General features: G+C 44.5%; 1 protein-coding gene across 1 annotated transcript; it reads left to right on the plus strand.

The window, feature by feature from the left end:
* The first annotated feature begins 1883 nt into the window (after window positions 1-1883).
* On the plus strand, window positions 1884-54273 carry LOC115112227 (copine-7-like). Its single transcript, XM_029639146.2, has 15 exons — window positions 1884-2513; window positions 16048-16230; window positions 16493-16567; window positions 22180-22254; window positions 27004-27087; window positions 27183-27272; window positions 27426-27524; window positions 27735-27821; window positions 28541-28600; window positions 29668-29801; window positions 37131-37185; window positions 38337-38388; window positions 38712-38845; window positions 43103-43339; window positions 49389-54273. The coding sequence occupies exons 1-15, from the start codon at window positions 2340-2342 to the stop codon at window positions 49560-49562; spliced, it is 1713 nt and encodes a 570-aa protein (XP_029495006.1). The 5' UTR covers window positions 1884-2339; the 3' UTR covers window positions 49563-54273.
* Window positions 54274-72089: the final 17816 nt, after the last annotated feature.

Genomic DNA, 72089 nt, shown 5'->3' on the forward strand with positions numbered 1-72089 from the left:
TATCGGTGTCGTTTGGCAGATCCACTCCCTCGCTCTGCTATCACACACCCCTTGCTTCTACCACTTTCCCTCCACTGTTCCTGAGTTTCGGAAAATCAAGCAGTGTGTTGAAGGAAAGGTAACAACAAGTGTAAGTTTAGGGGACCACGTCAGGTAGGAACAAGCAGCAAGTGTTTGGATGTATTATTTTGAAGCATGTGATGCAAGTTTCTGAATGATTGAGGTAATCGAACAAAATAATGTTATTGCAGAGTATTTTTGGAATAGTATACGTTCATGTTGTATTGTTATATCATTCATTGTGAAATGCTTGGATTCATTTAGAGGTTGTGGAGCTGCATTGATAAACGACCAGTTAAGCCAGTAATGTAGATCAGTTTATATATATTATGTGACGATAATTGAATGAATAAGGCAGTCGCGCTTCTCTCTGTCACCCTCAACAAATCATGCTATAGTTATCGTAGGAAATCATTTAGGTTGAGACCAAAGTTGAGAACAAAATCTGTATGAGTTGCTTAGTTGGATATAAGTCATGTCAATTACAATTGGACAAGTCTTGAGTAGTCATTTACCAAGCTTAGATGTCTATAACTGACTCTCTACCAGATATAAGACAGATATATACTAGATAGACACAGTGTATATGAAATTCACGTGCTACGCCCGGTTTAACATGACCAGGGAAGGGTGTGTGCCCATGCAGTTGTTGGTTCATTGGTCAGACAACAGGCTGGAGACATATTGCTGTTCAATAATAGGTTATGAGAATCTCATCTCCACATTTTATTTTTTTATCTGTAACATTTATAGATCAGCACTCTTATTTTTTGCATTTATGTTCCACCATCATATTATATGTCATTGCATTATATTGTAAAAATTATTATAAGAACATGGAACCAACTGAACGTTACAGGTGTTGGGCAGATTATTTCGAACTAATTACAACTCTCGGTTATTGGTTGTTTTATAGTAGCCAGTATCTCAATATGTGTTCTATTTTATGAGTCATATGAGCCCTTATCATTTGTTCATTTATTGTATCTAACTACCTCGTCAAACACTTATGATTGCTGCCAAGGGCGCCTGATCTAATGTAACATAATTGCTTCAACCGAGCCTCACCCCACTGGAGAGCAGCAGCTGAATGACTGAAGGTCGCTGTCCATTGGCGGTGGTGCTGAAATAGGGCAATGTGGACTCTTGCGCCTGGGCAGGCTTTGTCAATATTATATTTTTTTACTGAGTAGTAATTCACCTGTTATTATTCAATCGCCTTCATAGCCTACCTCATATGCAAACTTCTTCTGGTCTGAACATGGATTCTGTTACCATTTATTTGGGTATCTGTAATTTGCTCCTTTAAGATTAGGATGATGGTAAGGTTCAATGACATGTTGTTTGTGGATATATGCTATTTTGCAGATATTTAAAAGCCCAGTGCAGTCAAAACGTGATTTCCCTGTGTTTTATATACATATTCACACTATGTTGGAATAATACTGTGACATTTTGAAAATGATTATGCCATTTTAGTTCAAGAGCTGTTTGACAAGACCGCCTGAAATGTCAACCTGTTTTGTTGGGATTGAGTTTTGGCCTGCCTGGTTACATCACCAGGCGGTAATTAGCCCAATAAGAAAGACAGTTCCAAACCTCTTTGCCAATAATAATCTAGTTTTCAGTTTTCCCCATTCAGACCACTCCCAGACAGTCCTAGCAAAATTATTGCTCTTTGGTTAAAAAAGTACTTTTGACCATTTTAATTGAAAACAATCACAGTAAGGTACTTTATTGTGAGTCAGAAATTATTTGATAATGAGATAAAAACAGCTGCATTGGACCTTTAATTTGTATTTTCTTTACATAGGTACAGTACCTGTGTGGAGTTTGAAGAGAAGGATGATTGGGAGCACACACTTTTTTAACCCAGTTGTGATGCTCATGGACAACTTTTTCATGAAGAACACATGAAAACACACTTTGGCTGGTCCTGAATCGTAAATGACTCTCCACAGCTTTCTGGTCATCTACTCACGACTCCCCAACCTCCATCCAGCTCGGCCCACCCTGTCTGTTATCTCTGCAGACATTAAAGGACACCTGTCTTCATCTCAAATACAGACCTCTGCAAGAACTCTTTTCCCTTTTGTAACATTCACTACCAAGTCCAAGGATCCATTCTTCTCTTCTATGTATCTAACTCTGTGAGATTTCAGTGCCCCGCTCGATTTGATTCCCTTAGCCATCCCTAGTAGTTCCCATTACTCTGAGCTCTCGGCAGCACCCACCCTCTCTTGCTCCTTACTGGTTGACTCCTTGGGTCCTGAGCCAGGATGAATGACGTCCAGGATGCTACCTCTCCAGGGGCCGCTCTAGGTGGCCCTGTCGCCTGCGTCTCCAAAGTGGAGCTGCGCGTCGCCTGCAAGGCCCTGCTGGACCGAGACACCCTGAACAAGTCTGACCCATGTGTCATACTCATGGTGCAGAACCAGGGACAGTGGACAGAGGTGAGTACCCCCCCATCCCCTGAATGTCCCCAACCTACTGGCCTGGTAAAGTCTTAACTAACATGGTTCGCTCCATAATGTACTGATTGTATGAACAATAAGCAATGGATGTTGATGCTGAAACAACTAAGCCTGTGAAGTGCAAACGCCAGTAATGAGCTGCATAAGTATCTCTATGATGTTGACATGTAACATTGGGTAGTATGACCCCAGTTTATTAAAATAACAATGATTCCGTGTCTGACAGAGTTGGATAGCATGAGGTGAACCAGAGTGAGTGCTTGGTTCTACTGAATGGAAGGCATTGTCACCTAGCAGGATATAGCCGGCACAGTGGGAGGGGCAGCCTCTCTCCCCGCCCTCCATTTCTCCATATCAAAGCTGAGCCATATTTAGAGAAAAAAAGTATTATCTGGAACGGCAGCTTGAAGACAGGAGTGAGATTTAAGGAGTGAGCTGTTTGTGTGAACGTGTCAGACTGAGGATGAAATCTTAATCTTGCTCCCATTATCCCAACAGCTGGGTAGTGCACCAGATCACAGAGAACAAAGTAGAGCCAGGGAGAAGTGACATATCTGGTGCTGGCTTGGTGGTATTGTTGCCATCTTCTTTTCTTTTGAAATTGATTCTGATTGACAGAGTAGCTACCTGAAACTGAATTGAAATTCTCAAACAGATCACCGAGAACATTGTTCACAGGAGGAGGGACGGGGACAGGAAATCTTATTTTCCTTTTTACGCTTCTTCCTCTACTCTCCGTATCTCTTTCTCACTATCTCATTCTAAGTTGCGGGTCATAGTTTCTTGTCTGCCTTGGAATTACACTGGTACTCTATCTGTAATATGAGCTGGGGGTGTGTGAGTTATGAATAGCATATTTCCCATGATGCAGTACATCCACTATATATCTGTATATCTATGAGCTGGGGGTGTTGACAAAGTTCCATCTTTGAATCCCATTTGAGATGGGATGATTTGCGAATGGATGATTTGAGATGGGATTCCAGCCTGGCACTGTTCCAGCCTGGTACTATTTTGAACAGAAATATGACTTATTCTGCCATCTCAGTACTGTGCCAGAATCTAAACTGTGCCTAGATTCCTAAGTCATATATTGGCCTTTCTCTTGCATTTCAAAGATTGAAAAAAAAGTCTTTGTATTATATTTGACCAGCTCTAATGTGTTATATTCTCCTACATTAATTTCACATTTCCACAAATTTCAAAGTGTTTCCTTTCAAATGGTATCAAGAATATGCATATCCTTGCTTCAGGTCCTGAGCTACAGGCAGTTAGATTTGGGTATGTCATTTTAGGCTTAAAAAAATGTTTAAAAAAGGTCAGATCCTTAAGAGGGAAGCCCTGCTCTTCCATAACATAGACTGACCAGGTGAATCCAGGTGAAAGCAATGATCCCTTATTGATGTCACTCATTAAATCCACTTCAATCAGTGTAGATGAAGGGGAGGAGACGGGTTAAAGACAATTGAGACATGGAATGTGTGCCATTCAGAGGGTGAATGGGCAAGACAAAATATTTAAGTGCCTTTGAACGGGGTATGGAACTGCAATGCTGCTGGGTTTTTTATGCTCAACAGTTGCCCGTGTGTATCAAGAATGGTCCACCACCCCAAAGGACATCCAGCCAACTTAACACAACACTGGGAAGCATTGGAGACATGGGCCAACATCCCTGTGAATTTGATTGATTTATTTAACCAAGGTCTCTTTTAAAGATGACATAAATGACAGAAAATAGACATGAATATAAAGACAAAAGGCACCAAAACATCACATTCATCAGTAATACGGTCCTCAATCAGCTTTCTGAATCGCCCTAGAGGCACCAAAACATCACATTTATCAGTAATACGGTCCTCAATCAGCTTTCTGAATCGCCCTAGAGGCACCAAAACATCACATTCATCAGTAATACGGTCCTCAATCAGCTTTCTGAATCGCCCTAGAGGCACCAAAACATCACATACATCAGTAATACGGTCCTCAATCAGCTTTCTGAATCGCCCTAGAGGCACCAAAACATCACATTCATCAGTAATACGGTCCTCAATCAGCTTTCTGAATCGCCCTAGAGGCACCAAAACATCACATACATCAGTAATACGGTCCTCAATCAGCTTTCTGAATCGCCCTAGAGGCACCAAAACATCACATACATCAGTAATACGGTCCTCAATCAGCTTTCTGAATCGCCCTAGAGGCACCAAAACATCACATACATCAGTAATACGGTCCTCAATCAGCTTTCTGAATCGCCCTAGAGGCACCAAAACATCACATTCATCAGTAATACGGTCCTCAATCAGCTTTCTGAATCGCCCTAGAGGCACCAAAACATCACATTCATCAGTAATACGGTCCTCAATCAGCTTTCTGAATCGCCCTAGAGGCACCAAAACATCACATTCATCAGTAATACGGTCCTCAATCAGCTTTCTGAATCGCCCTAGAGGCACCAAAACATCACATACATCAGTAATACGGTCCTCGATCAGCTTTCTGAATCGCCCTAGAGGCACCAAAACATCACATTCATCAGTAATACGGTCCTCGATCAGCTTTCTGAATCGCCCTAGAGGCACCAAAACATCACATTCATCAGTAATACGGTCCTCGATCAGCTTTCTGAATCGCCCTAGAGGCACCAAAACATCACATTCATCAGTAATACGGTCCTCAATCAGCTTTCTGAATCGCCCTAGAGGCACCAAAACATCACATACATCAGTAATACGGTCCTCAATCAGCTTTCTGAATCGCCCTAGAGGCACCAAAACATCACATACATCAGTAATACGGTCCTCAATCAGCTTTCTGAATCGCCCTAGAGGCACCAACACATCACATTTAACAACATTTTGAAGATTGTTCCACAAATAAGGTGCAAGAAAACTAAAAGATGATTTAGCTAAGTCAGTAGAGACCAAAGACATTTCAAGAGTAAACCATCCCTGAGAAACCCTGTAGAGTCCATGCCCTGACGAATTGAGGCTGTTCTGAGGGCAGAAAGGGGTGCAACTCAATATCAGCAAGGTATTCTTAATGTTCCTCATTTTTTTGTACACTCAGTGTATGTTGCAATTAAGCCCCAATGTTTTCGCCTCTCCTCCAGGCATTGCCAGATAATGATTAACAGTGACAATGCCAAATCGTAGTGTGTTGAGATGGGAAGCATTTATTGAGGCCCAGTTAATGTTTATGAATGAGAAATGTGTTCCGAGGCTTTGGCAATAATGACGCTTGGCTGATAGTGTTGAGCACACACTAATCAATTTGTCGCTGTGGTAATGCAATAAAACAACATTTCATGAGGAAATTAACCTGGGTTCTCTGCAAGCTGAGCATTTGAGTAGTTTACATAACTTGAGCATTAGGAGGTGATATAATTGATACAACCTAATGCTCCGAATAACCATATCATCCATGTCAGTGGAGAATGCATCTCAAATGGGAACGCAATGGGCTGAAGGTGGGCTGAAGGAACAAAGATGGATTTCTTTGGCAACCATCTATAATTCAAACTGCCTTATAGATATACAGAATATCAGTCATATATGGCGGACTTCAAATGAGTGAATTCGGCTATTTCAGAGGTATAAAATCATGCACACAGCCATGCAATCTCCATAGCAAAAACATTGACAGTACAATGGCCTTACTGAAGAGCTCAGCGACATTCAACGTGGCACAGTCATAGGATGCCACCTTTCCAACAGTCAGTTTGTCAAATTTCTGCCCTGCTAGAGCTGTCCCGGCAACTGTAAGTTCTGTTATTGTGAAGTGGAAACTTCTAGGAGCAACAACGGCTCAGCCACGATTTGGTAGGCCATACAAGCTCACAGAACGGGACCTTCGAGTGCTGAAGCGTGTAAAGATAGTCTGCCCTCGGTTGACACATTCACTACCAAGTTTCAAACTGCCTCTGGAAGTAACGTCAGTACAATAACTGTTCTCTGGGAGCGTCAGGAAATGGGTTTCCATAGCTGAGCAGCCGCACACAAGCGTAAGATCATCATGTGTAATGCCAGCGTAGGCTGGAGTGGTGTAAAGCTCGTCGCCATTGGACTCTAGAGCAGTGGAAACACGTTCCCTGGAGTGATGAATCACGCTTCACCATCTGGCAGTCCGATGGACAAATCTGGATTTGGCAGATGCCTGGAGAAAGCTACCTGACCGAATGCATAGTGCCAACTGTAAAGTTTGGTGGAGGAGGAATAATGGTCTGTTTTTCCTGGTTCAGGCTAGGATCTTTAGTCCAGTGAAGGGAAAACTTAATGCTTCAGCATACAATTATATTCTAGACGATTCTATGCTTCCAACTTTGTGGCAACAGTTTGGGGAAGGCCCTTTCCTGTTTCAGCATGACAATACCCCCATTGCACAAAGCGAGGTCCATACAGAAATGGTTTCTCAAGATCGGTGGGGAAGAACTTGACTTCCCTGCATAGAGCCCTGACCTCAACCCCATTGAACACCTTTGGGATGAATTGGAATGCCCACTGCGCGCCTTGCCTGATCGCTCAACATCCGTGCCTGACCTCACTAGCAAGTCCCCAACACAATGTTCCAACATCTAGTGGAAAGCCTTCCCAGAAGAGTGGAGGCTGTTATAGCAGTAGTGGGGGGACCAACTCCATATTATGCCAATGATTTTGGAATGAGATGTTCGACGAGCAGGTGTCCACATACACTGCATGACTAAAAGTATCTTAACCAGAAGTGGTGCCTGGGTAAAATCACTGGGGAAGCCAAGGCAGATAAAAATCCTTATTACAACCTGTGCTGTGATAATTGTGTTGTTTTCTCTATAACCTGTTAGTTTGCTTGCCTTGCAACTGTGATATATAGGCCTAAGGCAGAGACAATAAGCAAACACAGTGGCAGGATAAATTGAACCACACCTTTGTTTCACCACAAAACCAGAGAGCAACATCTGTCCGGTGAAGTCCACAGAACATATTGCGTGTAACAAACATGACCTACAGCATGGTCAAGAAAGTTCATGTTTCTGACATTTTCAGACTACTAAACAACTACAATTTAGAACCACAGAGAGGTACTGCAAGTCACAAAGAAAACAGGAGCTGCCGCCACTATTCCAGCACCATTTCAACTTCAGCATTTCAACATCATCAAATCACCTATGCATAGTCTAATACAGTGACAACTAAAAGATAGCAAAAACTATTTAGTCCAATCTATGTAAGGTACATATGACGTGGCTGTCCATGGTTCTGATTTATTTGTGTGTGTGTGTGTGTGAAAGTATTTAATGTTGACTAAGTTGTCTATGACTGTCATACAGTACACTCTTATTTTTTTGTTGTCCTAGTCTACCTGGCTAAAATAATTGGCGCTAGCCCAACTTCCTTTCATGGGCAATGTTAGCCTTCTACATTTAGCTACATATTGAACTTCCATCCTCTCAGTCCAGGGGCACATTGTAGTTTATGGTTGGTTCAGAATTGCCTTTATAATCATTGGCCAGTACAGAGAACTAAGTCAAACCACAAGTCCAAATCCCTATCTCCATCTAATTTAGGAAAGGGGTAATTTTAGCTAGCTAGCTAGCCACCGGAAGACAACAACAAAACGAGATGCAACAATTCAAGTTGTTTCTATAGATGCCGTATTTCTCTATGATAGGACTGAAGCCAAATCCAGACTGGCTTCCCTTGACACTTTATTTTGGTACGCCAGGACCATTCACAGTTGAGCTCAATTCTGATTGGCTATTATTTTATACTTTATACTTTTAGACCAAACGCTTGCTGGTTTCCCTTGCGTTCAATGCCAGGGGCGGCAGCAATATCGTACTCTTTATGACCCGACCGCATCAAATAGATGGCCTACACATACAGAGACAAAGGGGCGCTGTTTCTCTCGCTCTGATGCTTTCTCCGGTGAGATACAGTCAGCCTCTTGCGAATTGAAGGTCAATTATGAAAACACATAGAGACGAAAGATGCATTATTTTATGTTTTTTTCTTGGTAAATTATTTGGGAAAGCTTGGCTTCCCTTGGCATCCATCAATACATGCCACTGATCTTAACCATATCAGTGCTGTTGATATACAGTGGCTGAAGCCACTTCATGGTTTTACTACAGATAGAATTCAGCAAAACAGAGAGCTGTGTCGAGATAGTTGGGCTGGGGAAGAGGCCTTTGAATGAACACTCCCTTGGGATATGATGTCTTGTACTACTCTGTATTTGAGTCTTTGGTGGCCCACACATTTGCTCTCATCCGTCTGAACAGGGAAGCAACATTGTCATGCAAATAATTTGCTCATCCTGCCGAAGGCTGAGAGAGAGCGGGTAGCTAAATCCACACAGATCTCGCTTCTCTCTCTCCTGCCGAACGAATGCAGCACATTATTTATACATTTGATTCAATATTCTGCCCATATGAATGAATGTATATACAATATTCTGCCACCAGCCAGCCGTCGTTCCCCAGCCAATCACGCACATGTGGCGGGTGTGCAGACGAAAGACTTGCCGACAAAGGAAGGCTTCTGCAGCCTTCACTGTAAAATGTAACGTGTTGCAGCGGTGCTTCCATGGACACAAGGGAACAAAAAAAACTCATACATTTTTAGTTGAAGATGTGATTATACTTATTTTATAAAAGTTAGGTATCAAGAAATCGACTCACATTTTTCCTCTCTGAATCCCCCTCCACCTGTAGCGGTTTTGCATTCTAGTGTTTGTCACTGATACCACCTTCCCTGTATGAACATGAGTTAATGAGAGTCCTCTGTTCTCTGTTGGGTAAAAAAACATGGTCAAATCATGACATCAGTTATCTTCAGGTCGGGAAGTCGTAGCTCTAGAAAGATGCCCGAGTTTCCGACTTGGAATTCCGAGTTGGATGACCGTTCAAACAGATTTATCCCAGTTGTTCACAGTTGTTTTGAACACGGCATTACACCCCTACTCTTACGATAAGTGCCATGGAATTTTTTTATGCCCACAGAGAGTCAAGACACCCATTTTAAAATCCCATCTGAAAGACCCTACTCAGTGCAATATCCCCTTCACTGCCCTGGGGCATAGATCCCTACAGTGAGGGTGTCATAATACCCATAAAATCTAGCGGTCAAACAGGGAAATGGTTCCAATCATTTTTCCACCATACATTTTTCCCATAGTGAATTTTAGAATAAGGGCTGTGTTTCATGTATTCTTACCCTGGCGGGACTTTGATAACCATGTAAATCTCTCTCAGACAAGGTGACTTATAATAATATTAGTCTCTATTTACTCTCAGATTCAAAAATCCTAATTAGCATGACAGTAGGCAAGACTACAAATCCAAGCTCCTGCACGTCATCTCTAGCTGACACCTTTGCTAACAGGTATTGTGTCAATTTAAAACTTGCCCAAGACAGTTCACAGAATTGTCCATTTAAAGACAGGCAAGTTATTAATTCCTAAATTTAGCTAACATTAGATATGTGTTTCTTATTTAACCAGGCAAGTCAGTTAAGAACAAATTCTTATTTACAATGACGACCTACCCCTGCCAAACCCTCACGACACTGGGCCAATTGTGCGCCACCTTACGGCCGGTTGTGATACAGCCCGGGATCGAACCCGGGTCTGTAGTGACACCTCTAGCACTGCGATGCAGTGCCTGAGACCGCTGCACCACCCCAAATGATTCTTACATTTACCTCGATTAGGCAGTCTCGTCCAGATCATCATTGCATTTGTAGTATTTTATGATAGCCACATTAGCAGCTAAATAGCATTTCATTTTGTGGAGGTAAATACAGGCAAATATATTGATAAAAGTCACCTTGTCCATTTACACGGTTATCAAAACGTCTTGCCAGGGTAATCCTACACCAGACACAGCCCTTATTTGAAGTATTTCTAAAATCTAAAAACAATTGGAACCATTTTCTTGTTGGTCCGCTAGGCTTTACGACTCATACTGTGGTACTCTATTGGGAGCTCCTTTGGCCAGAGTGCCCCCTACTGGCCCTCCAACCTCACTTCCAGCAGCATCTGGTCTCCCATTCAGGACCGACTCTGCTGGCAAGCAGGAGAGAGTGAGGAGAGAGGGAGCTGACTCCCTGGGACCTCAGAGATCCCTCCATACATCGGACAGTCACATCTCTGTAGACTTTCCCTACCCCCCCAGATGAATGGGCATCACAGGGGTAGACATCACACAGACACAGCCCTTCATCTGTGGCTCTGGGTAGCTTTCTTCACACACGGAAACTAACTTGTCCGTGTTCACAAATATGTACAACCAGATAGCACAGGAAGAGATGGAGAAAGAGAAAGACTGAGAGAGATGGAGAGAGAGAATGAGAGAAACAGTGAGAGGAGGAGGCCTAGAGAGTCTAATTAAAACATGTCTCAGCTGTTATCTCCTGAGAAATTAACCACTCGTACTGTTTGCAGGGTCAGTAATGAATAACAAGACAACCCACCCCCATTCCTCAGGTCACCTGTATCAGTATACATAATAACATTGTCTTTAACACTCTTGAGGTGTCGTTAATTAGGACTGGCAGACTAGACACTTTATTCCACAGTGATTGTCAGTGAGAAAAGGTGCCTTCTTTCTCTGTTGCTTCTCATCAACCATTGTGAGTGTGTGTATGTGCGTGTGTGTGTGTCTGTGTGTGTTCTCGTCAGCTCAAGGCCAACAGCATGAGGCAAAGCAGTAGGATTAACTCCTGAATATCTGAATGTTAACGTGGACGTGCATGTGCATGTGTGTACTATAGTGTGCCATGTATGCTCATGGAGTTTGGTGTGTGGGGCCCATGTTGACTCTGACTTTAGAGAGCTTTGACAAAGCTGCTGATCAGGGAGCTTCATTCTTAATTTGCGCTCTATGGACAGGTGGGATTTGGCTCTGCTATTGTAAGGTTGTTAGCGAGATTGATGGCTAGGCCTGTATTGAGATTGATGGCTAGGCCTGTATTGAGATTGATGGCTAGGCCTGTATTGAGATTGATGGCTAGGCCTGTATTGAGATTGATGGCTAGGCCTGTATTGAGATTGATGGCTAGGCCTGTATTGAGATTGATGGCTAGGCCTGTATTGAGATTGATGACTAGGCCTGTATTGAGATTGATGGCTAGGCCTGTATTGAGATTGATGACTAGGCCTGTATTGAGATTGATGACTAGGCCTGTATTGAGATTGATGGCTAGGCCTGTATTGAGATTGATGGCTAGGCCTGTATTGAGATTGATGACTAGGCCTGTAGGCCTGTATTGAGATTGATGACTAGGCCTGTATTGAGATTGATGACTAGGCCTGTATTGAGAGATAGGCCTGTATTGAGGCTAGGCCTGTATTGAGATTGATGGCTAGGCCTGTATTGAGATTGATGACTAGGCCTGTATTGAGATTGATGACTAGGCCCTGTATTGAGATTGATGAGGCCTGATTGATGACTAGGCCTGTATTGAGATTGATGAGGCCTGTATTGAGATTGATAGGCCTGTATTGAGATTGATGACTAGGCCTGTATTGAGATTGATGGCTAGGCCTGTATTGAGATTGATGGCTAGGCCTGTATTGAGATTGATGGCTAGGCCTGTATTGAGATTGATGGCTAGGCCTGTATTGAGATTGATGGCTAGGCCTGTATTGAGATTGATGGCTAGGCCTGTATTGAGATTGATGACTAGGCCTGTATTGAGATTGATGACTAGGCCTGTATTGAGATTGATGACTAGGCCTGTATTGAGATTTGCTAGATTGATTGATGGCTAGGCCTGTATTGAGATTGATGGCTAGGCCTGTATTGAGATTGATGGCTAGGCCTGTATTGAGATTGATGACTAGGCCTGTATTGAGATTGATGACTAGGCCTGTATTATGAGATTGATGGCTAGGCCTGTATTGAGATTGAGATTGATGACTAGGCCTGTATTGAGATTGATGACTAGGCCTGTATTGAGATTGATGACTAGGCCTGTATTGAGATTGATGGCTAGGCCTGTATTGAGATTGATGGCTAGGCCTGTATTGAGATTGATGACTAGGCCTGTATTGAGATTGATGACTAGGCCTGTATTGAGATTGATGACTAGGCCTGTATTGAGATTGATGACTAGGCCTGTATTGAGATTGATGACTAGGCCTGTATTGAGATTGATGACTAGGCCTGTATTGAGATTGATGACTAGGCCTGTATTGAGATTGATGACTAGGCCTGTATTGAGATTTGAGATTGATGACTAGGCCTGTATTATTGAGATTGATGACTAGGCCTGTATTGAGATTTGAGATTGATTGACTAGGCCTGTATTGAGATTGATGACTAGGCCTGTATTGAGATTGATGACTAGGCCTGTATTGAGATTGATGACTAGGCCTGTATTGAGATTGATGACTAGGCCTGTATTGAGATTGATGACTAGGCCTGTATTGAGATTGATGACTAGGCCTGTATTGAGATTGATGACTAGGCCTGTATTGATTGATTGATGACTAGGCCTGTATTGAGATTGATGACTAGGCCTGTATTGAGATTGATGACTAGGCCTGTATTGAGATTGATGACTAGGCCTGTATTGAGATTGATGACTAGGCCTGTATTGAGATTGATGACTAGGCCTGTATTGAGATTGATGACTAGGCCTGTATTGAGATTGATGACTAGGCCTGTATTGAGATTGAGATTGTATTGACTAGGCCTGTATTGAGATTGAGAGGCCTGTATTTGATGACTAGGCCTGTATTGAGATTGATGACTAGGCCTGTATTGAGATTGATGACTAGGCCTGTATTGAGATTGATGACTAGGCCTGTATTGAGATTGATGACTAGGCCTGTATTGAGATTGATGACTAGGCCTGTATTGAGATTGATGACTAGGCCTGTATTGAGATTGATGACTAGGCCTGTATTGAGATTGATGACTAGGCCTGTATTGAGATTGATGCTAGGCCTGTATTGAGATTGCCTAGGCCTGTATTGAGATTGAGATTGATGACTAGGCCTATTGAGATTGAGATAGGCCTGTATTGAGATGCTAGGCCTAGGCCTGTATTGAGATTGATGGCTAGGCCTGTATTGAGATTGATGGCTAGGCCTGTATTGAGATTGATGACTAGGCCTGTATTGAGATTGATGACTAGGCCTGTATTGAGATTGATGACTAGGCCTGTATTGAGATTGATGGCCTGAGAGGCCTGTGAGATTGATGCTAGGCCTTGAGATTGATGACTAGGCCTGTATTATTGTATTGAGAGGCCTGTATTTGATGACTAGGCCTGTATTGAGATTGATGGCTAGGCCTGTATTGAGATTGATGACTAGGCCTGTATTGAGATTGATGGCTAGGCCTGTATTGAGATTGATGACTAGGCCTGTATTGAGATTGATGACTAGGCCTGTATTGAGTATTGAGATTGATTGAGATTGATGGCTAGGCCTGTATTGAGATTGATGGCTAGGCCTGTATTGAGATTGATGACTAGGCCTGTATTGAGATTGATGACTAGGCCTGTATTGAGATTGATGGCTAGGCCTGTATTGAGATTGATGACTAGGCCTGTATTGAGATTGATGGCTAGGCCTGTATTGAGATTGATGACTAGGCCTGTATTGAGATTGTATTGAGATTGATGACTAGGCCTGTATTGAGATTGATGACTAGGCCTGTATTGAGATTGATGACTAGGCCTGTATTGAGATTGATGACTAGGCCTGTATTGAGATTGAGGCCTGTATTGAGATTGATGGCTAGGCCTGTATTGAGATTGATGGCTAGGCCTGTATTGAGATTGATGAGGCCTGATTGATTGATGGCTAGGCCTGTATTGAGATTGATGACTAGGCCTGTATTGAGATTGATGACTGTATTGAGATTGGCCTGTATTGAGATTGATGGCTAGGCCTGTATTGAGATTGATGACTAGGCCTGTATTGAGATTGATGACTAGGCCTGTATTGAGATTGATGGCTAGGCCTGTATTGAGATTGATGACTAGGCCTGTATTGAGATTGATGACTAGGCCTGTATTGAGATTGATGGCTAGGCCTGTATTGAGATTGATGGCTAGGCCTGTATTGAGATTGATGGCTAGCCCTGTATTGAGATTGATGGCTAGGCCTGTATTGAGATTGATGATGACTAGGCCTGTATTGAGATTGATGGCTAGGCCTAGGCCTGTATTGAGATTGATGGCTAGGCCTGTATTGAGATTGATGACTAGGCCTGTATTGAGATTGATGGCTAGGCCTGTATTGAGATTGATGGCTAGGCCTGTATTGAGATTGATGACTAGGCCTGTATTGAGATTGATGACTAGGCCTGTATTGAGATTGATGGCTAGGCCTGTATTGAGATTGATGGCTAGGCCTGTATTGAGATTGATGACTAGGCCTGTATTGAGATTGATGACTAGGCCTGTATTGAGATTGATGACTAGGCCTGTATTGAGATTGATGACAATCTCTAGACTATTTCTTTTTTAGATCAAACTATGGAGATGATGTCAATTTGCCTTTCATATTTAACTATCTGTGTTTGACGACTTTCTGACTTTATCGTCTGTTTTACCATCACAACTTTTTTCTCAAATGAAAAGAAATGGAAAATGAGTAAAACATTTATGGCATTTTAAGTTTCTACCAAATGCCTCAGGCTTGAATTATTTTTCAATATGCCTTTTTAATAACTCCAGTTTGAAATCCAATGATTCACTTAAACCATGGTTCAAACACAGCTTTTTAGGTCACTTTAATTTACTGATAGCATCTTTAGGGGGCACATATGCTTTTGATGATGAGTTGACTCCACTCAGAATACCTAGCTTGGAGAAAAATGACCAATCATTTATCTGGTACTGGACATAATTGGATGCTGGATGCTACTGGATGGGACATAATTTGTCTGGGTGCTAGATGGGTACACTCTGGCTGGGTTTACATAGGCAGACAAATTCTGATATTTTACCCAATTATTGGCAAAAGAGCTGATCTGATTGGTCAAAGATCAGAATCGGGCTGCCTGCGTAAACGCAGCCTCTGTGCTCCACTGAAAGCAGGTGGCAATGTGGAGAGTTCAGGCATGAACCAGGTGTATTAGATAAACAGGTGTATGTCCAAGCATGGCAATGGATGAGTTGTGTGTCTGCTGAGCTCTCAGCCCTCAGCCCACTAAAATCCTCTCTGCTGTCACTGTCTGAACAAGAGCTTCACAAGATTTACATTTTGGTCTAATCAACAGGAAAACAAACAAGAACGCCAACAGTGGCTGTAGCGGTGATCCAGGTGCAGATGGGTATTTGGCTGTAGTTCCTGCATTCCCATGTGCCCATGAATGCATCACCATGTCCCATACATTAATTAGCATTGCAAATGAACTGATACAATGTACATTGCATATAAAACTGCACTTTTCATGTTTAATTGGTAGGAAGCTCTCATTAGAGAGTTGAGTTGGAGGTCCGAGTTTCTCCAGTAATATCCAACAACGTGTCCACATTCTAACGCTGTGCCTTTTTCTCCCCTCTTGTCTCTTCAGCTTGACAGGACAGAGGTGATCAAGAGCAACCTGCACCCGGTCTTTGCCAAGGTCTTCACCCTGGACTACTACTTTGAGGAAGTGCAGAAGCTGCGGTTCGAGGTCTACGACATCCATGGCACCCACAGTATTGGCGCCCGCGACGACGACTTCCTGGGTGGGGTGGAGTGTACGCTCGGCCAGGTCCTGTACTGAATGTCTGACCCTTCCACTCAGTTATCCAATGTGCCATTTCTTATGTCTAATCAAATCACTCACCACACATAAACTGAATGGAACAGTGTGCCGAGTTGCTGCTCACCAACAACAGAGGTCAGAGGGTAAAGGTTAGAGGTCACCAGTCCTCGTCACACTGCTCTCAAACTGCTTTCGTACTAATTGTCCGGTAATACTTCTCACTGCTTCACTAGTCACCAGTCATTCATAGTTTTCCTGTGTTCCACAGATTGTAGCCCAGAAGAAGATGGTGAAGCCTTTATTCCTAAAGTATGCGAAGTACGCTGGGAAATCCGCCATCACGGTAGGTTCCCCCTATTCATCATCCTATTGATCTCGCTCACCATTGGCTCACTGTTGCAGTAACAGTGGCAAGCAAAATCAAATGCAATCACTTGTTAAATCAATTCAAGCAAGTAGATGATGTGAATCCTGTGATGTAAGGATGCTTCTCTGTACAAAGAATCATGACTCATATACAATATCTGTCATGACAAAGAGAGGGGGACGTTAAAGCACAGAGTGTTGTTTCAGTTGGATGGTCTCAACACCATCTGCCAGGCCAACATTACATTGCCATACTAAAGGGAACAACACAGAGAAACTGTGTTTAACAAGCCTGCAGATCTGACCTTTAGTGGAGTGGGAGGAAGAGTCAGCGTTCCTCACTGCTCCTGTTAAGTCAGAGGTGCAGAGTCTGTGATCTCTGTGCCCTTCTTATACTGCAGAGATGAGAGGAGAAAAGAGAAGGGGTTTTAACCAAGGAGTGAATCCGATGTCAACAACAGACCTTTTGCCTTATTGAGACCTTTCTTTATTGATTTTACCCTAACAAACTATGCATAAATTGCCCTTGGAGAGAAGGGCTGAGAATGAGTTGCTTGTGATGGAAATGGCCAAAGTACAGATGGAATTTGAAGATCTTTCCCGTCGGGCTAGTGTTGCCATTATGGCCATTGATTGGGTGCGATCACATGACGGCAGCTTGCTGTGAGGCGGTTTTGGGGGATATAATGGGTTTGTTTAAGCACAGTCCTGTAGCAGTGTGGGCTTAATGCATTCTAGTGAATTAGTGCTAACCTGTGTCATGGTGTTTCTGAAAATGGCTTTTCCTGATATGATAATGGGCCTGGGCTTTGTCAGGTCTGTCCGTGAGATGGATCCCAATGACATGGCGTCTGCCTGTAATGTGCCTGCAGGCTAATCTGGAAGGTGGCAGAACAACAGACAACTGTTTTTATTTTGTGTGAAAAATCCCTCCCCAGTCTTTGTAACACATCTCTCAGATATGCATATGGGGACATGGGATGTGGAGAACAGTTGATAAAATGGTAGGGATTAAGGTACCGCTGTATGCCGTTACCGTGGCTCCCACTGGCAAGCATCACATTACAATGGTCTTCTGACTGGAACGTTCATTGCCGGGCCATAATCCCACACACAATACACATTATGCCTACACAACACTCACCAGGACAATGGCACCATGATATGAGATACAATAAATCATATTCATCCAAGATGCATACTGTACGTACAGAACGCTTGACCAGCTGCTGATACGACACATACACCAAGTGTTATAGCTTTGCTGTGTTGTATTATTGATAAGCTGAGAGACCCATAGAGTTTGTTACTGGACCATTGCCACACTTCTGTCTGAATGACAGAAACCATACACTTTACTGTAGAAATGTTCTTGTTGTTTTGAGTCAACAGATGTTGTTCATTATTGTAGTAGTCGTGCATTTTAACACAGATAAAGTCCTGTTAGATAGACAGCACTTGATTCACTGGCTTACCGGCGTATAATGACACATATTTAGAAGGTGAGGGGCAGTAAAGGGCCAATACAATTTGTCCTAATGTGTTGAGATGACTTGTAACCTTCTAATTGTTCGTCAGGAGTGGTTCTGAAGGTGAGCAGCACTCACTGTAATGGGCTCATTGTCGTGATCTGGAACTCTTTGGGCTCTGACCACACCATTAGCTATGCAACACTGTGTCTCCTTTTAGTGTCTCCTTTTAGAGTGCTCCCTTCTCCCTAAGTTCCTCTCCCCTCTCATCTCTCCTTTCTCCCCTCTCCCCTCTCATCTCTCCTTTCTCCCCTCTCCCCTCTCATCTCTCCTTTCTCCCCTCTCCCCTCTCATCTCTCCTTTCTCCCTTCTCCCCTCTCATCTCTCCTTTCTCCCTTCTCCCCTCTCATCTCTCCTTTCTCCCCTCTCCCCTCTCATCTCTCATCTCTCATCTCTCCTTTCTCCCCTCTCCCCTCCCCCTCTCATCTCTCCTTTCTCCCTTCTCCCTCTCCCCTCCCCTCTCATCTCTCCTTTCTCCCTTCTCCTCTCTCCCCTCTCCCCTCTCATCTCTCCTTTCTCCCCTCTCCCCTCTCCCCTCTCCCCTCTCCCCTCTCATCTCTCCTTTCTCCTTTCTCCCCTCTCCCTCTCATCTCTCCTTTCTCCCCTCTCCCCTCTCCCTCTCCCCTCTCATCTCTCCTTTCTCCCCTCTCCCTCTCCCTCCCCTATCATCTCTCATCTCTCCTTTCTCCCTCTCCCTCTCCCCTCCCCCTCTCATCTTTCCTTTCTCCCTTCTCCTCTCTCCCCTCTCCCCTCTCATCTCTCCTTTCTCCCCTCTCATCTCTCCTTTCTCCCCTCTCCCTCTCCCCTCTCCCCTCTCATCTCTCCTTTCTCCCCTCTCCCTCTCCCCTCTCATCTCTCCTTTCTCCCTCTCCCCTCTCATCTCTCATCTCTCCTTTCTCCCCTCTCCCTCTCCCCTCTCCCCTCTCATCTCTCCTTTCTCCCCTCTCCCCTCTCCCCTCTCATCTCTCCTTTCTCCCCTCTCCCCTCTCCCTCCCCCTCTCATCTCTCTTTCTCCCTTCTCCTCTCCCCTCTCCCCTCTCATCTCTCCTTTCTCCCCTCCCTCTCATCTCTCCTTTCTCCCCTCTCCCCTCTCATCTCTCATCTCTCCTTTCTCCCCTCTCCCCTCTCCCTCCTCCCTCTCATCTCTCCTTTCTCCCTTCTCCTCTCTCCCCTCTCCCCTCTCATTTCTCCTTTCTCCCCTCTCCCTCTCCCCTCCCCTCTCATCTCTCCTTTCTCCCCTCTCCCTCTCATCTCTCCTTTCTCCCCTCTCCCCTCTCCCCTCCCCCTCTCATCTCTCCTTTCTCCCTTCTCCTCTCTCCCCTCTCCCCTCTCATTTCTCCTTTCTCCCCTCTCCCCTCTCCCCTCTCATCTCTCCTTTCTCCCCTCTCCCCTCTCCCCTCTCATCTCTCATTTCTCCCCTCTACCTCTATTCGATTCAAAGGGGCTTCATTGGCATGGGAAACTTGTTTACATTACCAAAGCAAGTGAAATAAACAATAAACAAAAGTGAGAAGACACATAACAACATTAACCAAAAACGATTAGAATTTAACTGAAAATATTGAACTTAAAAAGGTTTTAAAAAGATAGACATTTAAAGTGTTATGTACAGTGTTTTAGCAATGTGCAAATAGTTGTAGCATGAATAATAGGGGAAGATAAATAAACAGATAAATATTGGTGGTATTTACCATGTTGTTTGTGCTTTACTGGTTGCCCTGTTTTCATGGCAACGGGCCACAAATCTTGCTGATGTGACTGCACACTGCAGTATTTCACCTAACAGATATGGGAGTTTATCAATGTGTGATTTGTTTTCAAATTATTTGTGGGTCTGTGTGATATGTGGGAGATATGTATTTCTAATGTCGCATGTTTGGCAGAATGTTGGGAAGTGCAGCTCAGTTTCCACTTCATTTTGTGAGTAATGGGAACATAGCCTGTCTTCTCTCGAGAGCCAGGTCTGCCTATGGTGGCCTTTCTCAATAGCAAGGCTATGCTTACTGAGTCTTTACATTGTCAAGGATTTTCTGAATGTTGGGTCAGTCACAGTAGTCAGGTATGTTGCCACTGTGTACTCACTGTTTAGGGACAGATAGCATTACAATTTGCTCTGTTTTTTGGTCACAGCAAAAGTGTGTCAAATAGTTCTCTTCGTGTTTTCTCATAATTTGGTTGGTTCTGATTGTGTTGCTGTCCTGGGGCTCTGTGGGGTCTGTTTGTGTTCGTGAACAGAACCCCAGAACCAGCTGGATGAGGGGACACTTCTCTAGATTCATCTCTCTGTAGGTGAGGGCTTTGTGATGGAATGTGTGGTCATCGCTTCCTTTTAGGTGGTTATAGAATTTAACAGCTCTGCATGTATTGTTTGGGGCTTTGCATTGTACACAAAGTATATTTTTGGGCAGAATTCTGTATGTAGAGTCTGAAGTGGGTGTTTGTCCCCGTATTGTGAATTCTTGTTTGGTGAGTCGACCCCAGACCTCACAACCATAGAGAGTAATGGCTTCTAGAACTGATTGAAGTATTTTTTGCCAGATCGTAATTGGGATGAATGGTTGTATATTCATTTTGATGGCGTAGAAGACCCTTCCTGCCTTATCTGTTAGATCCTTCACTGCCTTGTGGAAGGTAACTGTTGTGTTGATGTTTAGGCCGAGGTAGGTATAGTTCTTTGTGTGCTCTAGGGCAACGGTGTCTAGATTTCATTTGTATTTGTTGTCCTGGTAACAGAAGCTTAATTGGAACACCATTATTTTTCTCTTTACTGAGATTCATGGGGGCCCAAGTTTCACATAATCTGTGCAGAAGATCTAGGTGCTGCTGTGGGCCCTGCTTGGTTGGGGACAGAAGCACCAGATCATCTGCAAACAGTAGACATTTGATTGAGTCCAGAAGGGTGTGGCCGGATGCTGCAGACTGTTCCACTGCCCTCGCCAATTCATTGATTGTACACTGATTGTACAAAACATTTCCTGGATAGAGACTGACCAGGTGAAAGGTATGATCACTTATTGATGTCACTTGTTAAGTCCTCTCCAATCAGTGTAGATGAAGGGCAGGAGAGAGGTTAAAGAAGGATTTTGAAGCCTTGAGACAATTAAGACATTGACTGTGTATGTGTGCCATATATAGGGTAAATGGGAAAGACAAAATATTTAAGTGACTTTGAAAGGGATATGGTAGTAAGTGCCAGGCGCACCGGTTTGAGTGTAGTCAAGAACTACAACACTGATGGGTTTGTCATGCTCAACAGTTTCCTCTGTGTATCAAGAATGGTTCAGCCAACTTGACACAACTGTGGGAAGCATTGGAGTCAACATGGGCCAGCATCCCTGTGGAATGCTTTCAACACCTTGTAGATTCCATGCCCCGATGAATTTAGACTGTTCTGAAGGTAAAATGGAGTGCAACTCAATATATTAGGCATTCCTAATATTTTGTACACTCAGTGTACATGTTGAATAGGGTGGGGCTCAAGCTGCATCCCTGTCTCACCCCATGGCCCTGAGGAAGGAAATCTGTGTGTTTATTAACAATTTTCAACTGAACACTTGTTGTTTGTGTACATGGATTATATAATCTCTCTCTCTCTCTCTCTCTCTCGCTCTCTCTCTCTCTCTCTCTCTCTCTCTCTCTCTCGCTCTCTCTCTCTCTCTCTCTCTCTCTCTCTTTCTCTCGCTCTCTCTCTCTCTCTCTCTCTCTCGCTCTCTCTCTCTCTCTCTCTCTCTCTCATACTATCACCTGCTTTTTCACAAAATGTAGCATGTCTGTAATATTCCTTTAAATATGCAGAATAATACACTTTTTAGCTATTAGTGCATTCCTTTTGGGGGCCAACCAAACAGTCTTGTGGACTAACTTTGGACCCAGCTCCCATGCAGTCGTTTGGCCAGCTCTGCATTACAGTAATGGAACCACATCCGTTTCTGGGCTTGAGTGAACTTTCTGTTGAAGTTTTAAAGTAATAACACTTATGGTCGTGTTCACATGTTTATGTTTAAAATATTCTCATTGGCAAAAATTTGACTTAAATTTGACTAAAAATAACTTTTTTCAGGTACACGCTGAAGAAATTTCTGGCAACAATGGATATGTTGAACTGTTCTTCTGTGCCAAGAAACTGGATGATAAGGTAATGGATTAGGGGCCTTCTCCTGATGGAAATGTCAATATTGTTCATGGGTGAATTTGTGCTTATTGCTGGCTGTTGAACCTCTCTCCTGTAATTGTGATTTCAAGATTGGATCTCTCTTTTTGACATAATCAGTCATTAACAAGACAAGAAAGATATACAATGCTGATATGGATTTTCTACACTTATAAATGTAACATTTATTTAGATCCATATGCTTTACACTGTATTTACTGGAGGATACGACATACAGGCATCCAACATACAGTGGGGAGAACAAGTATTTGATACACTGCCGATTTTTCAGGTTTTCCTACTTACAAAGCATGTAGAGGTCTGTACATTTTTATCATGGGTACACTTCAACTGTGAGAGACTGAATCTAAAACAAAAATCAAGAAAATCCCATTGTATGATTTTTAAGTCATTCATTTGCATTTTATTGCATGACATAAGTATTTGATACATCAGAAAAGCAGAACTTAATATTTGGTACAGAAACCTTTGTTTGCAATTACAGAGATCATACGTTTCCTGTAGTTCTTGACCAGGTTTGCACACACTGCAGCAGGGATTTTGGCCCACTCCTCCATACAGACCTTCTCCAGATCCTTCAGGTTTCGTGGCTGTCGCTGGGCAATACGGACTTTCAGCTCCCTCCAAAGATTTTCTATTGGGTTCAGGTCTGGAGACTGGCTAGGCCACTCCAGGACCTTGAGATGCTTCTTACGGAGCCACACCTTAGTTGCCCTGGCTGTGTGTTTTGGGTCGTTGTCATGCTGGAACACCCAGCCACGACCCATCTTCAATGCTCTTACTGAGAGGAGGTTGTTGGCCAAGATCTCGCGATACATGGCCCCATCCATCCTCCCCTCAATACGGTGCAGTCGTCCTGTCCCCTTTGCAGAAAAGCATCCCCAAATAATGATGTTTCCACCTCCAAGCTTCACAGTTGGGATGGTGTTCTTGGGGTTGTACTCATCCTTCTTCTTCCTCCAAACACGGCAGGTGGAGTTTAGACCAAAAAGCTCTATTTTTGTCTCATCAGACCACATATCCTTCTCCCATTTCTCCTCTGGATCATCCAGATGGTCATTGGCAAACCTCAGACGGGCCTGAACATGCGCTGGCTTGAGCAGGGGGACCTTGCATGCGTTGCAGGATTTTAATCCATGACGGCGTTGTGTGTTACTAATGGTTTTCTTTAAGACTGTGGTCCCAGCTATCTTAAGGTCATTGACCAGGTCCTGCCGTGTAGTTCTGGGATGATCCCTCACCTTCCTCATAATCATTGATGCCCCACGAGGTGAGATCTTGCATGGAGCCCCAGTCCGAGGGTGATTGACCGTCATCTTGAACTTTTTCCATTTTCTAATAATTGCGCCAACAGTTGTTGACTTCTCATCAAGCTGCTTGCCTATTGTCCTGTAGCCCATCCCAGCCTTGTGCGGTCTACAATTTTATCCCTGATGTCCTTACACAGCTCTCTGGTCTTGGCCATTGTGGAGAGGTTGGAGTCTGTTTGATTGAGTGTGTGGACAGGTGTCTTTTATACAGGTAATGAGTTCAAACAGGTGCAGTTAATACAGGTAATGAATGGAGAACAGGAGGGCTTCTTAAAGAAAAACTAACAGGACTGTGGGAGCCGGAATTCTTACTGGTTGGTAGGTGATCAAATACTTATGTCTTGCTATAAAATGCAAATTAATAACTTACAAATCATATAATGTGATTTTCTGGATTTTTGTTTTAGATTCCGTCTCTCACAGTTTAAGTGTACCTATGATACAAATTACAGACCTCTACATGCTTTGTAAGTAGGAAAACCTGCAGTGTATCAAATACTTGTTCTCCCCACTGTACATTTCAGCGTTTGTTCTATTAAGTCTGAATTGAACTTGGCTTTCTGTAAATGCTGGTTCCCCGTTGAGACAAGCATTGTGAGAATGGTGTGTCATGGACCTTTGACAGATAGCCAGAGGAAGATGAGTGTGTGTGTGTGTGTGTGTGTGTGTGTGTGTGTGTGTGTGTGTGTGTGTGTGTGTGTGTGTGTGTGTGTGAGCGCTAAAGCGATGTTACGGTGTGGTTCTCTGTTTGCAAACAGCTCCTCCACACAAAGCATCCCACAATGGACCACTGTCCCTGAAGCTCTGCAGGTGTCTGTATTTCCTATAGTAGCAACAAGCCGTACCCGAACACCTCCACACTTACCCCCTCTCGCTCTCCTTGTCTCTCAACTAATATCTCCGCCTTTCTCCTTCTATTCCTCCTTTACTCAGCATATCTCTCAGCGTCTTCCTCCTTTTCTCTGCATATCTCTCAGGGTCTTCCTCCTTCACTTTCTCTGCCTCAGGCTAAAACATACTCTTAGTGATTATCTGCAAAATACTGTTTCCCCCCTTTTTTCCTACCATTCCATTTTTGTCTGTAATTTAGGAATTTATACATTTCAAGTATCCTGGCTCTGAAAGGCTACCTTGCAATATCCAAAGGACATGATCGACCTGTCCTTTTCAACTCTAAATTCCTGTGCCCTAACACAAGATGAGGAAATCAATCCAACATGGGGCTCTCTGTGCAAAGACAGCACAGACAGCAGTAGTTTTTCAACAAATGGCTTGATGGAGGAAAGCTATGGAAAATGCATGGTGAGCTCAGTAAGAGGGAGTTTGTTGTCGGTAGAGCATTTAGGAGGGCTACGAAAGATATTTGGCAGCAGATTTTGGGAGCTGGAGCACTGAGGCACCTACAGTAGAGCTGGCACACCCACGCAAGGCTCAAGGCAGAAGGTTCATGTCTCAGTCAACAAGACTGGAATAACTCTCTGACATCAATGATTATAGCAGAAATCTTCTTCCTGCCTCTCTATGCTCTCAGAATGCTACCAAGCAAAGGGTGCAATTGGCCTCTGACTCTAAGCAGTGTTGGGGAAAGTTAACAGGGAGTGGAGGTAAAGTTCTGCTTAGTGTGTATTCATCAGAGCAGAGCCCACGCTCCCTTGTAAGGCATTTATTAGAGTTAGCAAGTTACAGTCTTTTTGATTGGCTGATTGGACCTAACCCAGTAGAAATAGGGTCACGATGAGCAATTTCATGTGGAAATAAAAACAGATTTCCAATTGCACTGTTTGTGATTTAGAGACAAACAATAAAGGCTAATGAAATCTTCAGTGTACATTGGAGGCAGGGAAACGTATCAATGGTGGTATGGTGTGCTTTAAAACGTTCTCTTTCCTTTTCTTATCGACATAATTACATTTCAGTTGCCCAACCCTGTCAGCAAACTGCTTTAACTTCCAAAAAGGTTATTTGGCTGTCCCAATAGGATAACCCTTTTTAGGTTTCAGGTAAAAGCACTTTTTGGTTCCTGTTGGAACCATTTTTGGTTTTATGTAGAACCCTCTGTGTAAAGGGTTCTACATGAAACCCCAAACAGTTCTATTTGTAACAAAAATGATTCTAACTGGAACCAAAAAGGGTTATTCAAAGGGTTCCCCTATGGGGACAGCCGAATAACCCTTTTAGGGCGGGAGAAAAATAGTCAGTAGGCTGGAGATGGAAAGTGGGAGAGGGAGGGGGGGGGGGGATGGCCACATGCTCAGGCAGATTAATTGCCAGGCTACTATCTTTGTATGGAATCTGTCCGTTCCAATGACTTTGAGGATCCCATTACACTGAGAAATATTACTCTAATAGACTATGCACATGATCTATACCACTCAAGCTATAAATACTGCCTGCTTCACGGTGGTGATCAGATGATGATGAGGCACTTTAGTATTGTAGTTGATTTACCAGCACAATGGTTGATGGCTCGGACAAAGTACCTTTTCAAAGGTTTGCATTTAAACTTCTTGAACGTTTAACCTTTTGTTTTCAAAGTACTCGAGAAGTGAGATACGTAGAAAATATATATAATTGTAGATGGAAAGAGTTGCTGTGACAACCACAGTATGAGCAACATAGATCAGGCAATGAAATATCCCCCATTTATTTCTAATACTGTAATGCTGCCTGAAACGCTATCCAAGGTACTGAACAAACTGCTGGAGGACATTATGGAACTTGTAACATTATGGAACTCAGTAGACCGTGCTGGTCAAAGTTAACTTAATTAATGGTGCCGATTATACAAGTGGTGAGAGCTGTGATTGCTGGACAGGGATTAAATGTTGAATGCACGTCAGTCCACAGTGACGCCACTGGCAATGGGTTGCCGTGGCAACGATATTGGGGGCTACCTCCCTCTCTTTCCTCCCTGGCTGTCCCTGTGGAGCTGTATCAGGCTAATGCAGCGAGAAACGGGGACATTAAATATCTTGTTTTGTGCCCCCCTCTCACTCTCTCACACACTCGTTCTTTCTCCCTCCATTCCTTTCTCTAACACTCTCACACACATACACTACATGATGTACAGAAATACTGTCTGCTGAGCCCTGAACAATCAATTGACCCAAACAAGCTGTAGTTGCTCTCAGCCTTACCTTGAGACTCAATGTTAAATGACTCTTTCACACCCTTTTCCTGATTTGATTTGTTACAGCGGTGAACAATACACCACATGGACAGGCAGGGGACAAGCTGTGTCAAATTTAGCACCAGGATGACCAAGCTAACATGATGACATCTGTGTGTGTGTGTGTGATTACAACAACTTGTTTGTTATTTGATTGTCTGAGATAAATGACTGTACATTAATGGCTCAACCAGAATTAGTGTTTTATGTTTGATTGGTTTGTATATTTGACAGGATCTCTTCAGTAAGTCAGACCCCTTTTTGGAAATATATCGAATCAACGATGATGGGACGGAACAGCTCGTTCACAGAACTGAGGTAATAGACACATTCATTCCTTCTTTCTGTATCTACCTCTCCTTCTCCATGTGCGGTGAAAGTTACTCATGTCTAATGTGCTCTTGCTGTTGCAGGTAATCAAAAACAACCTGAACCCCGTGTGGGAGCCCTTTAAAGTGTCTCTCATCTCTCTGTGTAGCTGTGATGAGGACAGGAAGCTCAAGGTAAGAAACACAGGAAGTCATAGTGTGATGGTTTAACATTGCTGCTGTGGTGTCGATGAATGAATGAACGGAACTGGTGAATGAAGTAACTTACTGGTGAATAAACAGTCAATATCAGAGGGTTCTGTCTGTCACTGTCTGGTTGTGTCACAGTGCCTAGTCTGGGATTCTGACTCCAGGGGAAAACACGACTTCATCGGAGAGTTTTATGCCACCTTCAGAGAAATGCAGAAAATTGGCGGTGGAAGCAAGGTCAGTCGAACGGAGAGCGAGTGCTGTCAGTCACTGTTGAATGTTTGATGTGTGTCACGGATGTGTCACTTATCTCTGACAAAGACAGAAACAGGTGAAAGGAACGTCGCGCTGCTCTTCTATGTTCTGCAAGTCGTACCGCAGGTCTGCACCAGACGTCCAGACTCGTAACCGTGTCTCTGTATGTGTTGTCTACCTCTTGTGTTGAAGGTCACATGGGATTGCATGAATCCAAAGTACAAACTAAAGAAAAAGAACTACAAGAACTCTGGGGTGGTCATCCTCAGTGATCTCAAGGTTAGAGCCAACATTTACAGCTCCTGCTCAGCAACTCTCCACTATTGAATACATAGAGAATCATCCCTGTCTCTTTGCTATACGGTTCTACTCTCTCAGAACATGTACACATAGTGCTGATGAATTAGTACTGCTCGTTTCAGAAATGCGATCATCCTCAGTTTACTGTCCACCCCCACAACCCAAATCTGTAAATGACTACATCTGTGGGTGGCTGTCACCGTGCTTTTCCCCCTATGTTTTTAGTTCGCAGATCAACGTTTTTTAAATTGGTATAGTTGTTTTGGTGTCTCTCAGGCCGATTGTTTCGGCAGCCTATCATTTGGATGATTTCATTTGGATTCATTAGTTTACTGCGCCTCAGCTCATGTGATTGCTGCTGTGTCTCAGTTTGAATCCTCTGCCGCCCCCACTGGGTGTGTGATCTCTAACTGGCATGGAGAGAACACACTGCACATCACAGAGCTGCTGCCCTCAGACTAAATGAAATCATCACCATTCTCCATGTTCATGCTTACTACATAATACTTGTTTTCTAAACACTGATTGCTACTGAGTAGTGGTTTAATAATAGTTTTAAAATACATACTTGTTCTTTTGTAAATGGAACAGCCATTGGTTAAAACTGGAACTAATCTAAAAACATTGATCAGTACTCTACCGAGTCTGAACCCCCAACCTCTGGGGTTTAGTTTAAAAGCTTCCTCTCTGTTCTGCAGCTTCACAGAGTGTATTCCTTCCTGGACTACATCATGGGAGGATGCCAAATCCACTTTACAGTAAGTTGAGCAGCCGATGCATGCACTAGCAGGTCATCATCACTTAGCAGCATGGTACAACGCTATGCTAACCTTCAAAACGTGTACGATCCACTGACTGCCTACGCATTCTATACATGTTAATGGTTGCTTACCTTCGTTAAGGTGTTGGAATAGACAATAGACGTAGTATTTTAACCTGCCTTTGAAATTTAAACCAGTGTTCCATTTCCAGGTTAAGTGCTGTCATCAAGGCCAGTGTTTTGATTAAATGCTACGTTCTCTAAGTGTGAAACATTACATTCTGCATTTTTTAACTAATTAAACATTACCCTGCTGACTGGCATTTTCTGTTGTTTCCGGATGATTCTCTCACTGAAGGCTAGCTCCTTAGAAGGATAGCTGAGGCAATAATGAATATTCATTTAGGGGAACGGCTATGTTAGGAGCACTGCTTCATTGTTGCATAGACAGCCTTAGGTATCACTTTCCACAGATGAAGAACACTATAGAAGTCCTTTGATAATGCACTAATGATTCAAACAAAAATACCTGCAGAATATTTGCATGATCATTACCCTTGTAGAGAAGCTCTGCAGTTCTCCCTGTGCCTGTATCTTTAGCACTGCTGACGTCAATGCATCCTGCACATATGTTGGTCGTATAAATTGCTCTGAGAACATCTGCGCAATGACTGGACATAAAAATCTAAATTTAACAGACAGCTTCAGCAATGTTCATTTACGTATCTTAGATATTTACGTTTTCACCCTATATTATACAGAGTCACTTGCGTAAGCAGTTATGCAATTATGCTTGAGGACATGATTGCGATGATATTACAGTATTTAAGACCTTGTGAGGGCGCTCCCGGGTTGGAATGTCACTCAATGGCGCAGGCTCCAGACACTTACACAATGGAAGTCAATTGATTTGTCATAATCTTCCTCTATAGAAACACAAGTTTGACAGAGCACTGTACAGCGTAGCCTGCTTCAACACAATCTGCATGGACAGGTAGACCCTAGGTCTAGTGTTTATGGTGTTTGGTTTGTTTACAGTCTTCTATGAATCTGTCATTGCTCTAGGTGGCCATTGACTTCACAGCCTCCAACGGAGACCCACGGAACAGCTGCTCCCTGCACTACATCAACCCGTACCAGCCCAACGAGTATCTGAAGGCTTTGATAGCAGTGGGGGAGATCTGTCAGGATTATGACAGGTTAGTCAGCACCACGCCTCTCTGCCCAGCCTCTCATCCTGATCTCTATCTGTGGGGCTGCTCCCTACACTACATCAACCCGTACCAGCCCAACGAGTATCTGAAGGCTTTGATAGCAGTGGGGGAGATCTGTCAGGATTATGACAGGTTAGTCAGCACCACGCCTCTCTGCCCAGCCTTATCTTGATCTCTATCTCTGGGGCTGCTCTCTGTATGTCTATCAATGGGAAATTTTAACTTTAACCGAGACAGTGGTTCTACTCCATCTAATTCCCAGCTATGAGGAGGTAATGGAATTCGTGGAATGTTGAAATAGAATAGAATTCAGAGGATCCTTTCTACTACTCACTGAAGCATGAGTTGGAAAATGAATGACAGAGTTGAACAATTATTACAATGATAAGGCCTTCAGATCGAGTGATAACTCACGTTGTTTTGCCGGTGTTGAAGGTGTAACTGCGGTATGAGCCCGCAAATCGGCGAGTGGCTGTTCTTGTGTGTTACAAATCACTCCCTTCCTATTATCCCTACCGCGTTAGAAGTTCAAAACTGCAATAGAAAGTGTGCATGTTTTCATTTTAATTTGGATGGGGATAGGCTATCAGTCTAATCGAGGTGTAGACAATATAACATCACACATTCGAGTGTCTGAACTTGTAATGTGACTGCATGAACTTCTAACACGGCTGCATGGGATTTGTCCCAAATAAAGGTGGGTGTGGTTTTGCTGCATCCAATGGCAGTGTCCGAGATAAGGTAACGCAAGGAGCCGCTTGTGGATTTGACACCACCAAAACAAAAAAAACAGTAATTTTCATGCATTAATTAAATTAAGGTCCACTTGCAATTCTCATACCCACTGCCGACACTTTCATTAAATCCCTATAGTTCCACCTTACTAGGAGGAAATTAGAGCAAACAAATTGCCTTTACACAGACATTACAAATGCATGAGGAGGCCCTGGGGAAATCTCAGATGAAGTTGCTTGGAGGCAGAATCAGTGTTTGAGATGAGGCTAGTCTGCTTAGATTTACTGCTGCCTCTGCTGTAGACAGCAGGTCTTGTTCCATCCGTGGTGGCGGATGCAGCATTTCCTCTGTCCTGTGGTGCTCACTGCACCCTGTGATATCCTATTCTGTCTCAGCCTGGCAAAGACTGCCTGTGCCTGGCGGAGTGGCCAAATCCCCCTCCATGGCTGGCAAGGGATCATTACCCCGATCCAGAGGAGAGGACACCCAGCCTGGCGCAGTGGCACAGCAGGATTAGCAGAGGCAGGGAGGGACAGTAGCAGGATGGGCAGAGACAGGGAGGGACAGTAGCAGGATGGGCAGAGACAGGGAGGGACAGTAGCAGGATGGGCAGAGACAGGGAGGGACAGTAGCAGGATGGGCAGAGACAGGGAGGGACAGTAGCAGGATGGGCAGAGACAGGGAGGGACAGTAGCAGGATGGGCAGAGACAGGGAGGGACAGTAGCAGGATGGGCAGAGACAGGGAGGGACAGTAGCAGGATGGGCAGAGACAGGGAGGGACAGTAGCAGGATGGGCAGAGACAGGGAAGGACAGTAGCAGGTTGGGCAGAGACAGGGAGGGACAGTAGCAGGATGGGCAGAGACAGGGAGGGATAGTAGCAGGATGGGCAGAGACAGGGAGGGACAGTAGCAGGTTGGGCAGAGACAGGGAGGGATAGTAGCAGGATGGGCAGAGGCAGGGAGGGACAGGAGCAGGATGGGCAGAGACAGGGAGGGACAGTAGCAGGTTGGGCAGAGACAGGGAGGGATAGTAGCAGGATGGGCAGAGGCAGGGAGGGACAGGAGCAGGATGGGCAGAGACAGGGAGGGACAGTAGCAGGTTGGGCAGAGACAGGGAGGGATAGTAGCAGGATGGGCAGAGGCAGGGAGGGACAGGAGCAGGATGGGCAGAGACAGGGAGGGACAGGAGCAGGATGGGCAGAGACAGGGAGGAACAGGAGCAGGATGGGCAGAGACAGGGAGGGACAGGAGCAGGATGGGCAGAGACAGGGAGGGACAGGAGCAGGATGGGCAGAGGCAGGGAGGGACAGGAGCAGGATGGGCAGAGACAGGGAGGGACAGGAGCAGGATGGGCAGAGACAGGGAGGGACAGGAGCAGGATGGGCAGAGACAGGGAGGGACAGGAGCAGGATGGGCAGAGACAGGGAGGGACAGGAGCAGGATGGGCAGAGACAGGGAGGGACAGGAGCAGGATGGGCAGAGACAGGGAGGGACAGGAGCAGGATGGGCAGAGACAGGGAGGGACAGGAGCAGGATGGGCAGAGGCAGGGAGGGACAGGAGCAGGATGGGCAGAGACAGGGAGGGACAGGAGCAGGATGGGCAGAGGCAGGGAGGGACAGGAGCAGGATGGGCAGAGACAGGGAGGGACAGGAGCAGGATGGGCAGAGACAGGGAGGGACAGGAGCAGGATGGGCAGAGACAGGGAGGGACAGGAGCAGGATGGGCAGAGACAGGGAGGGATAGTAGCAGGATGGGCAGAGACAGGGAGGGATAGTAGCAGGATGGGCAGAGACAGGGAGGGACAGGAGCAGGATGGGCAGAGACAGGGAGGGACAGTAGCAGGATGGGCAGAGACAGGGAGGGATAGTAGCAGGATGGGCAGAGACAGGGAGGGATAGTAGCAGGTTGGGCAGAGACAGGGAGGGACAGTAGCAGGATGGGCAGAGACAGGGAGGGACAGTAGCAGGATGGGCAGAGACAGGGGTAGAGAGGGACAGAGGGCAGAGGGCAGAGGAGAGGCAACAGCAGAGCCATAGGTAGAAGTGGAGAGATGGCAGAAGAAGGGTGCACAGGGCTCTTAAGGGTTTGGGGAGATAATGGTTTCAATGGGCTGGGGAGAGTTGGAGAGACAGTCTGTATATTTTAATTTGTGTGTGTGGTCACATGACTTTCCTTATACTGTATTTGTTAAGGATATGTCATTGACTGGTTATTATATTATTGTTACACTCCTCATTTATAAATGACTAATTCAATATTTATTCAATATACACCAGGGCTATCGGAGACAGTCTTGTCAGACACTGGTTAATTAGAAACAAATTATTTCAAATTGGGTCTATTTTAGAGGAAAGATCCTCTTGTCTGTCGGCACAGAGCCAAATGAGGATTTACACTGTGAGTCATGCCAGTGTTGGCTCCTCCTCTTGAATGTGTGGAGAATGTTGGCTGCCTAATTAAAGAATGCAAGAGATGACTGTAGAACAGCAGAAGACCTGTTGGAGAGACACAGACTCTAGCTACCTGGAAAAGAGATGTGTAGGTAGCTAACTCAGTTTGGTGTTGGGTGTCACAAACATGCCTTTAGGTGTTGCGCCTACGTTACATATTGTGGGTTATCTCCTCCCACGACAGGCTGTTATTCAAGTGCACAACGTGGGCATGCAGGCCTCTTGTGGTGAACATCAGGTGATGTTTGATCACTTTTACAGAGTAGGAGCTGGATTAGGAGCCGGGCACCTTTTGCTCTGAGTGGGAAGTGGCTGGTTTTCCTACTGAGAGGGGAACGGGGCTCAGTGAAGACACCCGCTTGCAAGATCCTCTCTCACACCATGTCACGTGGAAGTGAAAAAGAGGTGCCAACATGGAGCCCACACATTGGTGCCATCCTCATTAACAGGCCTGTGAACAGCCTCACATTTGGCTCTCCCACTCTTCTTATTGGTGTCACGTTGAAATATGGCTGTCTACCGGGGTGGTAGTCCTCCACAGCATAGCAGTCTGTGAGACATAATTAGTTCTCTACTTGGGACTTATCACTTAGTACAGCCATGTACTGCTTCAGAAAAGACACAGAGGTGGACTACTACTCCACACACACTGAACTAACCTGTAGGTTGTGATGTTTAATCCAGGCTCAATTGGAAAAAGGCATAAGAATCCTAAAACGTTGAGCACAATCAAAGAGAATATGTATACCACTACACAGAAAGGCTACTTCCCAGAGAATGTCTATTTTATCTGGGGGAACCATAGTCAGACTTGAAAGCCAGTATCTTTCACTCTCGGGAACTTGTGGCACCTCTACATTTTCTCAAACACCAGGTTCTATTCCCACAAAGTATTAAACTGACTGATAGAACAGGGAAGCACCAGGCATCAGAACTAAGTAGCAGTAGCTCCAGTGGAAGTATTTGTACAGCGTCTTCTCTTGATACTACAGGAGCTTTGGAACATATTGACTGCATTTGCGTCAGAGGAGAAAAGTAAGATAAATCGCCGAGGAAACTTTGAGAAGTTGTTTCAGGTCGATCTCGCCGTTATGTTAAAATTATAAGTCTGATGTATTGTAATGAGCTTTCTGTTTGGGCAAAACACCACGGACTAGATAGAATAGAAAGATACAAGACAAACAACAACAGCAGTATGTCAAAGATAGCTATTCAAGGCAGCGATATCAGACATCAATGGTTGAGTAGTTTGAATTGTATTATAGAACTTGAAACTGGCTTTGCCACCGCTGAGCAGAGAGTATGTTGTAGGTCCATTTCTCATTCGCCCATTGTGATGGATCTCCTTTGCATTACAGACAATAATTAACAAAACTATCTGCCCAATTTGACCCTGCATGCAGTTTATTCACTAATTTGTCATGATTTGCTGTCAGAGAAAATGTGTCTTCGGCACGTTGTGTTGCAGCCAATTTTGTTCTTGTACACCTCCATTGCTCCTGCAGGTTATTCCTGTCCTTTCTCCTGGATAGCGCTGTCCTGTGGGATTCATTAAACGCAGGATTAGCCATTGACAGAATCTGCGTAAATCTCCCCACGGAGGGTGGAGGGAGAGAGGAGGTCCACTTCCCCTCTTTCTTCATCTGAGGATTAAGGAGTTGAGGATTAAGGAGATTAAGGACCAAAGTGTTGATGGAGGGAACAAAAAGAGAGCATTTCTATAACTCGACTGGGGGCAGAGAGAGAGAAATCATGTCTCCTGCTTTCCTTCATTGATCCAAGATGTTTTACCAGCTTTCTTTTCCCTGGGTTGATAGAAAGGGAAGGGGATACCTAGTCAGTTGTACAATTGAATTCATTCAACTGAAATGTGTCTTCCGCATTTAAACCAAACCCTCTGAATCAGAGAGATGGGGCCTTGAGTTTCTGTGCTTAGAGGGCAGTCTGAGCATCTTCCTCTAATGGACAGAACGGAGTCTGTGTGTCTGTGTCTGTGCATGTGTCTGTGCGTGTGTCTGTGTCTGTGCCTGTGTCGGTGCCTGTGTGTGTGTCTGTGCGTGTGTCTGTGCGTCTGTCTGTGCCTGTGTCTGTGTTTGTGTCGGTGTGTGTGTCTGTGCATGTGTCTGTGCATGTGTCTGTGCCTGTGCGTGTTTCTGTGCGTGTTTCTGTGTGTGTGTCTGTGCGTGTGTCTGTGTCGGTGCCTGTGTCGGTGCCTGTGTCTGTCTGTGTGTTTGTGCGTGTGTCTGTGTGTGTGTCTGTGCCTGTGCCTGTGCCCGTGTCTGTGTCCGTGATTGTGTCTGCGTCTGCGTCTGCGTCTGCGTCTGCGTCTGTGTCTGTGTCTGTGTCTGTGTGTGTGTGTGTGTGTGTCTGTGCGTGTGTCTGTGTCTGTACGTGTGTCTATGCGTGTGTCTGTGCGTGTTTCTGTGTCTGTGTGTGTGTCTGTGTCTGTGCGTGTGTCTGTGCGCGTGTCTGTGTCTGTGTCTGTGTCTGTGTGTGTGTCTGTGTGTGTGTCTGTGTGTGTGTCTGTGCCTGTGTCTGTGCGTGTGTCTGTGTCTGTGTGTGTGTGTGTGTCTGTGTCTGTGCGTGTGTCTGTGCGTGCCCTCATGTATTACTAGGCCTGCTAGAGCAAAGGACCATGGTTTTGGGGATGACGTTCCACATGTGTTGTACTGTACATCCACCAAGCCCAATTTGATTTGAAAAAATAAATATATTTTTGATTGGCTTGCTTGTTAGATGCTCCCCTGTCAGTCTTTAGAGAGAAAATAATGAGCAGCTGTAAGCAAACTGTGAATATCGGGGATGGCAGCAACCTTTGCGCATTTGGAAACCAGTTGCCTTTGTAGTGGCCTTGGTTGTTCGGACAGCTTCCCTCTTTCTCATGAGAGAGCGGCATCCTGAGAGAGTATACCATCTCCTGAGACAGAGGAAGCCCAATTGAAGATTACTATGTTTAGCACAGAGATGATCATTCTTAATTCCCAAGGGTGGATGATGAGACCAGAAGGGTTTTATCGTCTGTTTTTCCATTATTTTGTAATGTGCTGGAAAACGTATCAATCAGCCAGAGATGGGATATTAAAGTGTACAGTCCTTTAGTTGTTTCTAATGAGGCTTTACAGGCAAATCTTCAATTGAATGCTTATTACTTCCTGCTTTAGTGTTCCCAGCCCATGTCATCACTCTCGCCCCTTCCTGCTGCAGTAAATAAATTAAAACAGCTCCTTTCAAATGCTGATGACTGAAACCAAGATGTTATTATGGAGACGTTCATTCAGATTGCCACGGTGCTCGAGACTCCACTTTTTTTCTGCATGAAAGCAATGTCCCGATAGCAGAGCTAAAATCATGTATTTAGGCAGTATTACTAATGTGATGGAAAAGAAGCTAGCACAGCCCAGCACACATGTTCACAGTGCCATGGATTGGAGAGTGATAGATACACACATTCCCTGTCAGAGAGAGAGAGAGAGAGAGAGAGAGTTGTAACTCACTAATCATTCCATCTCATATTTGAATCCTTTCTTCAACCCTCTCTTTTTGCCGTTGACCTAGGAGGACTCGTGTTTTGTTTCTTGTCTCGGCTCGCATACTGCTCAGTGAGCCCCACAGCTCACCGTGTGATCAGATCTACTGTATGTCTAGTGGTATTTCCCAGCAGGCATTGCTTCTGTCCTACTGTGTCTTACACTCTCATTCTCCCCCACAGTTCCTGCCTTCATTCCTCTAGTGCAGTGCTCTCCTGCCCTCCTGACAATATGGCAGAGCATATTCTACTACATCAGCTCAGCATATTAGAATGATACCGATAATGATGTGGGGAATACAGCCATTGCGACGGCACAATTACCACTTGTTGGCGGAGAGTAACATAATCTCACCCCATAGGTGCAAACTGACAGCTGGAACAAAGAAGCAAATCTTAAATTGCCATTTGAGTGTCCTAACTGGTTAAATTGTAAACAAGTCTTAAAAGGAGGGATTTGCAGTGTAGTTTTTTCTGTGTGAAAGAGATAAATTGCAGTAATGTTCACAACAAGTATCTTCCATTTGATCAGTGACCGTGTGTTCTCTACTGTAACAGCGAGAACAGTATTATTGTATGATTGATTTACTTTACATTTTAGTGACAAAAGATTTTCCGCCTTGGGATTTGGTGCCAGAATTCCACCCAATTATGAGGTGAGTATTATCTTGTTTAGTTGTTATAATATTCCCCACACTGCTTATTTTCCCTCCATCCTCTCTCCTCTTGGTATTTGCCCTGAGTCTATATATTGAACGGGCTGATTGCCCTATATCCTGACACCATTCGTCACTCTGTCAAAATCTCACATTTCAAATTCATAATTGAGTTTATTTTTATTCACAAGCCCCTTCTCTGGAAATACCAACCTGTCCCCGAGAAAATAACATGTTCTGAGGAATTAGAATAATGGCAAGCATGGCTCCTTGGTGTTGATGGCCACTTGTCAGAAGGTTTCAGGAGCGAGACAGGGGCGTTGTTTTAGCAGATTTGGCATGGAGAACAGAGATCTGGCTGTTGTTTTAACTAGCACCCTGGGGAGAGGGTTTGAAGTGCCGCTCGCACACACACACGCACGCACGCACGCACGCACGCACGCACACACACACACACACACACACACACACACACACACACACACCGCTTTCAGACACACAGACTGCTTCCAGAGATGGGGAATCACAGGCACACTGAAGTACTGGCAGGTCAACAGAGAAAAGATCAAATAAGGCTATCAGACTCTGCTTCTGTTCTGTGCTGTGCATTGGCTTATAAATAGTCTTATCTACTGTAAGTTCTGTCATTATGGCTTAATGACATCTGTCTTGTCAAAGGTACATACACTGGACCAAAAAGACGGTTGTTTTGATTGGATAGAAAAATGCCACGTCTGAACACTTTCTGAACCCCAGGCTGCTAAAATGCTATAAAACCAAATCTGTAAATTCTGTATTATTGCTGTCACTTAGAATAGTCCAAGAGCCCAAAGCTGTTGTATTTACCCAAAATAGTAAAAGTTCTCAAAAGGCTGTGGTGGCTGTGGCTTTGTTCAATAAGATAACTGGACCACTTTGTATCAGGAACAGGGTCATTCTCATACTCAAAGTAATCTTTATGTTGACTTATGGTCCTATATTTTCATTTATTCCACCGCTACTCCAGACATTCAAATGATCGTAAAATGTGGACTGAAATAAATGAGTGTCCTTGAAGACCCCAGTTGTATTTCGAATGAGACATAGGGATTTTGTCTACACTCATTTCCAGTACAACAGTGTCTGACCTTGTTTTATTTCCCAACAAACAGGTGTCCCATGACTTTGCCATCAATTTCAACCCAGAGGACGATGAATGTGAAGGTAACAGAGATGAAGCCTCCTCTGGGTACCTTATACTTCTGAACATCTCAGCAGCTCTGCCCGACCCTCCATCAATCTAAATCCGCTGACATTTTACAATGAAAAATGTGCATACTGGATAGCATGTGGAGCTTGAGAGTGCTTTCCCCGCTCTCAGAATCCACCTTTAATGGACACAGAGCCCTACAAATGTACATTTCCAGTAATACTTTGTCCCTTAGTTATTGTGCTCCAGCCCACCTGTCTCCCTCCTTTCCTTCCTCAATGTGCCACTTTAAGGCGTGTACCCACAGTAGAACGCCTGTGTTTGTGTGTGTGATCAGAGATTCAGGGGGTGGTGGAGGCCTACCAGAACTGCCTGCCTAAGATCCAGCTGTATGGCCCCACCAACGTCTCTCCCATCATCAGCAGGATAGCCAAGCTGTCAGCAGGAGAGGAGACCATCAAAGATGCCTCAGTAAGTGTCCCTTTACCGCGGTAATGGAGTGCTGTACAGTACAGGCCTGCATGATATGGAGAAAAGTAAAAATATCCATAACTGATATCCCACCCATTGAGCCTCCTTGGATGAGCTGTCCCAGGCTCAGCTCAGCTTTTACACAATTAATACCAGTCAGCCAATACAGACCATGTAGGTGTATGATTGTGTGGAAATGAAAAACATGATAGTGATGTCATTCACTATTAAATGTTTTTGTCTAATTAAGTGACAATGCCCGAGAAGCCGTGTGTGGAGGATATTGGCACGTCTGTTAGTCTCGGGCCTGCAAACGGTGCCAATATATCCGCCAAACACCGTGTTTGAGGGAATGATCACTTTTATGCAATGGGATACCAACAATTTCAAATAATGAGACATATTTCCATTAAACATGTTAATTTATTCATACTATTTCGTCCTTCCACAAGATAGTCCCGACACAAATCTAGGATTGCTACCCAAGCCGGCTGGCTCAGATGCTGGAGACACGACCCAGTCTTTATTCTATAGACATTTGTTCTAAATGTTCTATTGTCATGCTGACTGGCGACGTTCTTATCCCCTTATTGCTAGCTAGCCAACTTGGGCTAACGGTCACAAACAGTGCAGCCAGAATGACAAAAGTAGCTGCATTTGTTTATTTAAACTGTTTTCTAGTGACATTTGGATACAGCCATACCAATGAGCGATTTGGCCTGGCATAGAACATTTGCTCTCTCACCAGTACACTGTTTGGAGGAGCTAGCCAATGACACAGCTAGCACAATTACTTCAAACTGAAGCTGGAAAGAGAAATGTAAACGATGTACGCTGAGAGTCAGGAAGCAAGTTCAGGGAGTGAATACTTTTAATAAATGACAGTACAGCGCACCGACATGGAACAGGAACAATGACAACTGGGGAAGCAAGTTCAGGGAGTGAATACATTTAATAAATGACAGTACAGCGCACCGACATGGAACAGGATCAATGACAACTGGGGAAGCAAGTTCAGGGAGTGAATACATTTAATAAATGACAGTACAGCGCACCGACATGGAACAGGAACAATGACAACTGGGGAAGCAAGTTCAGGGAGTGAATACATTTAATAAATGACAGTACAGCGCACCGACATGGAACAGGAACAATGACAACTGGGGAAGCAAGTTCAGGGAGTGAATACATTTAATAAATGACAGTACAGCGCACCGACATGGAACAGGAACAATGACAACTGGGGAAGAAAGCGAAGGGAGTGACATATGTAGGGCAGGTAAGCAGGGAGTTGATGGAGTCCAGGTGAGTGTCATTATGCGCAGATGCGCATAACGCTGGTGACTGGTGTGCTCCATAACGAGCACCCTGGTGACCACAGACAGCAAGGTTTATACAAATCTCTGCTGTTGAAAACCAAATACTAGTCTAAAAGAAATGGGAGATAATGTCTAGATGCTTTTTACATTGGAGATTAAGTTTATAAATGGTCTGGCTGGGCTGATGAGACAGTGGATTGCGCAGTGAGATGGAACAGTAAATAGGCATTTCATAGCTTTAGCCGGTGGTAACTTGTGAAATAGACACCGGCAGGAACTTGATTTTAACCAATCGGCATCCAGGATTAGACCAACCCATTGTATAAATCTTTTATAATTTATTGAGGTTCTGCAAAAGCACCTTTAAAATCTCTCAATGAAACGTGGTAAGGATTGAGTTAACAAGAATGCCCAAGGCCTTTAATATCAATGTGTTCCTACATTAGTTTGCCCTCTGGCTATTCCCATTACATTTGAAACACTTTTTCATCATTCTGTCCGTCTCCTTCGTCCTTGTACTGATCTTCATTTATTATTCAATCATCCCTTCTTCTTCTGATCAGTAAATGAGAACAAAGGATCAATGCAAAATTAATTCAGGACATGAGTTAAAACTGCAGCCGGGGCACTTTAATGCCTAAGGACTCATGGGGATCTGAGAGGAGAATACATAGGAATATGATGATAGTTTTGGGACACTGTAAAGTCCATGGAGAATAGGAGCACCTCCTCCCAGCTGCCCACTGCACTGAGGATAGGAAACACTGTCACCACCGATAAATCTAGGATAATCGACTATGTCAATAAGCATTTTTCTGCTGCAAAATCTGGATCCCTACAAATCAGCTGGGGTAGACAATCTGCAACCCCTGTTACTAGCCTATTCAACCTCTCTTTTGTATCATCTGAGATCCCCAGAGATTGGAAAGCTGCCACGGTCATCCCCCTCTTCAAAGGGCGAGACACTCTAGACCCGAACTGTTACAGATCTATATCCATCCTGCCCTGCCTTTCTAAAATCTTCGAAAGCCAAGTTAACAAACAGATCACTGAACATTTAGAATCCCATCGTACCTTCTCCACTATCCAATCTGGTTTCCAAGCTGGTCAGAGGTGCACCTCAGACACGCTCATGGTCCTAAACGATATCATAACCGACATCGATGAAAGACAGTACTGTGCAGTCGTCTTCATCGACCTGGCCAAGGCCTTCGACTCATTTTTATCGGCAGACTCAATAGCCTTGGCTTCTCAAATGACTGCCTCACCTGGTTCACCAACTACTTCTCAGATAGAGTTCAGTGTGTCAAATCGGATGGCATGTTGTCTGTCTCTATTGGGGTGCCACAGGGTTCAATTCTCGAGCTGACTCTTTTCTCTGTATATATCAATGATGTCGCTCTTGCTGCTGGTGATTCTCTGATCCACCTCTACGCAGACGACACCATTCTGCATAGATCTGGCCCTTCTTTGGACACTGTGCTAACAAACCTTCAAAAGAGCTTCAATGCCATACAACACTCCTTCCTTGGCCTCCAACTGCTTTTAAATGCTAGTAAAACTAAGTGCATGCTCTTCAACCGATTGCTGCCCGCACCCTCCCGCCCGACTAGCATCACTACTCTGTACGGTTCTGACTTAGAATATGTGGACAATTACAAATACCTAGGTGTCTGGTTAGACTGTAAACTCTCCTTCCAGACTCACATTAAGCATCTCCAATCCAAAATAAAATCTAGAATCGTCTTCCTATTTTGCAACAAAGCCTCCTTCACTCATGCTGCCAAACATACCCTCGTAAAACTGACTATCCTACCGATCCTTGACTTCGGCAATGTAATTTACAAAATAGCCCCCAACACTCTACTCAGCAAACTGGATGCAGTCTATCACAGTGCCATCTGTTTTATCACCAAAGCCCCATATACTACCCACCACTTAGACCTGTATGCTCTCGTTGGCTGGCACGCACTACATATTCATCGCCAAACCCACTGGCTCCAGGTCATCTATAAGTCTTTGCTAGGTGAAGCCCCGCCTTATCTCAGCTCACTGCTCACCATAGCAACACCCACCCGTAGCACGCGCTCCAGCAGGTATATTTCACTGGTCATCCCCAAAGGCAACACTTACTTTGGCCACCTTTCCTTCCAGTTCTCTGCTACCAGTGACTGGAACGAATTGCAAAAGTCACTGAAGCTGGAGTCTTATATCTCCCTCTCTAACTTTAAGTATCAGCTGTCAGAGCAGCTTACCGATCACTGTACCTGTACACAGCCAATCTGTAAAAAGCACACCCAACTTTCTCATCCCCATATTATTACTTACCCTCTTGCTCTTTTACACCCCAGTATCTCTACTTGCACATCATCATCTGCACATCTATCACTCCAGTGTTAATGCTAAATTGTAATTATTTCACCTCTATTGCCTATTTATTGCCTAACTCCCTACTCTTCTACATTTTCACACACCGTACATAGATTTTTAATATTTTTTTTCTATTGTGTTATTGACTGTACGTTTGTTTGTTTGTAACTCTGTGTTGTTGTATCTGTCGAACTGCTTTGCTTTATCTTGGCCAGGTCGCAGTTGTAAATGAGAACATGTTCTCAACTGGCCTACCTGGTTAAATAAAGGTGAAATAAAAAATACAAATAAATAAAAAATACACTTATAGACCTCATATGTAAAATTCTTAGGCAAATGTAGGATATCTGTAGATGTTGAGGATTTTCTCATTTGTATTGATATCCTGCAGGGAGAGAGAGAGGTGTTGATGGGACTAGAGATTAATGCATTATTACTTTTCTCAGTGGGAGCAGTCAGATTTCAGAGGATGATGTGTTACACACAGACAAACCAAGAGCACTGAAGTGTGTGGAGACAAAAGGTCAACACGCAACCGCAACCCTCTCCTCTCTCCTCTCTCCTCCAGCGTTACCACATCCTGCTGATCCTCACGGACGGCGTGGTGACAGACATGGCAGACACACGCGAGGCCATCGTGCGCGCCTCCTACCAGCCCCTGTCCATCATCATCGTTGGCGTGGGCAATGCAGACTTCACAGACATGCAGATCCTGGACGGGGATGACGGGGTGCTGCGCTCACCCAAAGGAGAGCCCGTCCTCAGGGACATTGTGCAGTTTGTGCCCTTCAGAGACTTCAAAACGGTCAGTATTGCCTTCCTTCCCTTCCTCATTCTATACCTCCATCCCTCCACCTTCCCTACCTCCCTCTACTCTGCTATGCCACAGTCATATTCCAACCAAGCCAAAAGAACAGAGAGGTGTGGGTCTCCAAGTTCTCAGAAACTGCAGTACTTTTTATAATAGCGATGCTGGCGGCCATTAAGTCTCACAGTGTGACCTCCAAAGCCCCTTCAGTAATAGCATTACCCTCCAATGGGGCTTTGAAGACATTTACATTTACATTTTCATTTAAGTCATTTAGCAGACGCTCTTATCCAGAGCGACTTACAAATTGGTGCATTCACCTTAGGACATCCAGTGGAACAGCCACTTTACAATAGTGCATCTAAATCTTTTAAGGGGGGTGAGAAGGATTACTTTATCCTATCCTAGGTATTCCTTAAAGAGGTGGGGTTTCAGGTGTCTCCGGAAGGTGGTGATTGACTCCGCTGTCCTGGCGTCGTGAGGGAGTTTGTTCCACCATTGGGGGGCCAGAGCAGCGAACAGTTTTGACTGGGCTGAGCGGGAACTGTACTTCCTCAGTGGTAGGGAGGCGAGCAGGCCAGAGGTGGATGAACGCAGTGCCCTTGTTTGGGTGTAGGGCCTGATCAGAGCCTGGAGGTACTGAGGTGCCGTTCCCCTCACAGCTCCGTAGGCAAGCACCATGGTCTTGTAGCGGATGCGAGCTTCAACTGGAAGCCAGTGGAGAGAGCGGAGGAGCGGGGTGACGTGAGAGAACTTGGGAAGGTTGAACACCAGACGGGCTGCGGCGTTCTGGATGAGTTGTAGGGGTTTAATGGCACAGGCAGGGAGCCCAGCCAACAGCGAGTTGCAGTAATCCAGACGGGAGATGACAAGTGCCTGGATTAGGACCTGCGCCGCTTCCTGTGTGAGGCAGGGTCGTACTCTGCGGATGTTGTAGAGCATGAACCTACAGGAACGGGCCACCGCCTTGATGTTAGTTGAGAACGACAGGGTGTTGTCCAGGATCACGCCAAGGTTCTTAGCGCTCTGGGAGGAGGACACAATGGAGTTGTCAACCGTGATGGCGAGATCATGGAACGGGCAGTCCTTCCCGGGAGGAAGAGCAGCTCCGTCTTGCCGAGGTTCAGCTTGAGGTGGTGATCCGTCATCCACACTGATATGTCTGCCAGACATGCAGAGATGCGATTCGCCACCTGGTCATCAGAAGGGGGAAAGGAGAAGATTAATTGTGTGTCGTCTGCATAGCAATGATAGGAGAGACCATGTGAGGTTATGACAGAGCCAAGTGACTTGGTGTATAGCGAGAATAGGAGAGGGCCTAGAACAGAGCCCTGGGGGACACCAGTGGTGAGAGCACGTGGTGAGGAGACGGATTCTCGCCACGCCACCTGGTAGGAGCGACCTGTCAGGTTGGACGCAATCCAAGCGTGGGCCGCGCCGGAGATGCCCAACTCGGAGAGGGTGGAGAGGAGGATCTGATGGTTCACAGTATCGAAGGCAGCCGATAGGTCTAGAAGGATGAGAGCAGAGGAGAGAGAGTTAGCTTTAGCAGTGCGGAGCGCCTCCGTGATACAGAGAAGACATGCTAACAGCCAGGCAGCCTCTCCTCTGCTGGCCTTGCCAGTGCTACAGATGGAGGAGCTTCAGAAAACCCTCCTAAAAAAAAACATTTTTCGTCACCAGGAAAGAAAATCCATTAATTTAGAAAAGTAATGATGAAAAATGCAAAAATGCTTTGATGAGATTTGTCTGTGTGCTCTCCAAATCCCTCTTTCCTTTTGACCGCTGCCCAAACAACGGAAAACACAAAGCCCTCTTTCCTTTTGACTGCTGCCCAAACAACGGAAAACACAAAGCCCTCTTTCCTTTTGACTGCTGCCCAAACAACGGAAAACACAAAGCCCTCTTTCCTTTTGACCGCTGCCCAAACAACGGAAAACACAAAGCCCTCTTTCCTTTTGACCGCTGCCCAAACAACGGAAAACACAAAGCCCTCTTTCCTTTTGACCGCTGCCCAAACAACGGAAAACAAACAAAGAAAACACCCTCTTTCCTTTTGACCGCTGCCCAAACAACAGAAAACACAAAGCCCTCTTTCCTTTTGACCGCTGCCCAAACAACGGAAAACACAAAGCCCTCTTTCCTTTTGACCGCTGCCCGGAAAAACAACTTTTGAGAAAACACAAAGCCCTCTTTCCTTTTGACCGCTGCCCAAACAACAGAAAACACAAAGCCCTCTTTCCTTTTGACCTCTGCCCAAACAACAGAAAACACAAAGCCCTCTTTCCTTTTGACCGCTGCCCAAACAACGGAAAACACAAAGCCCTCTTTCCTTTTGACCGCTGCCCAAACAAAACAGAAAACACAAAGCCCTCTTTCCTTTTGACCTCTGCCCAAACAACAGAAAACACAAAGCCCTCTTTCCTTTTGACCGCTGCCCAAACAACGGAAAACACAAAGCCCTCTTTCCTTTTGACCTCTGCCCAAACAACGGAAAACACAAAGCCCTCTTTCCTTTTGACCGCTGCCCAAACAACGGAAAACACAAAGCCCTCTTTCCTTTTGACCGCTGCCCAAACAACGGAAAACACAAAGCCCTCTTTCCTTTTGACCGCTGCCCCAAACAACGGAAAACACAAAGCCCTCTTTCCTTTTGACCGCTGCCCAAACAACGGAAAACACAAAGCCCTCTTTCCTTTTGACCGCTGCCCAAACAACGGAAAACACAAAGCCCTCTTTCCTTTTGACCGCTGCCCAAACAACAGAAAACACAAAGCCCTCTTTCCTTTTGACCTCTGCCCAAACAACAGAAAACACAAAGCCCTCTTTCCTTTTGACCGCTGCCCAAACAACGGAAAACACAAAGCCCTCTTTCCTTTTGACCGCTGCCCAAACAACGGAAAACACAAACAAAAACAGAAAACACAAAGCCCTCTTTCCTTTTGACCTCTGCCCAAACAACAGAAAACACAAAGCCCTGCCCAAACAACAGAAAACACAAAGCCCTCTTTCCTTTTGACCGCTGCCCAAACAACGGAAAACACAAAGCCCTCTTTCCTTTTGACCGCTGCCCAAACAACAGAAAACACAAAGCCCTCTTTCCTTTTTGACCTCTGCCCAAACAGAAAAAGCCCTCTTTCCTTTTGAAAACACAAAGCCCTCTTTCCTTTTGACCTCTGCCCAAACAACGGAAAACACAAAGCCCTCTTTCCTTTGACCGCTGCCCAAACAACGGAAAACACAAAGCCCTCTTTCCTTTTGACCGCTGCCCAAACAACGGAAAACACAAAGCCCTCTTTCCTTTTGACCGCTGCCCAAACAACAGAAAACACAAAGCCCTCTTTCCTTTTGACTGCTGCCCAAACAACAGAAAACACAAAGCCCTCTTTCCTTTTGACCGCTGCCCAAACAACAGAAAACACAAAGCCCTCTTTCCTTTTGACCGCTGCCCAAACAACAGAAAACACAAAGCCCTCTTTCCTTTTGACCGCTGCCCAAACAACGGAAAACACAAAGCCCTCTTTCCTTTTGACCGCTGCCCAAACAACGGAAAACACAAAGCCCTCTTTCCTTTTGACCGCTGCCCAAACAACGGAAAACACAAATCCCTCTTTCCTTTTGACCGCTGCCCAAACAACGGAAAACACAAAGCCCTCTTTCCTTTTGACTGCTGCCCAAACAACAGAAAACACAAAGTCCTCTTTCCTTTTGACCGCTGCCCAAACAACAGAAAACACAAAGCCCTCTTTCCTTTTGACCGCTGCCCAAACAACGGAAAACACAAAGCCCTCTTTCCTTTTGACCGCTGCCCAAACAACGGAAAACACAAAGCCCTCTTTCCTTTTGACCGCTGCCCAAACAACGGAAAACACAAAGCCCTCTTTCCTTTTGACTGCTGCCCAAACAACAGAAAACACAAAGCCCTCTTTCCTTTTGACCGCTGCCCAAACAACAGAAAACACAAAGCCCTCTTTCCTTTTGACCGCTGCCCAAACAACAGAAAACACAAAGCCCTCTTTCCTTTTGACCGCTGCCCAAACAACGGAAAACACAAAGCCCTCTTTCCTTTTGACCGCTGCCCAAACAACAGAAAACACAAAGCCCTCTTTTTTTTGACCGCTGCCCAAACAACGGAAAACACAAAGCCCTCTTTCCTTTTGACCGCTGCCCAAACAACGGAAAACACAAAGCCCTCTTTCCTTTTGACCGCTGCCCAAACAACAGAAAACACAAAGCCCTCTTTCCTTTTGACCGCTGCCCAAACAACAGAAAACACAAATCCCTCTGTCCTTTTGACCGCTGTCCAAACAACAGAAAACACAAAGCCCTCTTTCCTTTTGACCGCTGCCCAAACAACGGAAAACACAAAGCCCTCTTTCCTTTTGACCGCTGCCCAAACAACGGAAAACACAAAGCCCTCTTTCCTTTTGACCGCTGCCCAAACAACGGAAAACACAAAGCACTCTTTCCTTTTGACCGCTGCCCAAACAACAGAAAACACAAAGCTTTTCTTTCCTTTTTGACCAGAAAACACAAAGCCCTCTTTCCTTTTGACCTCTGCCAAACAACGGGCTGCCCAAACAACGGAAAACACAAAGCCCTCTTTCCTTTTGACCGCTGCCCAAACAACGGAAAACACAAAGCCCTCTTTCCTTTTGACCGCTGCCCAAACAACGGAAAACACAAAGCCCTCTTTGCTTTTGACCGCTGCCCAAACAACAGAAAACACAAATCCCTCTGTCCTTTTGACCGCTGTCCAAACAACAGAAAACACAAAGCCCTCTTTCCTTTTGACCGCTGCCCAAACAACAGAAAACACAAAGCCCTCTTTACATTTGACCGCTGGCCAAACAACGGAAAACACAAAGCCCTCTTTCCTTTTGACCGCTGCCCAAACAACAGAAAACACAAATCCCTCTTTCCTTTTGACCGCTGCCCAAACAACGGAAAACACAAAGCCCTCTTTCCTTTTGACCGCTGCCCAAACAACGGAAAACACAAAGCCCTCTTTCCTTTTGACCGCTGCCCAAACAACAGAAAACACAAAGCCCTCTTTCCTTTTGACCGCTGCCCAAACAACAGAAAACACAAAGCCCTCTTTCCTTTTGACCGCTGCCCAAACAACGGAAAACACAAAGCCCTCTTTCCTTTTGACCGCTGCCCAAACAACAGAAAACACAAAGCCCTCTTTCCTTTTGACCGCTGCCCAAACAACGGAAAACACAAAGCCCTCTTTCCTTTTGACCGCTGCCCAAACATGGAAAACACAAAGCCCTCTTTCCTTTTGACCGCTGCCCAAACAACAGAAAACACAAATCACTCTTTCCTTTTGACCGCTGCCCAAACATGGAAAACACAAAGCCCTCTTTCCTTTTGACTGCTGCCCAAACAACGGAAAACACAAAGCCCTCTTTCCTTTTGACCGCTGCCCAAACATGGAAAACACAAAGCCCTCTTTCCTTTTGACCGCTGCCCAAACAACAGAAAACACAAAGCCCTCTTTCCTTTTGACCACTGCCCAAACAACAGAAAACACAAAGCCCTCTTTCCTTTTGACCGCTGGCCAAACAACGGAAAACACAAATCACTCTTTCCTTTTGACCGCTGCCCAAACAACAGAAAACACAAAGCCCTCTTTCCTTTTGACCGCTGCCCAAACAACGGAAAACACAAAGCCCTCTTTCCTTTTGACCGCTGTCCAAACATGGAAAACACAAAGCCCTCTTTCCTTTTGACCGCTGTCTAAACAACGGAAAACACAAAGCCCTCTTTCCTTTTGACCGCTGCCCAAACAACGGAAAACACAAAGCCCTCTTTCCTTTTGACCGCTGGCCAAACAACGGAAAACACAAAGCCCTCTTTCCTTTTGACCGCTGCCCAAACAACGGAAACCACAAATCACTCTTTCCTTTCTTCCTTTGTTAGGTTAAAAAACAATTTGCCCAGAGTTTCATTGGATTTAGGTGCCACTGAAAATGATTGCTTTAACCCTTTGGGGTCTTGTGCCAGAACTGTCCAGACTAAAGCTGTGTTCTATTTTTCACAGGCCTCGCCTGCTGCCTTGGCCAAATGTGTCCTTGCGGAGGTGCCCAACCAGGTGGTGGAGTACTACAGTCACAAGGCCATCTGCCCCATGCCGCCCGTCCCATCATGTGACTCTCCCACCTCCCTTGCCAACACCCCTACAGAATCACTGCCAGCAGTGGGGACCACGGCCTGACCACATCTCAGTCCAGAGAGAGAGAGGGTGCAGATCGCTGCTCTGGACCAAGAACCACCGTCATTAATATTAGTGTTGTTATCATTCCTTTTTCATTCGTACAGTGTTCACACACAGACTGGAACAGAAACCTTTGGATTGTTTTCTCTCTCCGTTCGGATCATGTCCCTCTGCCTGGCTGTGCATCCATCTGCCTGTTCAGCATGATGCTGGAGGATGCATGCAGGTGAATCCCTCCCAAAGTTGATCAACTATGGTCACAGGCTCTCTGTCCCCTTCTGCCCTGATACTGGCATCTTGGCCCTCAGCTGATTTTTTTATGACTTTCAAGGCTCTCCAAGGTTTCAGTCTGCTTCTCTTCTGTGTCCATTTTGCTCTGCTGTGTCTCTCTGTCTTACTGCCCATCACTGGTATTGTCTGAAGAGCCTGTCAACTGAAGGATTGGGGGAGGGGAAATCTAAACATATCAAACCACATGAGTCTTTCAATTATGAGGAAAGAGATTTAGGTAACACTTTATTTTACTTTTCCTAAATGATGCCTGCACAGAAAAGGTAGTCATATACAGTATGGGTCAAAAGTTTGGACACACCTGCTCATTCAAGGGTTTTTCTTTATTTTTATTATTTTCTACATTGTAGAATAATAGCGAAGACATCAAAACTATGAAATAACACATGGAATCATGAAATAACCAAAAAAGTGTTAAACAAATCAAATCAAAATATATTTAATATGTTATATTGTTCAAAGTAGCCACCCTTTGCCTTGATGATAGCTTAGCACACTCTTGGCATTATCTCAACCAGCTTCATGAGGTAGTCACCTGGAATGCATTTCAATTAACAGGTGTGCCTTGTTAATTTGTGGAATTTCTTTCCTTCTTAATGCGTTTGAGTCAATAAGTTGTGTTGTGACAAGGTAGGGGGGTATACAGAAGATAGTCCTATTTGGTAAAAGACCAAGTGCATATTATTACAAGAACAACTCAAATAATCAAATAGAAATGACATTCCATCATTACTTTAAGACATGAAGGTCAGTCAATCTGGTAAAATTGCAGTCGCAAAAACCATCAAGAGTTAACTGCACTTCAGATTGTAGCCCAAATAAATGCTTCACTGAGTTCAAGTAACAGACATCTCAAAAACCACTGTTCAGAGGAGACGGTGTAAATCAGGCCTTCATGGTCGAATTGCTGTAAAGAAACCACTACAACAGGACACCAATAAGAAGAAGAGACTTGCTTGGGCCAAGAAACACTAGCTATGGACATCAGAATCTGGCATTTGAGATTTTTGGTTCCAACCGCTCTGTATTTGTGAGAAGCAGAGTAGGTGAACCGATGATCTCTGCATGTGTGGTTCCCACCATGAAGCATGGAGGAGGAGGTGTGGGGGTGCTTTGCTGTTGACACTGGCAGTGTGGCGACCACGGCATGGCGACCACAGCATTCTGCAGCGATACGCCATCCTATCTGTGTTGCGCTTAGGGGGACTATCATTTGTTTTTCAACAGGAGAATGACCCAAAACACACCTCCAGGTTGTGTAAGGGCTATTTGACAAAGGAGAGTGATGGAGTGCTGCATCAGATGACCTGGCATCCACAATCACCCGACCTCAACCTAATTGAGATGGTTTGGGATGAGTTGGACTGCAGAGTCAAGGCAAAAGCAGCCAACAAGTGCTCAGCATGTGTGGAAACTCCTTCAAAATCATTCCTCATGACAGCAAAGCTGTCATCAAGGCAAAGGGTGGCTACTTTGAAACATCTCAAATCTATTTTGATTTGTTTAATACTTTTTGGGTTACTACATGATTCCATATGTGTTATTTCATAGTTTTGATGAAACACACTTGAATGAGTAGGTGTGTCCAAAGTTTTGACGGGTATTGTACAAGCCAACTTGACATTTTGTAACATGACTCACACTAATATTACTTTACAGTACAACGTTTTAAAGCTTAGTGATTTATTACAGATTAAGCAATGTGACGTACATACATGTTATGTCAATCTCAGGTTTATAGTGCCCTTATGCAGGCATGATGGCAGAGCATTCAAATGAAATGTTACAGAAGTGTATACATGATAAATAAGTCAACAAATACAAACAAATATATGTACAGTGTAAATGAATGATAAAGTTCGACATCAAGATAAATCAGATCTTTATCAACTGTTATGCCCATTACCTCCATATGAAGCATACCTTTGGGATTTATCTTTATCTCAACCTGACCTATCTGGAGCCTTAGCCAGTTACTTTTCTTAACTGAATTAACGAGGAACATTTTAAATGGGGCTCTTCGTGGTGTTTGTGTCACGATATTGTAGGTCTTTCAAAACCGAAATCTTATTCCAATGCGATAACCCTGCATTACATCACTCATGTGAAAGACCTCACTGCACTGTCTAGTAAAGCATCTAAATACGGTGGAATGTATATGATTTCTATTGTTTGACGAGTGCAAATGTCACAGGAGTACACTGACATTAATGAGAGAAGACCAGAGAGTGGGATCATGGCCTTGTCTTCACATTGACTTGTTTGGATGAGATGCTGCTGGACTTATGGTAAGCAGCTTTACATGCACATCCCTCCATGATGAATATGTCCCGTAACCATTATTTTCCCCTCTAGGAACTATTTTGTTCTCTCTGTTGACACGTTGACTTGTTGATTGTATAACTCATGGGTATGAAGTCTTGCACGTAGTTCCATAAACTTCTTCTGCTAAAAATTCTACTAACGTAGTTTAGGTGCATCAGGTATCTACGTCAGATATGATGCAAACAGAGGTAAACTGAATCACTGAAATCGTATTATTTTGTCTGCCCATATTTTTACATACACTAAGAATAACACCTAAAAACAGGTTGCATTCAGTATAAAGATTGCAAATGTTTGCTCATAATGGATAAATACGAGGAAGATTACATCACAGTTGTCTGGGATATTGTAAAACTGGCTCTAATCTGTGTCAATACCTTTCTCTGGACAGTGACAACCACATGTAGGCTGGAATTCAGTTGAACCCGCCATAGATGGTCAATTAGCATAATATGGGTTTTTAGAATTTGATGCCAGTCCGTGCCATTGCCTCTGTCTCCTTTGTTGATGCGACTTTGTAATTATCAAGTTCACTTTGGCTTCTCCCTCAATGCTTGCATCTCTCCCAGGTGGCCCATGTGCTCTTATGTACATAACTGTGGCTAAACTCCCCCGGTACAGTGCTCCTGTGTGCTGTGGTCTGAGCTCCTCTGAAGAACAGTGAGTGTGTATCTGTCACTAAGGACCACAAGCTTCGGCCTATTGATTCAGGACTCCCAGATCTGGAGTCCTACTTGATCAGCTGAATGTAAATAACCCTGGATGGACTTTCATCTCCACACTGGGGCTCTGCAGTGGGACGTGTAGGATGGGGAAATGGATGTAGAACATTTGCCAATGTTCTGTTGGACTGAGTTCTGACATCAATGGTAATATATTGAAGTACTTTATATTTATTAAATTAATGTTTTGTTTGTTTTTGTTTGGATATCTACTATGTGTTTGTTTGAATATGATGACACCATTTCTCAAGATGGCATAATGCCATGGATTTATTCATCACATGAATGGATATCTCATTTTTAAGATTACTGTTGTGCAATGGCAGGAAACCTTATCTATCAGATCTATATTGAGAAATGTATGAATCATTGGCAAGATGATGGGGTACACTGTTCCAGCCCCTTGGTCCATATCTTTATTGCACAAGCTAAAACAGTGTGCATTTTCATAAAATTGGCTTGTGTGCAGCCCAACATATGCTCACACTAAGACCATACATACATTACACACTCCGAGCAACAGCAAGTGATATCATGCTGATATGAATCAGTATTCCTGTTCCTGAGGGGGAACGGGATTTGAACACCATATGCTCAAGTCACAAGTATCAGCACCTTCCTGTTGTTTCTGTGCTGTGCTGTACTGTTGTTCCCACCCTGGACAACATGGCCCTGGACAACATGGCCCTGGACAACATGGCCCATGATTTAATGTTGCCCTCAGGCACAAGCCAAAGCACTCTCCATCAACTCAAATCATCCTTTGCTTAGTTCATTTTCAGAATGAACCCTTTAGACCAAATGCACAGTCAGTTGCAGGTATTGCTAACCCTGATGCATACTGTATCTAGCGGTATTGATTTCAATGGTGGATGTCTCCTTTAAAGTAATTATGCAGGGAGAATGACTGGTTTTAAATGAGCACTGCGAAGAGTGCATAATCTGAGGTATTTATTTTACATTCACCACTGACAAACATGGGCTCTGAACACTACGGTACAATGGGTGGAAGGTAATACAGGCTAGTCTATTGCCCTGCTGTGTATTCCCTAAACCACTGGATGATTTTGAGGTCATAGATATATTTTATTTCTAAAAAGAGAATTCATTGCATGCTTACTTCTGTTGTTAAGATGTGTTGTACATTCCTTTGGAGTACGTTATGCTGATAGGCAAGCCTGCATTTGCACAAACCTCTGTTCATGTTGTGGATGCTCTCTTTATCTTGCATTTAGGCCAATAAATCCAGTCAACTGCATGACAGTGTCTGTGATGTCTCATCCTTGTGAAAAAAAAGTGGAAATATTCGCCCCTATTCTTCTTCCATGTTTTTGAAATGGAAAAACTAAATAAAGCTTTAGTATTTATTGCCATTTGATTTGATCGTTATTCTTTCATTCGATTCAGGTTATCAGGTTGTGTGAAATTACAGCGTACCATTTGGGGGTGGTAAGACAATATCGGATAATATGTTGCTACAATAGGAATTTATCACAGATTTCCATTACATCGGCCCCTGTGAGTCCCACATCTGACTCAAAGCACTTACTGATGCCTTTAAACCACCAGAGAGATGGAGTGACATCCCCTGTTCATTTTCTGTGACCTATAACATGTTTTTTTGCCTTGTGGTTCAATTTAAATGGGAAAGAGGAATACAATTGAGAGAGGAATGCAGCAGTCTTTTGAGAGACGCAATCTCTGCTCTCGTATGATTTCCCCGGTGTGGCGTAAGCTTTGGACGGGATACTCCATGCACACGCTCACCGTGGCCGGGTCAGTGAGGATGAGGCTGTATAGCGTCAGTACATGTAATGGGGGTGAAGACTGCTCCTTCAGACAGTTCCTTTCATTCAACGGCTATTGTGCAAGAGCGCTGCATAGCGGCTGTTTCCATGGTGACAGGGATTTGTGAGAATACCTATGTTTGGAGAAGACCAGGGACAGAGGGGGGGGGGGGGGGGTTGACTGCTCGGTCCGGAATAGAGTGAAGTTTTCCTTTAAAGACTTTTATTTTTTTAAACAGAAGCCTTGACTGACTGTTGTTCAGTGCCCTCACAAGGCCAGATAGAATCCACAAGCCACCCCAGCTGAGCTCTATGCTCGAGGCTAAGGCTTTGCTGGCTAAAGATGCTTCTTAAAGTCTTACTGTAAAAACCCTGCTCCTTCCATCACATGGTTGTAAAGAAGTTTATTTTTAAACCTCATAACTGCCGGGCAAAGTAGTGGTAACATTGATAAAACATGATGTTGGGGTTGAAGTGATATCCTGGGAAACTAATATCCCACAATCCTGATGCTGCTCTGCCCACCATTTGAGAGGTATTCGATTCCTCCAGCAAGAATGGCTGTAGGGAAGAGTGGGGTAAGTTGAGCAATATTTTTATATTCTGCATCACTCCGTCAAGGGAAATATAATATACTTTCCCACAAAGATATATAAATATATTTCAGGATCCTGTGTTCCTATACAGAAAGTAATACAGTGCATTCGGAAAGTATTCAGACCCCTTGATATTTTCCACATTTTGTTACGTTACAACCTTTTTTTCCCTCATGTAGATACACACAAAAAGCAAACACTTACAATTGACCAGGGCAGCTCTAGCAGGGCAGATATTTGACAAACTGACTTGTTGGAAAGGTGGCATCCTATGACAGTGCCACATTGAAAGTTACTGAGTGTATGGGGTAAGATGAGCCGCCTACCTAACAAACACTTTATTCTTTTTTTTACACTTTTAACATTACCTCATATATCAGCGATACTGCCTTGCATTACAGCTGTAAGAAAACACTTACATTTGCTCAACTTGCCATTGGCTCAACCATTGGCTCAACGTACACCAAGGCAAACAATTTGACTATATTAGCTCAGACAGCTACTAGGATACACTTTCATGCTAAGTTTAGGACCTCATATTGAAGCTTATAGAGACTCAACCTTATGTATAGAACAATCTTAAAAGTATATATTTGGTTTAGATACAAGCATCATGATACCTCTAACACAATAAATTCATTTGACTTGGTTAAAATATTTTCTTTCTTTTTTTATACCTAACTTGATTACCACTTTTTCCATGTGGTTTCTACCGTCTCGGACTCCATGAAATGATGAGCTCTTCCTAAATATCTGGTCAAATTATACATTTTGTGTATGGCTTCCTAGAAAAAACGGTGGCTGAACTTACCCCTTTGGCTCAACTTACCCCACTCTCCCTTACTGTTCTCCTGTCTATATTAGCATGGATAATGAAACTGAATGGACCCATTCCTCTGTAATGGGGAAACACTCTCTTCTCTCTGCAGACCCTTTGTGCCCTGATTTACAGCCACAGATTCTTCAAAGTAGGGTGGCTTTGCCTTGATGACAGCTTTGCACACTCTTGGCATTCTCTCAACCAGCTTCATGAGGCAGTCACCTGGAATGCATTTAAATTAACAGGTGTGTCTTGTTAATTTGAGGAATTTATTTCCTTCTTATGTGTTCGATCCAATCAGTTGTGTTGTGAAAAGGAAGGGGGTTTACAGAAGATAAAATATCAAGTCCATATTATGGCAAGAACAGCTCAAATAATCCAAAAGAAATGACATTCCATCATTACTTAAAACAATGTCAAGAACTTTTTAAGTTTCTTCAAGTCAAATTGAAGAAACTTTCTCTCGTGAGGACCGCCACAGGAAAGGAAGACCCAGAGTTACATCTGCTGCAGAGGATAAGTTCATTAGAGTTACCAGACTCAGAAATCAGAAATTCCGGCGCAGACAGAGATGGCCGCTTCGCTTCGCGTTCCTAGGAAACTATGCAGTATTTCGTTTTTTATGTGTTGTTTCTTACATTGTTACCCCAGGAAATATTTGGTTTTATTGGATATAAGAGCAACGTCAACCCACCAACATTACGACCAGGAATATGACTTTCCCGAAGCGGATCCCCTGTTTGGTCCACCACCCAGGACAATGGATCGGATCCCAGCCGGCGACCCAAAACAACGGCACCGCAGAAGGGGCAGACGGAGCGGTCTTCTGGTCAGGCTTCATAGACGGGCACATCACGCACCGCTGAGCATACTACTCGCCAATGTCCAGTCTCTTAATATCAAGGTAGACGAAATCTGAGCAAGGGTTGCCTTCCAAAGAGACATCAGAGATTGTAACGTTCTTTGTTTCACGGAAACATGGCTCACTCGGGATATGTCATCAGACTCGGTACAGCCACCTAACTTTCACACACATCGCACCGACAGAAACTAACATCTCTCTGGTAAGAAGGCGGACGAGGGTGAATGGATTATGATTAACGAGACATGGTGTGATCATAACAACATACAGGAACTCATACAGGAACTCAACTCCTTTTGTTCACCTGACCTAGAATTCCTTACAATCAAATGCCGACTGCATTAACTACCAAGAGAATTCTCTTCGATCATAATCACAGTCACCCATCGACGGCCCTGAAAGAACTTCATTTGACTCTATGTAAACTGGAAACCACATATCCTGAGGCTGCATTTATTGTAACTGGGGATTTTAACAAGGCTAATCTGAAAACAAGGCTCCCTAAATTGTATCAGCATATCGAATGCGTGACCCGGGCTGGCAAAACCCTGGATCATTGTTATTCTAACTTCCACGACGCATATAAATCTGACCACGACTCTTTGTTGCTCCCAGCCTATAGACAGAAACTAAAACAGGAAGCGCCCGTGCTCAGGTCTGTTCAACGCTGGTCCGACCAATCGGATTCCACACTTCAAGATTGCTTCGTTTACGTGGACTGGGATATGTTCTGCATAGCGTTGGACAATAACATTGATGAATACGCTGATTCGGTGAGCGAGTTTATTAGCAAGTGCATCGGTGATGTTTTACCCACAGCGTCTATTAAAACATTCCCCAACCAGAATCTGTGGATTGATGGCAGCATTCGCGCAAAACTGAAAGCGTGAACCACTGCTTTTAATCAAGGCAAGGTGACCGGAACATGACCCAATACAAACAGTGTAGCTATTCCCTCCGCAAGGCAATCAAACAAGCTAACCGTCAGTATAGAGGCAAAGTAGAGACGCAATAAAACGGTTCAGACACGAGAGGAATGTGGCAGGGTCTACAGTCAATCACGGACTAGAAAAGGAAAACCAGCCCCGTCGCGGACCACGATGTCTTGCTCCCAGACAAACTAAACAACTTCTTTGCTCGCTTTGAGGACAATACAGTGCCACTGACACGGCCCGCTACCAAAACCGTCGGGCTCTCCTTCACTGCAGCCAATGTGAGTAAAACATTTAAACATGTTAAGCCTCGTAAGGCTGCCGGCCCAGACGGCATCCCTAGCTGCGCATGTTTGCTGTTCCCACATGCTTCAAGAGGGCCACCATTGTTCCTGTTTCCAAGAAAGCGAAGGTAACTGAGCTAAATGACTATCGCCCCGTAGCACTCACTTCCGTCATCATGAAGTGCTTTGAGAGAATAGTCAAGGACCATATCACCTCCACCCTACCTGACACCCTAGACTCACTCCAATTTGCTTACGGCCCCAATAGGTCCACAGACGACGCAATCGCAATCACACTGCAAACTGCCCTAACCCATCTGGACAAGAGGAATACCTATGTAAGAATGCTGTTCATCGACTACAGCTCAGCATTTAACACCATAGTACCCTCCAAACTCGTCACTTAGCCTCGACCCCGCCCTGTGCAAGGCGCAGCAGCATCTCTTCAACCTCAACCTCAGGAAGCTGAAGAAATTCGGCTTGTCACCAAAAACACTCACAAAATTTTGGGTCACAACCGAAACAAACAGCAAATGCATCCAACAAGTTTGCAGAGTCACAAACTTGATGTAATCATACTAAACTTTTGATTACTTTAATACACATATCAATTAATTTGTACCAATACCTTTGGTCCCCTAAAATGTGGGGACTACAGTATGCACAAAAAGTGCTGTAATTTATTAATGGTCCAGCCGATATAGATTAAAGTTGACAAGCTGAGAGTCTGCACTTTAACCTTATACTCATTGTATCATTTAAATCTAAAGGGCTAGAGTACAGAGTCAAAACAACAACAACATTTTCACTGTCCCAATACTTTTGGAGCTCACCGTACGTACAGAGAACTTATAACATCACTCTCTCCCTATCTCTTACACACAGACGCACGCACACACACACACCTCCACTAGCATCCCTTGGCTATCAAGACTTGCTGAGATAGCAACTCAAAGGTATAGTAGTTTGAATATGATGGGAGTGAAGATATACAGAATCTCTATAATGTAGGCCCTATGTTTTATTTTCTCATTCCAATGCATACTGTAGTTATTTTATATTCTAGTGACAAATGGTCCTGGCAGTATTCCAAAACGTTATCCGTGATCTGAAAGGAGCAGCAATTGCATGCTATATAACTTTGACTGCCACCAGTCTTTGGCAGACAATTTCTGTTAGAGTCAGTTGGCAGTCATCAAAGTAGAGTGATGGGAGAGTATAGTTTACAGAGCGAAGACAGCTCCGTGGGAACAACCCTGTAGTTTACAGAGCGAAGACAGCTCCGCGGGAACAACCCTGTAGTTTACAGAGCGAAGACAGCTCCGTGGGAACAACCCTGTAGTTTACAGAGCGAAGACAGCTCCGCGGGAACAACCCTGTAGTTTACAGAGCGAAGACAGCTCCGTGGGAACAACCCTGTAGTTTACAGAGCGAAGATAGCTCCGTGGGAACAACCCTGTAGTTTACAGAGCGAAGACAGCTCCGCGGGAACAACCCTGTAGTTTACAGAGCGAAGACAGCTCCGTGGGAACAACCCTGTAGTTTACAGAGCGAAGACAGCTCCGCGGGAACAACCCTGTAGTTTACAGAGCGAAGACAGCTCCGTGGGAACAACCCTGTAGTTTACAGAGCGAAGACAGCTCCCGGAACAACCCTGTAGTTTACAGAGCGAAGACAGCTCCGTGGGAACAACCCTGTAGTTTACAGAGCGAAGATAGCTCCGTGGGAACAACCCTGTAGTTTACAGAGCGAAGACAGCTCCGCGGGAACAACCCTGTAGTTTACAGAGCGAAGACAGCTCCGTGGGAACAACCCTGTAGTTTACAGAGCGAAGACAGCTCCGCGGGAACAACCCTGTAGTTTACAGAGCGAAGACAGCTCCGTGGGAACAACCCTGTAGTTTACAGAGCGAAGACAGCTCTGCGGGAACAACCCTGTAGTTTACAGAGCGAAGACAGCTCCGCGGGAACAACCCTGTAGTTTACAGAGCGAAGACAGCTCCGCGGAACAACCCTGTAGTTTACAGAGCGAAGACAGTGGAACAACCCTGTAGTTTACAGAGCGAAGACAGCTCCGTGGGGAACAACCCTGTAGTTTACAGAGCGAAGACAGCTCCGCGGAACAACCCTGTAGTTTACAGAGCGAAGACAGCTCCGTGGGAACAACCCTGTAGTTTACAGAGCGAAGACAGCTCCGCAGGGAACAACCCTGTAGTTTACAGAGCGAAGACAGCTCCGTGGGAACAACCCTGTAGTTTACAGAGCGAAGATAGCTCCGTGGGAACAACCCTGTAGTTTACAGAGCGAAGACAGCTCCGTGGGAACAACCCTGTAGTTTACAGAGCGAAGACAGCTCCGTGGGAACAACCCTGTAGTTTACAGAGCGAAGACAGCTCCGCGGGAACAACCCTGTAGTTTACAGAGCGAAGACAGCTCCGTGGGAACAACCCTGTAGTTTACAGAGCGAAGACAGCTCCGCGGGAACAACCCTGTAGTTTACAGAGCGAAGACAGCTCCGTGGGAACAACCCTGTAGTTTACAGAGCGAAGATAGCTCCGTGGGAACAACCCTGTAGTTTACAGAGCGAAGACAGCTCCGCGGGAACAACCCTGTAGTTTACAGAGCGAAGACAGCTCCGTGGGAACAACCCTGTAGTTTACAGAGCGAAGACAGCTCCGCGGGAACAACCCTGTAGTTTACAGAGCGAAGACAGCTCCGTGGGAACAACCCTGTAGTTTACAGAGCGAAGACAGCTCTGCGGGAACAACCCTGTAGTTTACAGAGCGAAGACAGCTCCGCGGGAACAACCCTGTAGTTTACAGAGCGAAGACAGCTCCGCGGGAACAACCCTGTAGTTTACAGAGCGAAGACAGCTCCGCGGGAACAACCCTGTAGTTTACAGAGCGAAGACAGCTCCGCTGGAACAACCCCAGTTTACAGAGCGAAGACAGCTCCGTGGGGAACAACCCTGTAGTTTACAGAGCGAAGACATGGAACAACCCTGTAGTTTACAGAGCGAAGACAGCCCGTGGGAACAACCCTGTAGTTTACAGAGCGAAGACAGCTCCGCGGGAACCTGTAGTTTACAGAGCGAAGACAGCTCCGCGGAACAACCCTGTAGTTTACAGAGCGAAGACAGCTCGGGAACAACCCTGTAGTTTACAGAGCAAAGACAGCTCCGCGGGAACAACCCTGTAGTTTACAGAGCGAAGATAGCTCCGCGGGAACAACCCTGTAGTTTACAGAGCGAAGACAGCTCCGCGGAACAACCCTGTAGTTTACAGAGCGAAGACAGCTCCGCGGGAACAACCCTGTAGTTTACAGAGCGAAGACAGCTCCGCGGGAACAACCCTGTAGTTTACAGAGCGAAGACAGCTCCGAGGCAAAACAACCCTGGAAGTTTACAGAGCGAAGACAGCTCCGCGGGAACAACCCTGTAGTTTACAGAGCGAAGACAGCTCCGTGGGAACAACCCTGTAGTTTACAGAGCGAAGACAGCTCCGCGGGAACAACCCTGTAGTTTACAGAGTGAAGACAGCTCGGTGGGAACAACCCTGACGGATGGCTATGTGGCGCATAGACTTTTAGTTGAGGCAAATAAACCCACAGGAATATAAAGCATTATCAACATATACTGTCTGAAATTTTTATTTTTACTTGAGACAAATAGACCCACAGGAATATAAAGCATTGTCAACCTATACTGTCTGAAATATTTATTTTTACTTGAGGCAAATAGACCCACAGGAATATAAAGCATTATCAACATATACTGTCTGAAATCTTTCTTTTTACTTGAGGCAAATAGACCCACAGGAATATAAAGCATTATCAACATATACTCTCTGAAATCTTTATTTTTAATTGAGGCAAATAGACCCACAGGAATATAAAGCATTATCAACATATACTGTCTGAAATCTTTCTTTTTACTTGAGGCAAATAGACCCACAGGAATATAAAGCATTATCAACATATACTGTCTGAAGTCTTTATTTTTACTTGAGGCAAATAAACCCACAGGAATATAAAGCATTATCAACATATACTGTCTGAATCCTCTCTCTATCTCCCTCTCTCACTCACTCTCTTTTCAAGCAGACCACCATAATCCATGACCTGTGCCCAAGATTTCCAAGGTAACCTGCCAAAATGACTATGGCCCTGATGCACTCACATCTATAGCCATAAAAGGCTTTGAAAGGCTGGTCATGGCTCATATCCTTTGTAGCTCAGTTGGTAGAGCGTGGCGCTTGTAACGCCAGGATAGTGTGTTTGATTCCTGGGACCACCAATAAGTAAAATGTTCGGACGCATGACCGTTAGTCGCTTTGTATAAAAGTGTCTGCTGAACAGCAAATATTATATCATTCTGGACCCACTCCAATTAGCATACCAGATCTACTGATGATGCTATCTCTATTGCACTAGACACCTCCCTCAACCATCTGGACAAAAGGAATACCTCAGTGCCTTCGGAAAGTAAGACCCCTTGACTTTTTCCACATTTTGTTACGTTACAGGCTTATTCTAAAATTGATAAAATAGAACATTTTCCTCAGCAATCTACACACAATACCCCATAATGACTAAGCGTAAACAGGGTTTTAGAACTGTTTGCAAATTTATTAAAATTAAAATCAAAAACAGAAATACCTTATTTACATAAGTATTCAGACCCTTTGCTATGAGACTCGAAATTGAGCTCAGGTGCGTTCTGTTTCCATTTCTACAACTTGATTGGAATCCACCTGTGATGCTACCCTGAAGAAGGCAGAAGGATGCCTAAACGTTTACCCAGTAAATTACTGGGAGTTTATATATGGAGTGTGCGACGCTCTTTATTTTTATAGCTTAAAATTCAATTGATTGGATGTGATTTGGAAAGGCACACACCTGTCTATACAAGGTCCCACAGTTGACAGTGCATGTCAGAGCAAAAACAGTCATGAGGTCAAAGGAATTGTGCGTAGAGCTCAGAGACAGGATAGTGTCGAGGCTCAGATCTAGGGAAGGGTACCAAAACATTTCTGTAGCATTGAAGGTCACCAAGAACACATTGGCCTCCATCATTCTTAAATGGAAGAAGTTTGGAACCACCAAGACTCTTCCTATAGCTGGCCGCTCAGCCAAGCTCAGCAATCGGGGGAGAAGGGCCTTGGTCAGGGAGGTGACCAAGGACCCAATGGTCACTCTGACAGAGCTCTAGAGTTCCTCTGTGGAGACGGGAGAACCTTCCAGAAGGATAAGCACTCCACCAATCAAGCACTCCACCAATCAGGCCTTTATGGTAGAGTTTCTAGACGGAAGCCACACCTCAGTAAAAGGCACATGACAATCTGCTTGGAGTTTGCTAAAATGCACCTACAGACTCTCAGACCACGAGAAACAAGATTCTCTGGTCTTATGAAACTAAGATTGAACTCTCTGGAGGAAATTTGGCTCCATCCTTACGGTGGAGCATGGTGGTGGAAGCATCATGCTATGGGGATGTTTTTCAGCGGTAGGGACTGGGAGATTAGTCAGGATCAAGGGAAAGATGAACGGAGCAAAGTACAGAGAGATCCTTGATGAAAATCTGCTCCAGAGCGCTCAGGACCTCAGACTGATACGAAGGTTCACCTTCCAACAGGACAACAACCCTAAGCACACAGCCAAGACAACGCAGAAGTGGCTTTGGGACAAGTCTCTGAATGTCCTTGAATGGCTCAGCCAGAGCCTGGACTTGAACCCGATTGAACATCTCTGGAGAGACCTGAAAATAGCTGTGCAGCAACACTCCTCATCCAACCTGACAGAGCTTGAGAGGATCTGCAGAGAAGAATGAGAGAAACTCCCCAAATACAGGTATGCCAAGCTAGTAGCGTCCTACCCAAGAACACTTGAGGTTGTAATCGCTGCCAAAGGTGCTTCAACAAAGTACTGATATATATATATATATACACACATACACAGTGGGGGGGAACAAGTATTTGATACACTGCCGATTATGCAGGTGTTCCTACTTACAAAGCATGTAGATGTCTGTAATTTTTATCATAGGTACACTTCAACTGTGAAAGACGGAATCTAAAACAAAAATCCAGAAAATCACATTGTATGATTTTTAAGTAATTCATTTTCATTTTATTGCATGACATAAGTATTTGATCACCTACCAATCAGTGAGAATTCCGTCTCTCACAGACCTGTTAGTTTTTCTTTAAGAAGCCCTCCTGTTCTCCACTCATTACCTGTATTAACTGCACCTGTTTGAACTCGTTACCTGTATAAAAGACACCTGTCCACACACTCAATCAAACAGACTCCAACCTCTCCACAATGGCCAAGACCAGAGAGCTGTGTAAGGACATCAGGGATACAATTGTAGACCTGCACAAGGCTGGGATGGGCTACAGGACAATAGGCAAGCAGCTTGGTGAGAAGGCAACAACTGTTGGCGCAATTATTAGAAAATGGAAGAAGTTCAAGATGACGGTCAATCACCCTCGGTCTGGGGCTCCATGCAAGATCTCACCTCGTGGGGCATCAATTATCATGAGGAAGGTGAGGGATCAGCCCAGAACTACATGGCAGGACCTGGTCAATGACCCGAAGAGAGCTGGGACCACAGTCTCAAAAAAAAACATTAGTAACACAGTCTGCCGTCATGGATTCAAATCCTGCAGCGCACGCAAGGTCCCACTGCTCAAGCCAGCGCATGTCCAGGCCCGTCTGAAGTTTGCCAATGACCATCTGGATGATCCAGAGGAGGAATGGGAGAAGGTCATGTGGTTTGATGAGACAAAAATAGAGCTTTTTGGTCTGAACTCCCCTCACCGTGTTTGGAGGAAGAAGAAGAATGAGTACAAACCCAAGAACACCAACCCAACCGTGAAGCATGCAGGTGGAAACATCATTCTTTGGGGATGCTTTTCTGCAAAGTGGACAGGACGATTGCACCGTATTGAGGGGAGGATGGATTGGGCCATGTATCGCGAGATCTTGGCCAACAACCTCCTTCCGTCAGTAAGAGCATTGAAGATGGGTCGTGGCTGGGTCTTCCAGCATGACAACGACCCCAAACACACAGCCAGGGCAACTAAGGAGTGGCTCCGTAAGAAGCATCTCAAGGTCCTGGGGTGGCCTAGCCAGTCTCCAGACCTGAACCCAATAGAAAATCTTTGGAGGGAGCTGAAAGTCCGTATCCGTATTACAGCGACAGCCCCGAAACCTGAAGGATCTGGAGAAGGTCTGTATGGAGGAGTGGGCCAAAATCCCTGCTGCAGTGTGTGCAAACCTGGTCAAGAATGACAGGAAACGTATGATCTCTGTATTTGCAAACAATGGATTCTGTACCAAATATTAAGTTCTGCTTTTCTGATGTATCAAACACTTATGTCATGCAATAAAATGCAAATTAATTACTTAAAAATCATACAATGTGATTTCCTGGATTTTTGTTTAGAATCCGTCTCTCACAGTTGAAGTGTACCTATGATCAAATTTACAGACCTCTACATGCTTTGTAAATAGGAAAACCTGCAAAATCGGCAGTGTAATAAATACTTGTTCTCCCCACTGTATACTGTGTATATATATATATACATTATATCACAAAAGTGAGTACACCCCTCACATTTTTGTAAATATTTGAGGATATCTTTTCATGTGACAACACTGAATAAATGACACTTTGTTACAATGTAAAGTAGTGAGTGTACAGCTTGTATAACAGTGTAAATTTGCTGTCCCCTCAAAATAACTCAACACACAGCCATTAATGTCTAAACTGCTGGCAACAAAAGGGAGTACACCCCTAAGTGAAAATGTCCAAATTGGGCCCAATTAGCCATTTTCCCTCCCCAGTGTCATGTGACTCGTTAGTGTTACAAGGTCTCAGGTGTGAATGGGGAGCAGGTGTGTTAAATTTGGTGTCATCGCTCTCACACTCCCTCATACTGACTGGTAACTGGAAGTTCAACATGGCACCTCATGGCAAAGAACTCTGCGGATCTGAAAAAAATCATCGTTGCTCTACATAAAGATGGCCTGGTGTAATAAGAAGATTGCCAAGACCCTGAAACTGAGCTGCAGCATGGTGGCCAAGACTATACAGCGGTTTAACTGGACAGATTCCACTCAGAACAGGCCTCGCCATGGTCGACCAAAGAAGTTGAGTGCACGTGCTCAGCGTCATATCCAGAGGTTGCCTTTGGAAAATAGACGTATGAGTGCTGCCAGCATTGCTGCAGAGGTTGAAGGGTTGGGGGGTCATTCTGTCAGTGCTCAGACCATACGTCGTACACTGCATCAAATTGGTCTGCATGGCTGTCGTCCCAGAAGGAAGCCTCTTCTAAAAATGATGGACAAGAAAGCCCGTAAACAGTTTGCTGAACCATGTCCTGTGGTCTAATGAGACCAAGATAAACTTATTTGATTCAGATGGTGTCAAGCGTGTGTGGCGGCAACCAGGTGAGGAGTACAAAGACAAGTGTGTCTTGCCTACAGTCAAACATGGTAGTGAGAGTGTCATGGTCTGGGGCTGCTTGAGTGCTGCCGGCACTGGGGAGCAACAGTTAATTGAGGGAACCATGAATGCCAACATGTACTGTGACATATTGAAGCCTCGGTTTTTCAGATGACTGCCTTGCCTGGTTCACCAATTACTTTGCAGACAGAGTTCAGTGTGTCAAATCGGAGGGCATGCTGTCCGGTCCTCTGGCAGTCTCTATGGGGGTGCCACAGGGTTCAATTCTCGGGCCGACTCTTTTCTCTGTATATATCAATGATGTTGCTCTTGCTGCGGGCGATTCCCTGATCCACTTCTACGCAGACGACACCATTCTATTTACTTCCGGCCCGTCCTTGGACACTGTGCTATCTAACCTCCAAATGAGCTTCAATGCCATACAACACTCCTTCCGTGGCCTCCAACTGCTCTTAAACGCTAATAAAACCAAATGCATGCTTTTCAACCGTTCGCTGCCTGCACCCGCACGCCTGACCAGCATCACCACCCTGGATGGTTCCAACCTTGAATATGTGGACATCTATAAGTACCTAGGTGTCTGGCTAGACTGCAAACTCTCCTTCCAGACTCATATCAAACATCTCCAATCGAAAATAAAATCAAGAGTCTGCTTTCTATTCCGCAACAAAGCCTCCTTCACTCACGCCGCCAAACTTACCCTAGTAAAACTGACTATCCTACCGATCCTCGACTTCAGCGATGTCATCTACAAAATTGCTTCCAGCACTCTACTCAGCAAACTGGATGCAGTTTATCACAGTGCCATCCGTTTTGTCACTAAAGCGCCTTATACCACCCACCACTGCGACCTGTATGCTCTATTCGGCTGGCCCTCGCTACATATTCGTCGCCAGACCCACTGGCTCCAGGTCATCTACAAGTCCATGCTAGGTAAAGCTCCGCCTTATCTCAGTTCACTGGTCACGATGGCAACACTCACCCGTAACACACGCTCCAGCAGGTGTATCTCACTGATCATCCCTAAAGCCAACACCTCATTTGGCCGCCTTTCGTTCCAGTTCTCTGCTGCCTGTGACTGGAACGAATTGCAAAAATCGCTGAAGTTGGAGACTTTTATATCCCTCACCAACTTCAAACATCTGCTATCTGAGCAGCTAACCGATCGCTGCCGCTGTACATAGTCTATCGGTAAATAGCCCACCCATTTTTACCTACCTCATCCCCATACTGTTTTTATTTATTTTATTTTCTGCTCTTTTGCACACCAGTATCTCTACCTGTACATGACCATCTGATCATTTATCACTCCAGTGTTAATCTGCAAAATTGTAATTATTCGCCTACCTCCTCATGCCTTTTGCACAGAATGTATATAGACTCCTTTTTTTCTACTGTATTATTGACTTGTTAATTGTTTACTCCATGTGTAACTCTGTGTTGTCTGTTCACACTGCTATGCTTTATCTTGGCCAGGTCGCAGTTGCAAATGAGAACTTGTTCTCAACTAGCCTACCTGGTTAAATAAAGGTGAAATAAATAAATAAAAATAAAGAGCATGATCCCCTCCCTTCGCAGACTGGGCTGCAGGGCAGTATTCCAACATGATAACGACCTCAAACACACCTCCAAGACGACCATTGCCTTGCTAAAGAAGCTGAGGCTAAAGGTGATGGACTGGCCAAGCATGTCTCCAGACCTAAACCCTATTGAGCATCTGTGGGGCATCCTCAAACGGAAGGTGGAGTGCAAGTTCTCTAACATCCACCAGCTCCGTGATGTCGTCATGGAGGAGTGGAAGAGGACTCCAGTGGCAACCTGTGAAGCTCTGGTGAACTCCATGCCCAAGAGGGTTAAGGCAGTGCTGGAAAATGATGGTGGCCACACAAAAGATTGACACTTTGGGCCCAATTTGGACATTTTCACTTAGGGGCGTACTCACTTTGGTTGCCAGCGGTTTAGACATTAATGGCTGTGTGTTGAGTTATTTTGAGGGGACAGCAAATTTACACTGTTATACAAGCTGTACACTCACTACTTTACATTGTAGCAAAGTGTAATTTCTTCAGTGTTGTCACATGAAAAGATGTACTCAAATATTTACAAAAATGTGAGGGGTGTACTCTTGTGATAATGTATATATATTTATAAAAAACTGTTTTTGATTGGTTCATTATGGGGTACCCATAATAAAAACCTATTCAATTCATTTTAGAGTAAGGCTGTAACGTAACAAAATGTGGAAAAAGTCAAGCAGTCTGAAAACTTTCCAAATGCTCTGTATGTAAGAACGCTGTTCATTGATTACAGCTCAGCATCCAACAGCATCGACCCTGGGACTGAACACCTCCCTCTGGATCCTAGACTTCCTGACGGGCTGCCCCAGGCGTTGAGGGTAGGCAACAACACATCCTCCACGCTGACCATCAACATGGGGACCCCTCAAGAGGGTGTACTCATTCCCCTCCTGTAATCTCTGATGTGTTGGGGGAATTATTCAGATATGGATCATGTTTCACTAATGTGGGTTGTCTTATCACAAAATGGTATTCTGTTGGCTATTGCGCCATTGGGGATGTTTTACAAAAAATCTGATAAGGTCTGATAAACTCCCAATATTAAAACCAATTTAAATTCATATTTGAAAGACAAACCTCATTTGACATTTCAGGAGCAGGCGTATTTGACCATAAAAAATAAAATGGTGGTGCATCTTTGTTGCTTCATCTTCTGAACTGACTTAACCTTCCCTTTCAAATGCCAGAGCAGCAATCAGCCATGGACAAGATAGAAAGACATATTAGTGTGGGGTCTTAGATAAGCGCTTTGAAAGGTTCATTTTCTTTCCCATCTTAAAAGTTCAGGGTATTCATTTCTTAATCAGGGGGCTGAATCCCGGGACATATAATTAGCTCTATTAACCAAGCCAACCAGCTATGGCTTCAATAGAAATTACTACAGTGCCGTGGAGGTTGGTTATTAGACCATCACTAGATAGCAGTGTTCAAAGAGAGAAAGACTGGCTCTATTCCAATAAGTAAAGCAGAACCTGAATTCATAATGTTGTAAATACAGTACACTTGTCTGAACTCTCTCCATCGATCTCTTTCCTGTTGGCAGCTCAATACTGGCAATCATTATGTACTGAACAAAAATATAAACGCAACATGTAAAGTGCTGGTCCCATGTTTCATGAGCTGAATAAAATATCTCTGAAATGTTTCATTTAATGCACAATTTGTTTACATCCCTGTTAGTGAGCATTTCTCCTTTGCCAAGATAATCCATCTACCTGACAGATGTGGCATATCAAGAAGATGATTAAACAGAATGATCATTACACAGGTGGACCTTGTGCTGTAGACAATAAAAGGTCACTCTAAAATGTGAAGTTTTGTCACAAAGCACAATGCCACAGATGTCTCAAGTTTTGAAGGAGCATGCAATTGGCATGCTGACTGCAGGACTGTCCACCAGAGCTGTTGCCAGATAATTGAATGTTCATTTCTCTACCATAAACCGCCTCCAGTGTTGTTTTAGCGAATTTGGAAGTACGTCCAACTCACAACTGCAGACCACGTGTAACCATGCCAGCCCAGAATCTCCACATCCAGCTTCTTCACCTATGGGACCGTCTGAGACCAGCCACCTAGACAGCTGATGAAACTGAGGAGTATTTCTGTCTGTAATTAAAGCCCTTTAATGGGTAAAAACTCATTCTGATTGGCTGGGCCTGGCTCCCCAGCGGGTGGGTCTGGCTCCCTAATGAGTGGGCCTATGCCCTCCCAGGCCCACTCATGGCTGCACCTCTGCCCAGTCATGTAAAATCCATAGATTAGGGCCTCATTTATTTATTTTAATTGAATTATTTCTTTATATGAACTGTAACTCAGTAGAAATGGTTGAAATTGTTGCACGTTGGATATATATGTTTGTTCAGTATATTTGTTCAGAAACAAATATAGACCTTTCTGTGTTCTGCAGTTAGGTGGGATTGAGGGCTGGTCGTGGGTTAGACAGAGGGACTTTTTGGGCTAGTCATTACAGCTATTGCATTCGTGTGGCTGTAAATAGTGGATATTGAGAAGAAAAATGGAGGGTAATACTTTTCCCACAGCACACAGTGCATAAGGGAGAGAGATGAACCGGTCACAAGAAAGTACTTATGTGTTGTAACGCAACCATTCTGTCTTTTTGTGAATAAATATTCTAATTGAGGTACCAAATGAGATTCACCTCCAATGGTTTTCTGTCTCTGTTGCTTATAAATGGGTTTAATTTTGTCTGTCCTGGTCCTATTCTCTCACCAGATGACTAACACTACTGGATGCATAACGTGGGCAGGCATTGGAGAAATTATTTGTTGTAATCAACAATAAACAATAGTATTCCCATAGGTAACTTGAGAACCACTGTTCTGAGCTTCTTGTTGGTCCCTCAGCACAGATAGTTGTCATAGTGTTGTAAATAGTAGGAGAAAAACTCACCTTTCAATCAAATAAATGAATGTAATTCAAGGTTGCTGCTGCTGTAGGTTTGTTACATGGAAGCAATTTACAATCAGAAAAAGAAAGCCACTTTAAGGTGGATTTATAGTCTTCAGTAACTGTATGTATAGTATGCATGTAGGCTTGTTGTATGTATGATTGGACTGATCTGATTTTTAGAACTATAGTAATTGGGCCTTGACTTGTGTGATGGACATATAGGATACATCTTTCTCTCAGTTGACTCACAACATGCCTCTGATATTCATTGATTTGCAACTGCAGCACAATGCTCCCTGTTTTCAATACATGGATGTTCACCTTGTCTTTTTTTTTGTGTGTTTTTTTGTTGTTGAATTTTACCCCATTTTCTCCCCAATTTCGTGGTATCCAATTGTTTAGTAGCTACTATCTTGTCTCATCGCTATAACTCCCGTACGGGCTCGGGAGAGACCAAGGTTGAACGTCATGCGTTCTCCGATACACAACCCAACCAAGCCGCACTGCTTCTTAACACAGCGCGCATCCAACCCGGAAGCCAGCCGCACCAATGTGTCGGAGGAAACACCGTGCACCTGGCAACCTTGGCTAGCACGCACTGCGCCCGGCCCGCCACAGGAGTCGCTGGTGCGCGATGAGACAAGGATATCCCTACCGACCAAGCCCTCCCTAACCCGGACGACACTAGGCCAATTTTCCGTCGCCCCACGGACCTCCCGGTCGCTGCCGGTTACGACAGAGCCTGGGCGCGAACCCAGAGTCTCTGGTGGCACAGCTGGCGCTGCAGTACTGCAGCTACTCTTCCTGGGGTCCACACAAAACATGAAATATGGCATAATAAAGAAATCAATAGACAAGAACAGCTCAAGGGAAGAACTACATACATTTAAATGATTAACAATGATTATGCATTCTATCTGCTGAGTATACAGCGCATGGTTATAGTCCTACT

This window comes from Oncorhynchus nerka, linkage group LG27 (genome assembly GCF_034236695.1).
Source record: "Oncorhynchus nerka isolate Pitt River linkage group LG27, Oner_Uvic_2.0, whole genome shotgun sequence".
In the NCBI taxonomy this organism is placed as follows: domain Eukaryota; kingdom Metazoa; phylum Chordata; class Actinopteri; order Salmoniformes; family Salmonidae; genus Oncorhynchus; species Oncorhynchus nerka.

Bases quoted from the DNA above. Each gene is read 5' to 3' on its own strand.
- LOC115112227 (XM_029639146.2), top strand. From the start codon at position 2,340: ATGAATGACGTCCAGGATGCTACCTCTCCAGGGGCCGCTCTAGGTGGC. The intron at 37,186-38,336 runs GTGAGTATTATC...CCCAACAAACAG, and splicing joins GAATTCCACCCAATTATGAG to GTGTCCCATGACTTTGCCAT. The intron at 43,340-49,388 runs GTCAGTATTGCC...TATTTTTCACAG, and splicing joins CCTTCAGAGACTTCAAAACG to GCCTCGCCTGCTGCCTTGGC.